The sequence below is a fragment of the Zosterops lateralis genome (genome assembly GCF_965231275.1).
Source record: "Zosterops lateralis genome assembly, chromosome: 2".
NCBI classification, from domain to species: Eukaryota; Metazoa; Chordata; class Aves; order Passeriformes; family Zosteropidae; genus Zosterops; species Zosterops lateralis.
The window spans coordinates 66,418,957-66,491,045 of NC_139763.1; the positions used below are offsets into that span (position 1 = coordinate 66,418,957).

The 72,089-nt window shown below is 36.2% G+C and overlaps 1 protein-coding gene across 5 annotated transcripts; it reads left to right on the forward strand.

The window, feature by feature from the left end:
• The first annotated feature begins 5,213 nt into the window (after nucleotides 1-5,213).
• Nucleotides 5,214-36,743, forward strand: POSTN (periostin). 5 transcript variants are annotated; one of them, XM_083855577.1, is made up of 24 exons: nucleotides 5,214-5,362; nucleotides 6,845-6,943; nucleotides 10,919-10,983; nucleotides 12,220-12,377; nucleotides 13,012-13,176; nucleotides 14,013-14,159; nucleotides 15,057-15,198; nucleotides 15,806-16,018; nucleotides 16,176-16,310; nucleotides 17,706-17,854; nucleotides 18,320-18,456; nucleotides 19,299-19,429; nucleotides 21,147-21,277; nucleotides 21,444-21,546; nucleotides 21,944-22,011; nucleotides 22,563-22,608; nucleotides 24,707-24,754; nucleotides 27,902-27,997; nucleotides 28,579-28,668; nucleotides 30,228-30,305; nucleotides 30,706-30,786; nucleotides 32,896-32,982; nucleotides 34,970-35,011; nucleotides 35,529-36,743. In XM_083855577.1, the coding sequence occupies exons 1-24, from the start codon at nucleotides 5,241-5,243 to the stop codon at nucleotides 35,567-35,569; spliced, it is 2,574 nt and encodes an 857-aa protein (XP_083711703.1). In that variant the 5' UTR covers nucleotides 5,214-5,240; the 3' UTR covers nucleotides 35,570-36,743. The 5 variants fall into 5 exon arrangements, with proteins under 5 accessions (XP_083711703.1, XP_083711699.1, XP_083711700.1 ...); XM_083855573.1 differs by lacking the exon at nucleotides 32,896-32,982 and adding an exon at nucleotides 33,299-33,318; XM_083855574.1 differs by lacking the exon at nucleotides 32,896-32,982.
• The last annotated feature ends 35,346 nt before the right edge of the window (nucleotides 36,744-72,089 follow it).

The window sequence follows — 72,089 nt, forward strand, 5'->3', positions numbered from 1 at the left end:
ATGACAAAAATCAATAATTAAAAGTAATTTTAATGTCAAATCCATTTTCATTCCATAGATACATACACAAGCTCAAACTGAGCAAGTTTAAAGTTTCACTACACCTCAATTTTGGTAATTTTTTTTTTTTTTTCACATCTTCCAGAATGCTGTCTTTCTTTCACCTTATAAAACCTGAAAGTATTTGCTTGTTTTCAAGCCACTCCTAAATGTTTTTATATTACACTTAATGTAAAGCAAAAGTAGCTCTTTTTTATAGTGCTATTGATCAAAGGCCTAACTTAAAAGATCTCTTTCCTCATAAATAATGATTATTTGATTATAATGTTTTTCACACCACACACCCACTATACCACAACATCCATAAATTCTGACATCTTTCTCACAGTTTTGATTCATGCCCTTGTATGTTCTGGGTCTTGAAGTCCGGCAGTTACAGGAAAGACTTGTGGCATTCAGGATTATACAGCTTGTAAATAGCAAGAACCTTAGAATTTTGCCTTAACTTGACAGTAGCCATCACAAAATTCAAACTAGATGAAACAGCTACCCTTTGTACAATATGCATATCCTGGGGATCACTCCTTAGTGTTCACAACAATACAGACACTGCACTAAATGACCTTTTGGTTAACAAGAAGTGTGGTAAATTTTACCTGCACTAGAGTAGTTAAAATGACCTTTGAAATCTCTAAAAGCTTTCCAGCAGTGTGAATAAGCATTTGATTGGGCCATTTAGGATGCTTACTACTGACAATTTGCTGTCATTTCATCCTCAACCAAAAATATAGTGTGCAAGGCATGTTCACTAACTAAATAAATTGGATAGCACTGGCAAACTCGTAGGATTTTTCTTTGTTAGCTGTGATTTTTTCTTTTAAGCAGTAAAGAAGACAGAGTGTAGACACACAGTGTAGTTCATTATCATACCATCTAATTCCAGGGCAAACTTAAAAAATTAGTGGTGCCCAACACAAACACCCGTGAAGCGTCTACCATGTCTTTGGGACCCTCTACTGCATTCTCCTGCTGCCTGAATGACTTCTTAACTCCTATGGATTGGCTCCCTCACCTCTTATCTCACTGTTGCACTGGTGCTTGCCACTTGCTTTACAAGCACAAGAAGGCCAGAATGCATTGGATTTTATTGCAGGCTGCCTTGTTAGAAGATGTGCTCATTCTATAAAGAAGAAAACAACTGTTTGCCAGTGGCAACGGTATCATCTGCTGTTGGATGAGAAATCAACATTTCTTTCTCCTGAGGAAGAATGCTTATCCTTACTTAAGTTTTCAAGGTAACTGATCTGAATGTGCAGATCAGGATTGAGGAATCAGACCATATAATTCATGCTTTACTGCTGTATTTTATAAAAATTTGCCATGTGCACATTACAATTCATCTGTTGGGATTTCTAGTGTCACAGTGAAAGCAGAATATATTGATGTTTGTGGCTGTAGATTTTTCCTAAAACTCATAAGAAGAATTGGTCCATACAATGAAAAATTTTGGAGAGATTTATTGGAAGCAATCCTTCCTTGGGTTTACAGATCACCCTTAAATATAGTTTTCTAAAGAAAAACAGATCCAAAAATTAGCACACAAGATACTTTAAGTCAGTTTAGAATAACATCTAGGAACATCACACTTTAAATCTAATCACTATTCATTAAAATGATAGAATAAAGTCAATATACAAAAACTGGAGTATGTACATGATATTTTAAAATTTAGGAATATTTCTTCTTTCGTCAAAATGTGACTATAAAATAGCTTTCTAAGAGCTCTGGTAGATTTTAAAGCTCCTGTTGACTTGCTTAAAACCAGATACCTATAGATTCCAAGGATATCCAAAGATGCATGTTTCCTTACAATGCAGAAGGAACCAAAGTATTGATTAGTATCTACAGCTCTGAATCACCAGAATGACAACTTTGAGTTTTCATTTCTTCCTTTCTCCATTTCTTCTCTTCTAAATTCAGATGACTATGAGCTATCTTCGTGTTTTTACATGTAGCAATGCTTTCTGTGATTTAATTCCCATGTATGTATGTCTATACATGCTATGTCACACGCTGACTGGCTGATGTCATGGGGAAAATTATATTAAGCTATTTTGATAAATGCCGTAGTGTGGCTAAAACTTGGAAAGACAGAGCAGTGAATAGAATAAATTTAGTTATTGAAAAAAGGTGGAAATATGAGAAGAAAAAATATTTCACAATGTGTGAAAAATGAAATTTAAACTTTTAAAAAAATTCTATTCAGGAGCAGAATTCTTTTTATTAAGTCCTGCAGTAAATGACCAGAGAGAATTAAGTCCAGAATTAGTACTGGCTTCTTCTGAATCATGTTGCTATCATGTTGAGATTTTTATGGATTGGCCACAAATAACTAATAGACAGATGTTTCTGTTGCTTTGATTTGATGTAAAAGGAGTTATTCATAACTCTAAATACTTGAATAAAAAGAATTTGTATTGTATAGTTAAACTAATCCTCTTTAGGAATAATAAAAGGAATTGCTTATCATATAAAAAATTCTTAATGTAAACACTTAATACAGGTTTCAGAAAAAGACTCTACAGATTTTTCTCCACTAGAGGTCTCTAGAGAAATATAATAAACTGTTCAGAATAGTAGATACCTTAGACTTTGCTTCTTTGCGTGTTCTGGAAGATGAAAATCAACATGTTTTCTATTCTTATTTCAGGTATTTTTTTGGATATACTCCTTTTGTTGTGGATAATAAAGATTCTTACTACTACAATAATAATTCAAATCCATTAGGTGTTTTCATCAATTTTATAAATAGATATTTAACATTTATAATTAGAACTTCAACATCACATCACTTAGGAAATACAATAGCACAAAGCGTTTAGCTGAGGGAAGAAAAAAACTAAGGTGGCAGCTTGGTGGGGTAGCCAACCTGCTAGATAAACAATAAGTTAAAATAAATAAAGTAGCAAAAGGTGCAAGAGAGAAAAAAAAAAAAAAAAAAAAAAAAAAAAACAAAAAAAAAAACACATTAGCTAACTAGAGCAGTACTTTAATTGGCAAATTATTAAACGGTTACTCTGCCATGCAGTTCATCATGCCATTATATCACAAGCAAAAAAGAACCTGGTTCCAATATTGTTCTTTATATCCAGTTCACCATAAACATAAATGAGGAATACAATTAATGTGATTTGACTATTTTTCTTCTTTGTGCTTTTTATTTTGTTATTACTAAAAGTTTTTAAATTGAAAGTGTGCCATTCTTCTTGGATTGGTATTTTCAAGAAGGTAGTCTCCATTGAAAGATAAGCTTTATCCATTTTAGGATCTGTGCATTTATATAGCACTCACCAGAATAACTCAGTCAGGAATTTAGATATTTTTACAGAAAATGAAGCCTATGTTCATTTTATTTCCTTATGCTACTTTATTTCAATGAGTTTTACCTCTGCATTTACTATTTTTTTGCTAACAGTTGACTCATTAAATATAGTATAATGATGTCACCAGGCTTGTTATTAAATATTGGATTATAGCCTATTGTACTTAATGCAGAGAACAAAAGGCATTCTTTGAGATTTGAATTCAGTTTTCTGATTAATAAATGGAGTCATTAATCAGAAAACTGGAAAACTATGGAAAGAAAAATGGTTGTCCTGCTCAGATAGCTCCATCATTAACTGTGGTGGACAGCTCTGTAAACAAGAGCTCAATGCATGCAGCAACATTAATTGCTACCTATATTTTGGTGCTAGATGGCAAGTGTGGAAAAGAAGAACCTGAGCTATGCTGAGATCTCAGAGATGAGGGAGGGACTTCTGAGAAGACAGGTTACTGGGACAATTCTGGTACTTTCTGAAGTTTTTCAAGCTAATTTTACAGTGTATCTTCTGATGTTTTCACCTTTAAATTGAGAACTGCAAAGACTACTCAACTAAGGCCAATTAGCAACTTGAAACATCACAGCTAGACACTTAAGAGGTGGTATTTCTCAGAGTATTTTTTTCCTGCAAAGACCAGAAAGAAATAAAAAGCTCTGAGAGGAATAAGAGCACAGCACTGATATTCTCCTAAAGCTTGTAATATGAAATCACAGAACTGACCCATCACCTCCATCAGTGGATCTGTTGGTGAGGTTTCAGGCATGGAGTTCATTAATCAGGAGGTGCTGGCACTTCCATGGGCTATCTTGAGGTTTTTGCAAGTTGGGTACATAGAGGTCATGATAGAACAGAAGCCCACATACCATTTAACCAAATGTCTTGGCTCTCAATGTTAGAAACTGTGAAGTGTTATGCAAACACATCTAAAAAATGGCAGAATTTTTTCCTTGACATGAATATTTCAAACTTCTGTATTGCAGTCCAAACACCAACTGCCTCTGGATCCTTAAGACTGTCCCTTGATAGGAGGCTTGATCCTGTTGCTTCTGCCTCAGTTTCCTCAGTTACAGCTCAGAATTACATCTTTCATTTACTGTACAAGAGGCTTTGAAGGACTGACTAGTAAGTACAGAAAGGTACGCATTCAAATTTTCAGATAGTCTGAGATTTTGATATGATATGTAATAATATATTACATAAAGCTCTGAATGAAGGCATTATGTAACAGTACTTGTTATCAAACTAATACTGCATTTGATTGACTGCTTTTTAATCAGAATGTGTACTAACACAGCTTTTTTTTTTTCAAGACAAAAAATGTTATTCCAGGTTATAGGCAACTGCATTTGAAACTTTCATCAACTTCACTAGTTACACAGCTCATAGCTGATAACTGTGAGCACATGGAAAACAAAGGAAAGCAATGCAGTTCTTATGGGAACAGACAACAGCTTCCTCTGAATAAAATCAGAATAAAGATTGAATAAAACCACACGCAATGATCATGACCCCTGGATGCCTCAGCACTATAAATACTAAACCATAAGTCAAAGTCTAAACTTCTCTAACTCTCTCTGTTGTTGTGTCAGCAGAATAAAATGTTAAGCCTTCTGTAATAAGGAAGAAATTAATCACTTGGGGATTAAAAGAAATTATTTATATGGTTAATGTATGGTACTGATTTGGGTTCCTGAAGCTGGCAGCAAAAGCTGCTGTTCTAAGGGGGGTGGTACAAAGTTTCAGGTTGATCTTGTGGTTCCCTCCCACCACCTTCTAACATGTATATAAATTGTCAGCTCTCCAGACCCCTTGCCAATTCTCTCTTCTAGACTTGCCAGAAGCAACAGAGGACTAAAGATGAAGATCTTTTTTTTATTCACCTTTTCGGCTTTTTTGTTGTCTGCTGTTGAACGAGCAGCTGCTTATGCTCACTATGACAAGATTTTAACTCATAGTCGAATAAGGGCACGCGACCAGGGGTAAGTAACTGGCTTTTATTTCTAATTTTAAAGGAAGCTTGTTAATCTTTATTCTCCTCTTTTTTTCTAGCATTACATTACATGTAATGTTTTACTGTAAATTTTTACTGTCGTTCAAGTAGAAATTTCTTTTAAAATTCATTTTACAAGAATTGTTCCTGAATAAAAAGCTTTTCACAGAGTTTTAAAAGGAGACAGAATACTGTTAAACTTCATAAAATGGAAAGAAATCAAAGATCACCACTTCTCAATGGATAAAATGTGATTCAGAATCACCAAAATTAATTTCAGTTTATAGGTATTATAACGGGATATCAGAAATGTTTAATGTATGTTTTCAAACTTTTGCAGAGTTGATAGCTATCCACAGTATTTACTCTCTTTATTCCATCCTGATGAAAATTGTGAACTCTATTTAAATGTTTCCTTACATAGGAATATATACTGGGAATCCTTTGTGAAACTTCTGTTTCCACTAGAGCAATGCAGCCCTGCTCAGCAGGGCTTCCAAAAGGCAATGCTTACAAGCCAGGCTGCTCGGAGACATGGAAATAATTTGAACAGCTGGTGTCAGGGAAACACATGTGCCTAAAGATATTTTCCTCTAGTCTTCTTAAGCAAAAAACATTCTGTGAATAAGAGTTGTTTACCATCCTATCTTCCCACTGCCTGCTAACACACACGCTTTTCAAAGGTTTTTAGCTTTTCAAATAAAAAAGCTCCCTGGCTTTCCAGCAATGTAAAGTATATATTTTAACTTCTAAACTGATGAATTTTTTAAATTGCAGAAGTATAAAAATTAGAGATAAAATGCCTTTGCTCCATGGAATTTGACCATAAAAAATTCATCTTTGTACACCACGATGCTAAGGAATTCCTCCTCTGAAGTCTGTGACTCCTTTTATTGACATGCCAATTTACCCTTTGGTCCCCAGTAATTCCCAGAATGTTTATTTAGGTGCCTGCGGTACTCCAAATGGTTGGTAATCAAAACAGCTGATTGATTTACAGAAGACAGGGCTTCCTTCTCCATAAAGAACAAGGCACTTTTCTTCCCCATCTCCCCATGACTTTCAGCTGCACAGATGTGTAAAAGACAAAAACTTTAATGAAAAGAGCCTCATGGTATTCCCTGGTCCCCGGTGGCTGGTAATTCACTTCACAGGGGGAAGGGAGAAATGGATATCGAGACTTGCCTAGGCATGGCTGGTGATCACTGCCCATCAGAGACACAGGGTCAAAACAGAATGAAGGGGAAGCTTCTGTCACTGCAGGGAGGGTGGACTTGCCAAGGATTCCAGCTGGGTAGTCCCAAGAGCTTCCACTGTGGCTACTTCAAAACACACCTGTCCTGAGAACTGAAGCCAGATGTTATTTTCTTACTCGACAGGAGTGAGAATTTGCTACTATTTGCTACTATTTCAGGTAGAATTTTTCAGGTACAAAAACTTATTTTTAAAATGTTTCTCACTGCACCCACAGCCCAAACGTCTGTGCTCTTCAGCAAGTTATGGGAACAAAAAAGAAATACTTCAGCACTTGCAGAAACTGGTACCAGCAAGCTATCTGTGGAAAGAAAGCGTAAGTATGCTCTGCTTCCAAACTATTCTCCATTGTTTGAGATTGCAGACAAACTAACTGTTTTTAGTTTATATTAGAATCTTTACTTCTCCTCCAGGTGGCATTGCAATACTGACTTCCCCTTTCCTTCTCTGGGTACACTGCAAATCATCCAAAACACTTCACCTTTTCAGTAAAGTCTGCCATACTACTGACAACTTTGGCACTAAATTTTATTCTACCACAGACACATTGGGAAGAAGGGTATTTCCTGAAAATGCTTACAGTGGAACATGAATATTCTCACAGGCAGTTTTGGAAAGCGACCTACTTCTGTGGTTTTATTCCTAGACAGATATCATGTCTTCCCATGAAAGAAAATCTGCTCTCAGAATGAATCTGAGGGAATTCATTATTTTTTCCAAGCTCTAGAAGCAAAATATGTTAAGCAGTGATAGAAAACTTCATGTGTTAGGAAAGATAGTTTGAAGCAATAGGCAATTTAGACTCATTGAACTGAAGTCACATGGAGACTTAGTTCTCTTCATGACCAGAATTTAGAGGAATGTTAGTTGTAAAACATTAGCTGTAAAACATGTAAACCCTTGTGCTTGCCCCCAAAGAGTCTAATACAGCCAACCAGAGGAGGACATAGAGCAGTGAGGCTGGGTGGATTTGGTCATGACAGTCTACACAAAATCGTACAAGAACTCACGGAGCAAGGCTAGATGAGGAAAAGAATGTGTGTGAGAATAAGTTGAGTCATAGAACTCCTGAGGGTTGTTTGAGGGCTATTTGTGGTTATAATAAAGCATCTGTTATGACTTAGTCTTAGCCGTTAATTAGTTTTTCACTCTGCACACTAAAACCAGACATACAGACCTAAAGCCTAAAGAGGTTACTCCAATACAAATGCTAATGCAAATGACAACAGCTCTTCTCATGTCAATATCTCCACGTTAACAAGTCGTCCCTAACTTATATCTGTAAAATGTTGAAAGTTTTTATTATGTGCAATTCCCGTTTACAATGGGAGTGTAACATACAAATTTCCTAAAATCAGCATTTGTTGGACCAAAAGTCTTTCCACTGTTTCTCAGCAGTATTTTGTCTCCATGCCAGCAAGAAGTAGAAACAGATGAGTCACAGAGCTGATTTGAATAAACTGAAAACTGGCTCTATTAGCCAAGAATAACAAGGATTAAGGTAGTGCTGTTCTGTCTTTTTCCTTTGGAATATACTCCTTTGGATGAGGTCAGGACAATGTTGTACTAAAAAAAAAAAAAAAAAAAAAAAAAAAAAAAAAAAAAAAAAAAGAGACAGTAACAGCAACAACAATAAACCTTAAAAAAAAAAAAAATTAAAAAAGCCCAACCAAACAAATATCCACCAAGACAAACAAAGAAACACCCCCCTCCCAAACCTCAAGAACACAACATTGGTTTCTTATCTGAATAATTGCTTTCTTTCTTCTTTTGGCCACATGCTTATACTGAGCTAGTAGGGATGCATGTGAGGATAATTTCTGGTCTGGTCTGAGGTGGCACTTCCCCTGTGTGCTGTCCCTACACACAGGTGGTGTAGATACTGAGGAACTGCATCTTCCAACAAGTTTTATCTGGTTCTAATCTCATTGTAGGATGATGTTCCATAGAAATCTCTCTTCTCCTATCCCACCTTTCTTACATTTTGGGCACAGTTAAAGAACCTTCTAACTGCAGAAAACTGTAAGAGAATAATAAAATGAATAATATAAGCAGGAACTTGATAAATGAAAAGAAGCCTGGGCTGTGCATAACAAGATATGTGGTAAAAAAGGCACTGATCTTGTAATACTTGGCTGAAGAAGCATTTTCTTCTTAATTATATTCTTCAGCCAGTTTTCTGTCTTTCATTAATTGTATCATTGTTGGATGTGGTATGAGGATGAAACTTGCCATGATGATGATGATGACTTAGCTGCCTCTTTCCTTTTTCCAAAAGCTAATTAAACTGCAATTTTTCATAGCTTCCCATGGGATGAGGGGGAAAGATTTTCTACTTCATGGAAGGAAAAAATATTTTCTCATGACAAAGCAGTTCACACAGTTGGGAGAACGTTTTGATTCCTATTCTGCTACACTTTTTTTTTATTTTTAAATTAGGTAGTCAGATTATTATGGATTTTTTCTTAAAAAATGGCATTTTATTGCCATCTGGCAAGGATGCAGGAAGGACTAAGAGTAAAAGGCTCATCATTAGTGTAAAAATCTGTAGCCTAAATTGTATGCTATCCATGCATTCCCAAGAACTAGCCTTGAGTGTATTGCTTTGAAGAAAGAAAGAGATGTACTAAAAGAACTATACAAATACTTTCAATATATGGCTTTTCAGTTGAAAATATGCTCATGGCAGAAGGGTGAATATGTCATGTATGTACATACATGTCAGGGAATGGAGAAAAAATATTTTGTAGAATGGAGAAATAAAAGATTGTGTTGAAAAAAAAAATCATCTTCACCAGCGCTCTTTCATGGAATTATAATCCTCACTTTTTCAATCATGCTGTTTATTACTATTTTTCTTCCAGCCTGCTTTATTTTGGAATCTCTTGAAGTAGTTTGAATGTTGAAGATATTAACTCTAACTTTTCATTTGAATAAACTGTTTATTTTAATGTGGTTGTGGTTAACTTTTTGTCAGCTTTAAATTATGAAACATGAGAGAAATTTACTCAGCTGCCACCAAAGCTTCTGAAAATTAAGAGCCGGACTGCAGTGGTTAAAGACACAGTAAAAACCTTAAAGAAATTAGAGTTCAGAACTTTTGAACAGCAAACATCAGCCACACCTATAAAAATAAATCTATTATGTAAAACAGTGATGTCATTGTGGTGCACTGTATACTGCACAGTGTACCATCATTTGAAAAATAATACCTGAAGTTTAATGTATTAAATTTCTTCCAAGGAGCCAAAATTACCTCTGTGATAGCATCAGTGAATTTGCATTTTCATGTAAGAGAGGAGAATTTTTCAAACAGGTCAATAGTAGAACTCTTATTTCTGTCTATTAATTAAGAAGACATTATATATTATAAGAAACACAATGTTAAAATAAACATTGCATTACAGAATCATCATTCAGCTCTGGTTTGCTGTTATGTGTAGCTTATGTATATTTGAGAATGACAGTATTTTATTGAGATAATTATATAACATTTCCTGGGCTCCGTCAATGCTAAAGTTGTGATGTGATGACATGCTTTTTAAACTCTGGTTTTGATTTCTTGTATTCTGACTTTCATCCTCACTGCATTTACCTGTGAACTTTCCCTTGTGTCCATCCATCCAATTTTCAGTGACTTCCTTCTCTATAACCAGTTTTATGTCTGTTCTTAATTAGTTCTCTCCCTCATTCCTGAGCTTCCTCAAATTTGTCTTTGAAAAACAGAGCTCTCTTATCCCAATTTTTATCACCATACCATTCACAGGACCTTCTCTGAAATAGTGTTAATTCCTATCACCAGTATGTAGGTGACCTCATGTAGTTCTGTCGCTTTAATTTCTATTCTGTTCATTGAAATTTCTCATTTTCCTTTACAACCCTTCATCCAAGATATTATTTTAATGTCTTCATCCTTTTTCCCTCTTTTTTCAATGTCAATCTGTCCAACACACAATAGATAAATAAATGTTCTTCAGCTGCCATTGTAGTCACATCATCTTTTGGTAACTCCACATAAGTACCATAAACCGACCCATGTTCCCTCCCAATTTCCCTCCCAGTGCTTAAATTTAATGATGGCAGTCATTCTTTAAATTAAAAAACTTTGCATTTAGTAAAATATGACCAATCTGTAATCATACAAAAAAGGCTGAATGACAAAAAAGGCTGAATATCTGGAGAGTATGTGCTAGCAATTAAAAATCGATAATAAAAATTAAATTAGACTTAGCTAAAATTAGTTTATTTCTCCTGTATATTATTTATTTGTGCTTTTGTCTATATCCCACAGAACTGTGTTATATGAGTGCTGTCCTGGCTATATGAAGATGGATGGTACGAGGGGATGTCCTGCAGGTACAAGCTTATTTTCTTATGGATAAGTCAGCATATGGAAAGAATTACAATTACAGCAGAGTTTCAAAGGTGGTCAGCATGAGAAATGATTACCTCTTTTTAAGAAGTGCTGCCTAAGAATGCACAGCTTCATTTGCATGCAGCAAACACAGTTAAAAATCAGTTAGCACTGAATTTGATCACAAAGTTTAGGTTGAATTTCCAGTCTCCTTCTGGATTCTGGATTGGTGAGAATTGGTAGTATCTTCAGTTCCCAAACCTGCCAAAGAATAACTTTAATTCCTATTCCCATCAGATCCAAGACTAGTCTAAAGCATACTGGTGTGGTCAGAAAGCCAGGACACAAGATGGAGCATATCTAAATTTTGTATTTTCCTTTATCTGAAAAAACTTGAATCTAATTTACCTAAAGTGTCTTATTGCCTTTATCAAAGAAAGAGTGCAAATGAAGACAGAAATTCTTCATCTCTCCTATTTATGCTATTCTGCTTTGTAAAAATAAAACTAATTGCAGCAGGAAAGGGTAGCATGAGAAGGAATACATTTCATAGTTTTCGATCCCTATATCTGAAATAATCCTTTTATGTTTAATAATGCATAGTAATTTTGTTTAGATAAATTAATCTCTCTTCAGACGCTGAGAGAGTACGATGAGAACAATCACACAATAGAATCACTTGTTCTTGTCCATAACCAAAAAAAGAGCCAAGAACCATTAGACTGCATGCAAATGTATCACTTCTAGATGTTTAAAATTAGGAGAGATGAATGTTGTTCTCATGTAGCCATGTTTTAACTGTGAAACTATGGGCATTCTTACTCTTTGGATGGATCAGCATATGCATAAACCAGACACTGGAAGAAGAGTAAGAGGCCTCATGAAAATAATTCTGATCCGTCATGACCCAATGAGACCCACTCCATTTTTTTGTTATTATAAATGGATAGCCTCTCATTAATACAAAATATAATGGCTCTTCTAAAGGAAACTTTATAATATTCAGTATTGTTTGATTTAATTTTTCATTAAGAAAAACACAAAAAGCAATAGCAAGCAGATGTGCTTAGATGATTTTTGAGTTATTGACAATGGAATTTTTAATCTAAACACGTTGTTTAATACTGACTTAAACAGTTTCAGAACTATTATGCATCCAAAAGACACAAAGAAATTTTGATTGTGATAAACTGAGGGACTGAAGAGTTTACAATATTCTTACCTCATGTTTATTTTAGTTGCTCCTATTGATCATGTATATGGTACCCTTGGTATTGTGGGAGCTACCTCCACACAGCAGTACTCTGACATATCAAAGCTGAGAGAAGAGATTGAGGGACGAGGATCATTCACTTTCTTTGCACCAAGCAATGAAGCCTGGGACCAATTAGATTCAGTAAGTGTGTGTATATGTGTGTGTCTGTGTTTCTGTGTGCAAGTGCATGAGTTAAATATTTTAGCTGAAGCAGCTAAGCTGGGATAAATTAGATTAGAAATAGTGTCGAGATTTTAGACATAGAAGGATATAATACAAGTAATAATGAAATAATCTACATGTTTAACATATGTTTCTGGAGCTAAAGAGGCTGGGTTTACTTTCAGAAGTACTAAGCAACTGTAATTTCTTCTTATTTAAACATTTGCTTGGCACATATTAGTATCGTTAATTTTATTGACATAGTTTCAGGGAAACTCCTAGGAATTCCAGCAGCTGCATGGTGTGTGGCTGCACATTTTCAGTAATTTCAGGTGTCCTTCTTTTAGCAATGATTTTACTAAATTTTTAGTAATTCAATAAACATTGAATTAAAGCTCCTCCAATGACTTGTCTATGATGAAGCCTCGTTTTCCATTTGTGAGCAAATCAGATTTAAATATCATTTAAGTAGAGGCAGATTTATAGGCATCAAAGTTGTCTTCCCTAACAAATGCTGATTGTGTTGAAAACATATACTAAGGTAAAACAATACATTTCTGAGTGGAAGAATGTTTTGAAGCTTCTAATTAATGGAAGTCCTTTTTTTCTTCAGGAAATTCACAGGAATTTGGTTGACAATGTAAATATTGAACTGTATAATGCTCTCCACCACCACATGTTAAACAAGCGAATGTTGACGAAAGATCTTAAGAATGGCATGACCCTGGTGTCTATGTATAATGGCCAGAAATTGCTTATTAACCATTATCCAAATGGGGTAAGTCTATTGTCTTTTTCCTGCTAAGATATGTATTTAGTTGTAGTCTTTATTTCCTTATGCAACTAAGAAAATAAATTATCAAAGGTTTACCGTCTACCAAGTCAGTTGCCACTGACAAAAATAAATATTCTCTTGAAGAATGTTTGACTCCTGTGTAGACTAACCACTAAGAAAGAATGAGTTAACCTTGTGCTGTTTAGAAATCAAAGTTCAAATGAAAATGCACTTTCTTCATAAAAGACAAAGCCTTTTTTGGTCAAAATACACGATCATAATAAATTTGACAGCAAAATCTACTATTAATTTTCATAGTTTTGCTAAATAGCATCAAATCAGATCTTTTATTTGAATTTGAGTGCATGGTAGGAGCATTGAAAGTTGTAGGAAACATATATCCATTATTTGGGTAGAAAAAAAAATAGTTTGTATAAATGCTATAAACCTCCCAGTTAAGTCACTCATCTTTGTTGTCTTAGATGGAACAAAATGCTTGTTTATCTACAGGTTGCATTGCTAAAATACAATCACCATATCATCCAGATAAGAAAAAAAAAAAAAAAAAAAAAAAAAAAAAAAAAAAAGAATGATTGTAGTAAGAAATTAAACATGAATATGAAATCAAGGTAACCTGATTAAATCTGCTGCCACCTTCTTAGAAGTTTAGTCAAAATTTCAAATCTTACTAAGCTTTACTTCAAATTTTGAAAAAAACAACTGAAATAACAGTGAATGCACAATGTACAGTACATACATTGCCAGTCTGTGAGAGTCAGATTCCAAGGTTGTGATCAAATTAATATTTAATATTTTACTGCTTGATTCTTCAAATATAGGTTGTTACTGTTAACTGTGCCAGGATTATCCATGGCAACCAGATTGCTACCAATGGTGTTGTCCATGTCGTTGATCGTGTCCTGACTTCTGTTGGAAATACCATTCAAGATTTCATTGAAATAGAGGATGATCTTTCATCATTTAGAGTAAGTGGATAAAAATAAACACTCTTCTCTGTTTATTTAGGGAGGGCTTTTTTATTCCTTTTTTATGTGTTTATGATACCTGGAAGTAAGAAAGCTCAGCTCAGTAAGAGAGAGAAATAAATTAAATTAAGAGCTTCAGCTCTTAATATTGCAAATCTAGCTATGAAAAAAAGGCAATGTCAATAGGACAAAATGTGTCCCTGTACATAAAATGTGTCTTCTCTTCAAGCACTGAGAAAATGAAATGTGAGCATGAAGTTACAGTGTCCGGTGTTAGATAAATAAGAACAATTTCAAAATGGATAATAAAAAATTGGTAAAGACTCCAAATAAATTTCAGAACCTGACTCACAGGAAGTTTTAGAGCAGCAGTAGATGCACATAAGAATGATTTTTCTTGCACAGAGGAAGTATGATTAGAAATTATCCAAGTTTCTATTTTTTCCATCTTCTGAAAAATGTGTCTGCACAGTATAATAGGATTTTCTGCTGCATATTTAAAAAAATATGCCGCTGGTTTGCAAATAACTATTGTTCTTTTCCATTTTCCATTTCCTTAATACATGCAAAAAGGAATTTTAAATGCAGAGGCATAAAGGTGGAGAAGATCTCTGAATCACTCATATCCAGTTCATGATAGTTGCAGGCAATAGCAACATTTAATCTCTTTTAAAAACTTAATATAAAACCCAACACTTTCTAGTTTTTGGTTAAAAAAGCAAATCCTCTGTTGACTAATTTTTTCATCTTTCTATAACATTCATGGCCTATCTTTTTAAAACACTATTATCTCAGTCCAGCATTCAGGTATCACTGGCCAAGAGGTGAAACTAGACAGATAATGTATTTTGGTAATATTTCAAATAATCAGCATTAAAAGAAAAAATTATATTTTAGGCTCCTGCCATTACATCAGGTGTCATGGATATTCTTGGAAGACCTGGTCATTACACGCTCTTTGCTCCTACTAATGAAGCTTTTGAGAGACTTCCAAGGGGAGTTTTAGAAAGAATCATGAGTGACAAGGTGGCTTCTGAAGGTATTTAAACTTTTTTGCAAATGAGAAATATGTATGAGTGGATCAGGAGGCAGAAAATACATTATCCTTGGAGGTCTGGAATTAAGGACCTCTACTGTCATGTGTGTAGGAGGAATTATTTCTTCTGTGTCTAATTTTTCCACTTGCATAAGGAGAGAAAGTTACTGAAATGTTAGTCTCTAAAGCAGTTTAAAGGGAACTGTGAAAATATAGGCACATTTCTATATAGTTCAACTGCATATATCTGGTAGACATTCCTGTCCCTAGAAATTCAGGGCTATCCAAATATGAAATTCTCTTATACCTTTGCATAGCCCATGGAGTTTTGTATTCATAGGTCCTTTTGGAGCATATCATATGCAGTTGCCAGCAGACTGTCTCATAACCAATACAGTTTTAATAATATGAGGGATGCCAAATAGTTTTGACCATAAATGCTATTTAGAGGCTTACAGTATAATTAAATTTAAATAAAGCATCTGTGAGTGAAATTAATTACAAATAGTGTAGCTGGAATACTTTATTCCACTCCTATATGTGGATTATAGGTACAGGAATATGTGTCCAAACACCTACACCTATTAAATTCCTGCTCTTTTCTCTGCAGCTCTTGTGAAGTTCCATATATTAAATACTCTCCAGTGCTCAGAAGCCATCACAGGTGGAGCTGTCTATGAAACCTTGGAAGGACACACTGTTGAAGTTGGTTGTGATGGTGAAAGTCTGACTGTGAATGGAGTGAAAATGGTGAAACGCAAAGATATTGTGACAAGCAATGGTGTCATCCACCTCATTGATCAAGTCCTAATTCCTGATTCTGGTCAGTGATGTGTATGAAAATCTTGTTGCACTGAAGATACTTTCCATAACCTTACCCAGATTACCTCAGATTTATAGTTCTGGATAAGCATGGAGAATCCAAATCAAGAATAGGAAGATGTGTGTTAAAATAACTTCTCTGAATTCTTTATTTGCAGCCAAACAAGTCATTGAGCTTGGAGGTGCTCAGCAGACTACATTTACAGACCTGGTGGCACAGCTAGGACTGGCATCTTCTCTAAGGCCAGAAGGCCAATACACTCTCCTGGCACCTCTGAATGGTGCTTTCTCAGGTTAGTAGCCCTAAAAGATTATCAAAATAAACAAGAATTTATACTACCCTGACAGTTTTCTAAATAACTCCCAGTATTTGTTCTCAGTCTCACTGCTAGAGCATCATAGACAAATAGAATGACTTCATCTTTTCAAATTACATACCTCATAGAAAGACAAAACAAGCCTAATCAGACTGCATAACTTGTTTTCAGTCATATAATTTGCAAATGGACTAAAATAAGATACAAAATATGCACAGAAAGATTGTAGGAATGACTCTTTTAATGAAGAGCCAGTTTCCTTAATGCTTACGTTACTTCCATTAAATTCAAAACTTATTAAACATATGCAGTGGTTTAATTCCAGTCAACAGCTAAGTACCACACATCCACTTGATCACTCCCCTCTTTCCTCCACTCTGGGATGGGGAGAATCAGGTAAAAAAAAGTAAAAAAACCTCATAGGTTTATATAAGAACAATTTACTAAGTGTAACAAAGTAAAATAATATTAATAATACTAATATTATTAATAGCAATAAAAATAAATAAATAAATAAATAAATAGAAGATAATTAAAACCTAAGAGAAACAGGTGACACATGATACCCACTACCAACTGACCTATGCCCAGCCAGTGACTGGCACCTCCCAGCCAGTTTTCTCCAGTTTATATACTGGGCATGACAATTTATGGTATGGGATATCCCTTTGGCCAGTTCGGGTCACCTGTCCTGGCCACGCTCCCTCCCAGCCTGTCGTGCACCTGCCCACTGGCAGAGCATGGGACACTGAGATGTTCTTGGCTTAGGGTGAGCACTGCTCAGAACAGATCAGTGTGTTATCAACATTGTAGTTATACTAAACTTATACTATTAACATTATACTAAACCCAAAACTCAGCACTGTAGGACCTGCTAGGAAAAAAATTGACTCTATCCCAGTTAAATCCAGGAAATATAAAAAAAAATTTCTCAGTACATTAAAGCAGAGAGAAACTGATACAAATATACCATAAAGCATGTGTTTGTATATTTGCAGAGATGACCTCATAGACATCTTGCCTGTTATCAGTGGAGTCTCACTACCACAGAAGCAAATTTGGATAGATTTTAGGTTCACATGTAGAAAGGAGTAGATCTAATGCAAAGTATAGCAGTAATTCAGAAGGTGGAGCAGGCCCACATATCAATCATCAGATATAGTTACAGTAATTAATCATGGCTCTGTCAGAAGATCTTGGCTGAATTTGAGGAATGGTCAAAACAATATGCCTTCTGTATACACAGACTTGTCCATGCTCTAACTCAAGCATTTTATAGAAAGGTTCAGTATTTCCAGCGTCTTTTAACTTTATTTGAATAAAAATTCACTATATAAATTACTATACGTTGATATCTAAATGACTTTGTAGATGACACCTTAAGGCTGGATCAACGTCTTCTTAAAACAATCCTGCAGAATCACATTATAAAAGTGAAAGTTGGGCTCAATGAACTGTACAATGGACAAGAGCTGGAAACAATTGGAGGAAAACTACTTAGAGTCTTCGTGTATCGCACGGTAAGTCTTTCTAAAAAAATGCACCCAGCTATGAAAATGGAGAGTCAATAAAAGCCAAAGCTGAATGCACTCCCCACCATTTACCATTATGACTATCTAGCAAAAAATTCTTAAACTTTTAAGATAGCAGAAAATGAAAATCTGATCTTTCTCAATCTGAGCTTTGTTTGCATGGAGAACTCTTTGGGTCAATGCAACAGAACTTCAAACTGGGTGCTCAGCTGACTACAAAATTTTAAAGTTCATTTTTAGAACTAATTAGGAATATTCTCAAGGGAAAAACGCACACAAAAAATCATTTCAAAATATTTGCACCATTCTATTTTATTCTAGATTTTACTATTTCTGCTTTCTCAACCAATGCCAAATGTCCTGGCAAGAACACACAATTTGACTGTAGGAAACACATATGGTTGTTATTTTTAACATTGTGTAAACAGCTACACTTGTTTCTCTTTCAATAAGGCTGTGTGTATTGAAAATTCATGCATGGTCAGAGGAAGCAAAGAAGGAAGAAACGGTTTTATTCATGTCTTCAGACAGATCATCAATCCAGCAGAAAAGACATTGCATGAAATGCTGAGAAATGATAAGCGTTTTAGGTGAGTAGCAATATTGACAGAACTGAGATTTTCCTGCAGAGAGTACCTTTACATACAGCACAGCTGGTCTGAAAAAAAGTTTTGTCCTGTGAGCATGTGATTTGTTGAGGTTTTGAGAGCAGGGATGGCAAAGAAGTGTTTATTACCTACACAAATAACATAAAAAGAAAAAAATGTGGGGTAAGAAAGTGTTCTCCAGCTGTATGCTGAAAAGGCTTCCACACTCTGTGCTAGAATGGTTTTTTATGGCGGAAAAGATTGTAAGACACTAGAATAAGAGGAATAAGAGGACAGAAGGAATTGAATGATACATCCAGAACTATAAATGCAATAGACTCTGTAGTTTTAATTAATGAGGGCTACAATTCCATATAGATGCAGCAGGATTGTATACCTTTCCAGTACTTATTTCTGTCCTTTTTCTGCAAGTATCTCAATACTCCTAGAGCAAGAACTATCTTTTGCATCCTCCTTTTATCTGTTTGATCTGCAGGGGTTTTTATTTGATGAATCCTGCTCTGATCCAGGCTGCCAACAAATTGTTTTCAAATAGTTTTTCCTCTATCTGCTACTTTTAAGACTGTCTTTTCCTTTTTTTTCTTTTTTCTTTTTTCTTCTTTTTTTTTTTTCTTTTTTTTTTCTTTTTTTTTTTTTTTCTTTTTTTTTTTTTTTTTTTCCCTCATTTTCCTCTTCCACTATCTTTATTTCTGGGAAACAGTGAAAGTGTTTGAAAACTGAAACACTATCAAAAATTAAAATGGGCAAACTAAGTACCTGGACCCAATTATAGTCACCACATTCCAACAAAATGTATTTGTGGTCTGTCTGTTCATTGTAAACAGCATTTTCCTCAGTCTGGTGAAAGCTGCAGATTTGGATGATGTTCTGTCACGGCCTGGACAGTGGACTCTGTTTGTCCCAACTAATGATGCCTTTAAAGGTTTGACTGATGATGACAAGGACATACTGATAAGTAAGTAACATAAAAAACCTTGAATTATAAGCAAAGTAAAATTATTGGAAAAGAGACTAATGCACCTCTCACACAAAAGCTGTCTGCTGAAACAGTTTATCTTTTGCATAGAGGAGGTTATAGGAATCCCCTAAATTATTTTCTTCTTGGGCATAGAGAAAATGTCTTTTTGGAAAAACTACTTTTTAAAAAATGCTTTTTAAAATTTAAGTTTCACTCCTCAATATGTTATTGTGTTGCTTCCATTATTTTTGTCTTCAATTCAGAACTTGAAGTTGTCCAATGCCATATTGGACTAATCCCATAGTTAACAAGACAATTTTATTTGCCCTTCTGCTTTTCAAGGGGCTTTATGCACCATTTTTTCTATCATTGTGACTCAGTTACTTAATGCTTTCATTGGCCCTCATAATATTTTCACAAGTTTTTGGGGTTATTTTTTGGTTTTGGGGGGTTTTTTTGGTTGGTTGGTTGGTTGGGTTTTTTTGGGGAGTTTTTGTTTGTTTGCTTGCTTGTTTGTTTTTGGTTTGGGTTTGGCTTGGTTTGGTTTGGTTCGGTTTTGTTGGTTTTTGCTTTTTTGTTTTGTTTTGTTTTTGTTTTTTTGCCAGGTTACTTTCTAGAATTCTGTCTTGGTTTTCTTTTAAATTATTATGTTACTTTCTCCATAAATACTAAGGCTTAAAGTATATAACTTTTAACAAATATAAAGAAATACTTTGTTTATCTGTAAGAAAGATACAAACCAAGGATTATTTTAACCAGTAACTGTAATGGTATAGTTACAAATGTAATCTGATAGTTTGTACAAAATCTTTGAAGCGGCCATGTTTAGGCTTTTTCTGTAACTTAATGTAACTTATGAATGGTCCAGTCACAAAATATCAGCGCTAATTTTACTAGGAAGAAAAAGATCATTTAATTGGATTTCATCAGTGAAGTAAGTAAGCAGTAGTATCAGTGTTCAGAGCACAAAACACAGGGAAAAAAAGGAAAACGTTCACTGAAAGAAACGTCAGGGAAAGAATACGACCAGACAAGATTCCCATTGCAGTTTCATCAAGGCTGGGGCTCCTAACAACAACTAATATCAGAATGTAATTCTAGTATTAAACTTAGAATGGTCAATATTCCATGTGATGGCAAACAGATATCTTTTAAAGCTTCTCTGCTTGGTACTCTGTCTTCTGGGGATGTTATGGTTTTTCTGCAGCCCATTCTACGACTCTAAACCTCCATAGACTCAGAGAGTCCTATCAGGATATTAACTTGGGCTAGAGAATACATTTCTTTTTAAAGACAGTCTTGAAAATATTGCATTTTTTCTTCTTTTCAACCCACATAGGAATGTCATTTTTGAAATATGGAAATCATCCCTAAAATAGGGTAGTTTCCCCTTTCCCAACTTGTCCAAGCCACTTCTGCCCTCTGTAAGAACAGACAAGCCCAATACTTCTAATTGCTCCATTGAGCCCTTTAATGTTCTATGTAGAAGGTTTCTCATAGGATTCTGTCATTATGTTCTGAGTACCTTTTTTGTCATATAGTTGGGCTTTTTCCCTTTGTCATCATCTTAACAAATTCAAATTGTATGTTTTCATGGTATTTTCATACAAATTGTGTTTCGTTCTAGTGGAAATGTATGTGAATCCTTTTAATTCCCTCAAAGAACTACCCCCTATCACGTAATTTTTATTCCTACTTTTTTATTTTTACTTAGGAGACAAAAATGCTCTCAGGAATATTCTTCTTTACCACTTGACACAAGGAGTTTTCATTGGAAGTGGCTTTGAGCCTGGTGTAACAAATATTCTTAAAACCATCCAAGGAGGCAAACTCTACTTGAAAACAGTTAAGTGTAGAAAATATCTCCCTGCTACAGCTTTGTAACAGAGATTTGATATTCCATGTCTATCCACATTATAGAGTGGCATGCATTTCTCCAAGTGGTATAATAGGGTTTGGGTTGTTTTCTAATGTCCCTGATAATTTGTGTTCTCTTTTGATCCTTTACCAGGTGAACGATACTCTTCTGGTTAATGAACTGAAATCAAGAGAATCTGATCTCATGGCAACAAATGGTGTCATTCATGTCATTGACAAACTCCTGTATCCAGCAGGTGAGTATTATTTCATTAAATTTGTACTCACTCTTTCAAGTCTGTTTACATGCTATGTAACTGCAATAACTTTACAAAGTTAATAAAGTTAAATTTAAAAAAAAAAAAGTTAAAGACACAATTCTTATGAGGGATTTGAAACAGAAAATTTACCTCAGTGCTCATTTGTGGAAGAACCTTGCTTGAAATCTTGGCAAAATTTTGGAATTTTATGAAAGTAAAGTGTATGAAAGACAAGACTAGCCAAAGACTACCTTTTCTGCTGATATGGAATAATATATATTGAGTACATGCTTGTGTGAGTGTTTGAGAAGGATTGCATCTCCTGGTCACTGTAAATCAAAGCAAAATGCATAGAGTTGTACATTTCCTCTTACATGCCTGTTTCTTTTGTCAGAACTGCCTGTTGGAAATGATCAGCTGCTCACAATACTGAAGAAGTTGATTAAATACATTCAAATTAAGGTATTCTTTCAGTAATTATTGCTGTCTCTATCTGGCAGGATCTGTGAAACAGAGAACATTATAAGTCATAAGTGATTCTCTGGTCCTTTCTTTCTTCAGTAGACAATACTTCAATACCTCTCAGTTACCCAAATATAATCATGAATGATACCCTGAACTCAACAGTTATAATTTATGTTTTTCATTCCCAAATAACTGTAGAATATTTGCATTTGGATAACTTCAGTGTGAACTGGCCCAAATCTGCTCTTTAGTTAATTTTATCACTCTTGGAAAACGAATCACTTATTTGAAAAAAAATACCAGTGATTTAATTTGTATGCCATTAAAGCCAACAGCATCAATAACCTGTGAAGAAAAGTAGGCATCCTTATCAAGCTCAGCTATCCTCTTGAGATTATATTCTCCCTCAACAAGGAATGAGAGAACCTAGACAAATAGCATCACATAACTTTTAGGTCAATGAAGCAATGAATCCTACTCACAAGGAAACTATAAGGCAAGTGCTACTTTTTCAAAAAGTTAAACAAATTGCTTTTCTGTTTTTATAGTTTGTTCGTGACAGTACCTTCAAAGAGATTCCGCTGACATTTTACAGTAAGTTCATTTTAAATACTTCCAGATGGGTTGGATATTGTTTTTTAAGTGGTGCCAATTCCAATTTGGAATTGTACATCTCTTTTTCAATGAAGAAAGCAATTTCTGGGAAAGTAAGATGTGCCAGTGAAGAAAAGGAAGAGAAAGACTCAAAGTAGAATGTTTCTGGCTGCTGTGCTACTGTATTTTTCCCTTTCCAGATGTGTGACTGGAAAGTAACCCTGAAGTAAGCTGTTCAAACTCTTGGGGTATACAAGATACATATGGAAAAGATTGTTTTTCAGCTTTTAGCCAAGTTTCAGTGCTTGGAGCATAACAGAGTTGTATCTTCCTCTAAGATGTAGCATTGTACTGTACTCACTCTTGAAGATGCATCATTGACTGTGCACTAAGATGCTTTCTTTTTCATAAATATTTCCAGAGGGACAGTGTCCCTTTAGTCCTTGTTTCCCATATGTGCAAACATGGGGTTTTAATGAGAGACAGTTGTTCAGAATATTTTCTCTTTAGGGAGTAAATGTATAAAAAAATAACCCTTTTAGCTCTCTTGCAGCCTTTCTCAGGGTTTGCATTTAATTTCTGAATATAGAGTATGTGTTGAAACTAGCTGTTAGAAGACAAAGATCCTGCTGTAACTTTGTGAGCCAATATAAATTTAGACAAATTATTAAATTCCAATGGAGTTCTACCCATATTTCACAGTGGAAAGTGAAACCATCACATCAGACTCTTGAAAATTGGGAATGGACATACTGAAGATAAAAAAACCTTGGAACAAAAAACTGAGTAATTCACCTTGATGACAAGTTGAATATGAGTCAAGAGAGCCCCAGCAGCCAAAATAGCCAACCTGTGAGCTGGGTCCTGAGGTGCATCAGGCACAGCATTGCCAGCTGGGCAAGGGAGGGGATTGTCCTGCTCTGGGGTGGCCTCACCTCAAGTGCTGGGGACAGTTTTGGTCCCACTGTTTTGGAGGGTGACCAAAATGTTGAAAGGTCTTGAGGTCAAGACTTATGAGGAGGTATTGAGGTCGCTTGGCTTGTTCATTTTGGATAAGAGAAGGCTGAGGGGTGACCTCATTGCTGAGCAGTGACCCCATTGCAACCCATGCTCTCCCAAGAAGGCCAGTGGAGGATGTGCTGGTCTCCTTTACGGTGACCAATGATGGGACATGAGGAAATGGAATGAAGCTGCTTTGGAAAAAGTTCAAACAGGACATTAGAAAAAAAATCTTCACCCAGAGCGTGGTCAGCCACTGGAACAAGCTCCTCAGGAAAGTGGTCACAGCACCAAGCCTGACAGAGTTCAAGGAGCTTCTGGACACCACCTTTGGTCATATGGCATAGTCTCAGGTAGTCCTTTCAGAAGGAAGTTGGACTTGATGATCCCTATGCATCTCTTCCAACTGGAGATACTCTATGATTATCTTAGGCCGGTGAGAGTAACACAGGAAGCAATGCCTGTAAAAATTAAGCTAGAGAGTTCACTGTGGACATCTGGAAAGCTGTAGCTGTAGATTTAGTTGAATGAAAGACTAGGAAGACTGGAACCTCTATTAGTGTGGGCTTCTCCAGTGGATGGGTATGAATCAAATCACTATCAGAGGTGTTCAATGAATATTTGAGTCTGTCCTGGGTGTAGAGGGATAACTTGATCTCCCAAGGGCATATTTTCTGTGATGTTCTGTCTATAGTTCTGAATGCCAGAAGGTTTCCTGTGTGTGCCTGATCAGTTCCCTGATGAAAAGGGCAATAATCAGGCAGAACACATCAGGGAATTGTGCAAAACTTTGTGTGGGTAATTGTACAAGCCCTCTCTATTGTGTACCATACATCACCATGGGTACCATGACCCATGGGTTTCATAAGGCTCAAAGGCAAATCCATATCCGTAGACTGTCTGCAGGTGACCCAAGTGGATCAGCATTTCATACCCAGAACCAAGATTCATACTCTAGATCCTTTTGAGTCGTTATTCCACTCATTAATATCTATGATTTTATCCACATCCTTATGAGCAGACCGAACCTAACTGATTATTGCCTCAAAGAAATTGTAAGAATGGAATGCACTGTATATTCCATTTTCTATATTTTCAGAAATTAACATAATTGAAAGCAACGTCCAGCCTATCATCACAAAGGAAGGTAAATGAGGCCTGTGGTATATATTTTTCTGCATATGTTCATATACATATTCAGAATATATATATTAAATATATTTCTTTAACAGGATGCATTTTATTCCTAGCAAGTCCAGGATGCTAAGCACTTTGCTGGAAAAGCAAAGATACAAATATTGCAATTAGAACTGACTGAAATATTTTGTATGAAAAGATTACCCATGGTTTTTCTCCCCAAATTAGTTTTATGCTTTTTCAATGGTTATTTAAAAGTATCTTAAATAATCTTTTTTCAAACCATTGATTTTATCCCCTTTGTTTTTCACTAAAGACATTTCCTTTTTTTGAAAAAGTTAAAATAGATATTTTAAAGTAGACGTGTTTCTTATACTTTGAAGAAAAAATAATAGTTCATTTTTCTATAATTTTCAATCAGTTCTAACTACCAATATCTGTTTGATGCCTGAAAATTATATCCACCCAATCTTTGGCTTTCTTTATTTCTCCATACAGAAGCATGACTTAAAGATTAGTAGTGGGACTGAAGAGAAAAAAAATGTGGGGCTGGGGCTGCTAAAATCACTTGTGATTTATAACTTAAGTAAAGCTGATGAGATCGAGCTTCCTGTTGGAATAAAAATGCTGAAAGGGATTTTTTTTTTTTTATTTCAACTGAAAAAGGCAGTTTAAAATGTAATGCAAATTTTATCCAAACTGCTTAATCAGTGTTTCTGGGAGGACTTCCTTCCAGAAGAAGTCACAAATGCTTACTTTTTCAGGAGCTTGTCTGTGCTTCATCCCATTTAGGATTAGAGGCCATTTAACATGTATGCTGATCTTTGTTGCCCAGTCTCCATCATTAAATCAGATCCACAGTGCAATATAAATGGATAGATTATTTCATAATGTAATTCATTCAAGCTATTTTAGAAATCTTCCTATGGTAAGGGTGAATCACTCTCTGAAAGTACCTCTTCTGCTCTGTTAATGCCAGAGACAGAGTACATAGTTTAGGTGATTTACAGGATGTTTAGAAGCTGAATATTAACTGAAATAAAATTGTCTTTTAAAGAAAAAATGACATGTCTGAGCACTTGTATAGTCAAATGTAGAACTAATTTTATTCACTAACTAGAGGAAAAAAAAGTCAGTGAGTATTGGAGGCCTGCTCCTTTCCATTTTCAGTACAGTATTTCTGCTTTGGGACACAATCCAGATAATGTGGAATCTCTGGCCAGTGCTGCCTTTCTGCTTATAATTGATTCAGATATTGAGCAAATAAAACCAGTTCTGTCACTTCTGAGCTTTCTCAGTAACAGTAGTGAGTGGCAGATGGCATCAGAACTACCTAAATCCACAACAGTCTGTAAATAAAAGCTGCCAAAGTTAAATGTTAATTTTTGTCAGGAAGTTCTACTAGACCATGATGCAAGGGCGATTTCCACTAAAAAAAAATTACATCTCTCTCTGCCAAGTTTAGAGAGGGATGTGTGTCTTTTCCTGTCTTAGTGTTTTCTGATTGTGTCGTGCTTCCATTTTTTGTACCTGGGCATGTTTAGGATTTAAAAGATTAAACAGATGTAAACGGTTAAATCCGACTGAAACCCAAGTCTTACCAGATAAAATATTCAAAGGATTGATCCTAGACTAGGCAATATAGCTGGCTATACTCTCACCTTTTGGTTTGCACACATCTGCTGTATCAATCACGTGAAACAGTGCAGTTATTGAGAAATGTGAATATAAAGCATTTATAAACATTCATAGATAAAACTTTTACATTATTTCATTTATATTCATCACTGGTATCAATGTAAATTGGTATTTAATGGATTCTCAACATGTAAAAAACTCCTCTAAGTTTAAAACAGAAGCACAGGAATGAGTCTTCTAAGACAGTTTCTTTAAAATATTTATAAATAGTTTTTATTCACACCTGTTAGAAAATAAAAGAAGTGATGGCTTGTGTGGCTGTTTAGGACTCAGAATAGATTAGTAGAGGTCTGTAAGAACAGGGAATCTTTATGATTCTATCATATAATCTGCAACAAATAAATGAATTATTTACCTCTAAATTCTAATTTATGCAATCTTTTTATTATTATTATTGAAGGTAGCCTAAAATGACCATTTTCAACAATTAACAGGAGGCACACATATTTAAAAGATGTTGTTAATTTCTGATCAGTAATTATGGAAAAAATCAATTCACAATCAACTTGTACAAAAATTCATATAAAGATATCTAAGGGATTTGTAAGGAAAGTAAAAAAGATGGATTATGCTAAGTTTCTGCCTCTGAATAAGGAATAAAGAAAGTTTGTTTTACAGCAGCTTATTAAGTAGAAGGAGTCCCACAGCACTCATTAGAGAAGAACCATATTATTACAGCTAATTGATGGTATGTTCCTAATTTACTCAGTATCTCCTCCTTTAGCACGTCAGACAGAGATGCATTTGGATCAGCATAATCAAGATGACCTCATCCATGATAATGATAGTCAGTAATGCTGATAAATATGCTTACAGCCATTCCAGCTGATCACAGAATTTTGCTTTTTGGTTTGTTTTTTTTCAAAACTGTGTGAACACTGGCCAAGTCTTAAATACGAAGGGGGAAAAAAGCAATGTAAAAAACAACTCAAAGCAAAAAAGAAAAGAAGCTCCAAAACAACAAATAAAAGAACCTCAAAAGCAACAAATAATAAAAATAATTTAAAAAGTAAAGCTCTCACTATGTAGATTGCACGCTGATCACTAGTGGAGCAATAGCTATAGGACTTCTGCAAAGATGCAGAATAGCCCTTTTACCAATATATATAGAAAAAGACTTCCTATCCTCTGTTGAGGATCTGATTTATTGCCTGGAACTTGTCAACAAATATTAAAAATATCATATGTAGAAAATAAATAAATAAATAAATAAATAAATAAATAAATTACAGAGTAAGTGTATGGTGGATCTAAATTAAAGATCTTGTGTAAGGAAACACAAGACTGTACAATGTTGCCACAAATAACCTCTCAAATTTAAACATCCCTCCCTCTGTTACAATCATTTGGTTTATCTAGAGAAGGGGGAGAAAATTCAAGTTTCATCTCATCCCCATGGAACACTAGAAGTATTTTAAGACTGTTCGTAACATGTTTTTTTCTTTTTCCTATGTCACAGACCCATCTATCACAGAGCTCACCAAATTAATTGAAGGGGAACCTGATTTCAAAATAGTCAGGGAAGGGGAGACAATAACTAAAGTGATTCATGGAGGTTGGTATGCTTTCAGCAACTCAATTTGTATCAGCATTCACTATTCCCCAGCAGTTTATACCTTTATCTAGATGATTCATGTTAGACAGCTGTTCTGTTTTTACAAGACTTTTGTGAAGTGCTGCAATTTTATTGTATTATATACTTTTTAATTCTCATGCATTTCAAAAAATTGGGGTTTTTTTCCCCTAGTTGTGTTCCATAGCTGCAGCCAAGACAGTTTAGAAACACTCTGCATACTGACATACATCTCAGTCAAGAGTTATTTGCTCATTGCTGTCCTGCAAACAAATGTGTAGAATGTGATTCTGTGATTAAAAGGCAATTTTGTCAGAAAGGTAAACCTTGCCTTCTCCCTGCTAAGGGCATTGAGATGTTCACATCCAGGATGGATTTAAAGGAAAAGCCATGCGATCACCTTAAATTTTGAGTAGATTTATTTCCTGGTCTCTGAACATTTTTATTTTTCATAAAATATTCGACAGTATTTCTTTCTGTGCTTCAATCAGTTTCCACATCTCAAAAAGAACACTTGAAAGATCATCACTTGATTAATGTCTTGAATTTAAAAATCCTTGTAGAACCAGTTATTAAGACATATACCAAAATCATTGATGGACGACCTGTGGAAGTGACAGAGAAAAAAGTGACAGAAGAAAGAATTATTCAAGGTAAATTAAGCTGAGATATTAATTCTTAGTAAAGTCCACATTTGTATACAAAAGTAACATATCTTAAGATCTGTCCTAGTGCCTAAACTGCATTTCCTTGACAGATGAATTTTCCCGAATATTTCCTATTGTCTCTGTAAGGTTGGCCATGTGTCCTACAAACACATACACATAAATGGCAACAATATTTTAACAGCATACAAAACTGTGAAAATTTGTCTTCTTTTTCTAATTTTTAATTTCATATATTTGCTAAGTGTCCACTTTTGCAAGCTTCTTGCTACCATTTCACAACTTGGCTGCTTTCATCGTCTTTTTGTCCTCTGTCTTGCTTTAGAAGTAAACCTTTTTTTTTTCTGAACTTCTGGATTATGTATCTCCAGGAAGGTTTCATTTTACCAAATGTAGATGTTTAATGTATAGATACGTACTTTTGCATGTCATCCCAGGCTCCCCTGACAGTCATTTCAGAAGAAGATTTCTATTTCTCTGTATGGTGGAGACTTGAACTGGCATCCACAAGTTAGACACTTGGATACAGCTAATGTAATATAAAATCAATAGGCATTTGCATCCCTTGAGTTTCTCACACAAAAGCTCCCAAATTCCTTGGCCAATTTCAATTGTATTTGACCTATTACAGAGCTATTTCTTTAAGCATCCTTAAAATTGATAAGTGGAATGAGACATATTTAAGCATAGTATGTATGGAGTTCTCTATTGACACTTTTTGATCACCTTGCTTAAATATCTGTTTGAATGCTGCCATTAAAATTCTGTCTGCTAGAGAACTTGTAAGGAAAAGACAGTCTTATAACAACATATTGGCTTAGCTGTAAGTCCTAATATTCAGTTTTTTTAGAAAATATTGAAATTCAACCAAAGTCATTTGAGAAAGAGAGAAACAAAAAATCATGATAAGGTATTACCATACAATCTTTTACTACAATGAAAATAACTGAATGAAAGGCATTAGTGGTTTCTGAATAAACCTGGGACTATATTTTGGCAGAAATTTTAGGGGAGACAAATAAAATATAATTTTCTCAATTCCCGGATTCAAGTTTCACTAATATCCCACATGAAATGGTAAATATAATGTAAAATGCCAGCATTTCAGACCTGTATCTCCTGATTTTTAACCTTTGGAAACTGATAAGAAATCTCTAATGTAAGGTCTTCAAATTACTCATAACAATAATAAAAGCGGAAAAATGTCAATTTGCAACAGGCAATTCAGACTTATCATGGACTTCAGAAATATCTGATCAACAACCTAATACAACAGGGTTTAAAATTGTGTCTTAATCTAAGAATGTAATCAGGTATTTAGTCTAATTATGATAAATTTGCTTAATTACTTTAACGACAAGTTCTAACTACTCATTTTAATGCTCTTACAGTTTGATTTCTGAAATGGTAAAAAAAATGAAAGTTATATAAACAGATTACAGCATGTTAACCATGGAATCACCATAGGTATTAAATAGGAAAAAAGAATTTAAAGGACAAACCTGTTATATCTGATAAAAGCCACCATCTCACAATTTTTTTTCCAGGTCCTGAAATAAAATATACCAGAATTACTGCAGGAGGTTCAGACAATGAAGAGAAGTTAAAGAAAATCCTTGAAGAAGGTTGGTATGCTTGTTTTAGTTCATTTCTTTAACACATATATATATCTCTATATAACTCAAGCAATTACTGAATGGATGTTCCATGTTTTAAAAAATGATGTTCATACTGCAAAATCTTACCCAGAGATTAAACTTTAGAACCCTCCAAATGTAACATTCTGGTTTGAATCCTTGATCTTCATATTTCTGTCAGCTCTAGGGCTAAGCCTGCCTGGATCTCACATATAGCATGCTATGTTTATCATAAAATATGGTGTTTCCAGTGTTTATGTGGAATTTGATAGCATAACATAAATTTTTAAACTCAGAACAATGCTATGACAAGATTATATATGCTTTTGTGGGATTGCCAAATGTTTTCTGTAAATCAATTTTTTTGCCATTACCTGTATCCTATCAGAGGTTACCAAAGTGACCAAATTTATTGAAGGTGATGGTCATTTACTGGAAGATGAAGAAATCAAAAGACTTCTGCAGGGAGGTAATTCAGTGTATTATAACTAACATTTTTGCAACAGGTTATGACAACTGAAACCCCTCTCAGATATGTTGAATTCAACATTTTAAAGACTGACATAGTAGAAGTGGAATTTTAATGGAAAAAATACAACACTCTATTCTAGTGCCAGATATCTATGAAATGGAAGTAAGCACCAAAATTTGAGTAATCAATTTCTTAATGCCATTGATCATAGACAAAAAAAAATTCAGTTTTCTCAGTCTTTAAAAGGTTACCTAATTAAAACTCAGGGGAGCAATGAAGATTTATTCCAATCGTTTTTTAAGCAAATTTAAATCTGTGGAAAAATACTTATGAAATGGAACACCTCGTAACAGCCCAAATTAATCTTTCTTATCAGTTCTTCAGAAATGAATGTTCATTGCCCTCATGTTAATAATTAAAGGCATGTATAACATCTTCTTTAAATGCTTACAGGTGATGGATGTCCAGACATTAACTTTAATTCTCCTCAAATACAGCATTACAAAGAACGGTTTTCTTTCCTTCTTGCTCTCTTAATTCTAACAGTTTTGGCAGTATATAACCAGTAGCTGTAGAAAACTAGTAAAAGAACTTTTGCTTACGAAATTAATCTTTATCTATGAATTTGGAATGTTCTCTGCTTAATGTAGATTAGAAAAACTATCTATAATAGCAATGGGAAATAAAAAAAGAATTTAAGTGATTTTTTTTTTTAATGTTAGTTTAAACCTGAGTCAGAAGATCAAAAATATGGATGGATGTTTCTTTTGACATAAGTTTACTGAATCCATTTAAATTCATGTTCCTTTTTCAGTAATTTACAAAGTTGAATACCAGTAAAGTAACTTACAGCCACATTTAGTTCACTGAACTAAATCTCAACGTTTTTCAAAAGCACTATTGTGTGGATTTGACTCAAACTTCAGTCAAGTAAAAAAATTTCTGATGGCTGAGCAGCTGAACAGTTGACCACCAAACTCAAATGTGGTAGTTGATAACACAACTAGTCTTAGAGAAAAGCCAAGATATGGCTATGACTCCCTCTGACCATAATGATTTGTTCTGTTTCTAACGTCTGAACCTTAGTTTTACAGACCTAAATTCACCTATAATACTGGACAGAAGCAGAAACTTCCAGAGGGTTTTTCATTTTATCCTAAGTATCCCAGCTATGTGAAAAGACTTGCTCTCTGGAGATGCCTAGTTCTGGATTGACTATTTGAAAGAAAAGCTGGAAATTAAAAAAATTCAGCAAGAAAATTCCTCCATATACTGTACTATGTTCTACTGGTTTAAAGGAGTCAACAAGGAGCAGGATCAAACATTATCTGTAGAACAGTTCAAAACTGATAGGTATGACTCCAGAATCTAACAATTATAACTGTGCTTGTAATCGCCTTCATATACAGAGGTATACAATTATAGATGTAATCTGTAAAGATACATTTTAGAGCATATAGGTGTACAGAAAAGAGAGAGCTTCTCTCTAGGAGATTTGAAGAAAACAATACCATCTCTTGAATTCTTGCTGTCTTCCTTGCTATTATATGTTAGTTTGTATAAGCATCCTGCTTTACAGAATGGACCAAGTAGGCAGATTTTTCTTTTGCTTTAATTAGATTTTTCTCTATCTTTTCCATGATTTATCCAGACAACTACCCTTGGCTGCCATGATAATACCTTACTATACACGTAGCCAATAAAAGCAGATACGCATGCTGCTTTAGGGTTGTTGGTGATAATGCTTTATGGCCCTCTTGTCTACATAAAATTATTTTTTACTTAAAATTTCCTAATCATTTGAGTACAGTCACAAAAAAATGTATTATCACTGTCTAACTAAAGGAATGATTTCATATGGACTTTAATTCTATTCATAAAGTATCCAGAACTGCTTTTAAAATTATCAGTCTTTGCTGAAACAAAAATTTGAACCAAGATTGCAATGAATGACTCATCCCTAGAGATAACATGCCCTATGGCATGAATGGCATGGTAGCCTGCAACACCTACACCCAAAAATGACATTGTTTCCACTGAGGGCTCCTTGCATATGGAAAAATGCTGTGCCAGATTTAACTCATTTGTTTTTGATGCTTATCATAGCCGGAACTGAGTACACCAAGGTTACTAAAGTAATTGAGGGAGAGCCACAGATTATCGAGAGAGAAATCAAGAAAGTTCATCTGGAAGGTTAGTTTGTCAAAAATTCAGTATCACTAAGACCTGCTTTGACCAAAGTGATCATTCCAGGTGAGGTTTTACAGTATCTACTCATAAAATTTATGAGGTCTGAAGCCAGCATTTTAGTAAGAAGAGTTTTATAATTGTTTTGGAAAAGAATTCTTTCACTGATGTTGCAAATAAAAATGTTGAGGCTTATCTTATGGCTAAAAGTAACTAAAAGATTTGGCAAGCATAGTAGACAAGAGGAAATGCCTTACCACAAAACTTAGATAAAACACTTGAAGGAACACGCACCATAAAGAATTGACTTTTCTTTAAGCAGCACATACAGAAGAGGACCACGTGAGTTGCTTTTAACTTATTTCTTGTCAGTGTAAATGTGATCTGTTGCCGCCAGGGTTTCTCAGTGGTGTGAAGGAGTGGGTGGGCTGCAGGGAATATAACCTCTGGGGTTGAGTAAATATCTCACAGCGTCTTGGAATTTCTCTACCTTTGTCCTGTTGTTAAATGAAGGAAGCTCTTGATTTGAAAAACCAGAATGGAATAAAGGTCCAAAAGGAGCCAAATAGAATTCACTCTGCCTTTATACCAGCAATTCGTTCTTCAAGTTTAAAAACCATTGTTTAATAACCTTCATTAAAATGAAGAAGTATTTTGCTTAGGATTTCTTTTCCATTTATGTCTTTTTCTAATTCTAATTCTAGTAATGCAGAATAGGTTATTCTATCATCCTTTGAACTGAATACATAGGAAAAAAATATTATGGCTTTTGGAGAATGAAATTAAGTAAATGGGTTTCTGCCTTTTTAATTTTGAAGTCTCTGCCAAATAGTGAAGGTTTATACCAAGTGTTTGTACAGCTTTAGTGCTGAGTAGTACGAGGCATGCTGGGGAGTCTCTATTGCCTGAAAATGACAGGTGGGTGTGATCTTCAAACACGAGGCTTATCTGAAAGCAAAATTGTACGGACAGCAATTAGGTACGGAAAGCATACCTTGGATGGACCATATTCTGTCCTTGTCTGGGCAGTGCAGAGCTCAGAATTTTCTGCCATGGTCGTGCAGATACCCAGTCTTTACTCTCAGCTGGAATGAGGTCAGGAATGTACATCAGGATGAAAAGAGAACTGGTTGCAGCTTGTTAAGTGAAAACACAAACACTTCATGGTTGTAAAGAAGGAAAAATTACTGCAGTAACGTTTCTGTGATGGTACAGAAGAGCTATTTCTTATGGTTATGATGTGTTTTTCCTCCCAATGAGGAGACATTGATGAAAGGTTTGATGAAAAAAAGGAAAATAGATCTATAGTTTCACTGAAAAAGTGGAAGAAAAAGGGTATATCTAATAGGGGTGGTACCTATCCAATAGGTACTTAATATCCTTGCTCTGCTCCACCTTTTGAAACAGAAGCCTGAGAAAATTAACTGAATCCTAAATGTGGAATCATACTGTGGGCTCACAATGCAGTTACAAATCAAGCCCCAAACACAGCTGGAAATGTGACCAACATCTTTTTTCAAGCATTTTGCTTTTGAATAATTCCTGAAGTAATGCCAATGCAACAGACCTGGAGATCCACTGTGAAAGTTGAGCCCGAGTCCTGTGCCTTAACCTGAGTTTGTCCTCCACTGACAGTGTTTGATGAATGAAGAGCATGGACAAAGTGCCCTGACACCTGCCTACACCATGTAACCATCTGTAGAAGATCAGTGGAGATAACGGATTCATTCATATGTTTAAAATGCAAAAATACTTTTTAAATGTTACTAAGATTCAAGGGATGGCTGCACATGAAAGAAATGTGGTAATTTTACTATAAGAATTCATATTTCAGGTGATCAAGCCAACATGATTCTGGAACAAAATTCTTAATTTAGTGAAAAATTTAAAGAACAAACTTCAAAAGTCAGCAATGAGTTTCCAATATTTCTAATTAGTTTTAATTTAAAGGCTTCAGCAAATAACTTCTAACTGCAACATTTCTGTTTTCTAGATACACCTGTACGGAAAGCACAACCAACGAGGAGGGCACAAGGTACAATAAAGCCATACATTTAAACATTATACCACATATCAAATATTATTCTCAGTTATCTTAAGAGTCAGAAGACGAAAAAAAGGCTCTTAAAAATACAGATTTCGAAATAAAATGTTGTATTTGTATTTTTAAAAAACCTAACAAAATCTGGAATTGCTAATTATTTTTTTCTAATATCTGAAAACAACCTAGATTATATGCTTTACTGAAAGAGTGTTTCAGATGAGAATAAAACCATCAAAGTGAAGTTTGACTTTGTGGTCTTAAGAATGGGAAAATGGCACTCTGGGATTCTCCATCACAGGATTTATAAATCTCAGAATCTATGTTATTTTGATTAATGAAGAAGCTGAAAGGTCTGTTTAATTTCACATCTGCCAGCACAAGAGAGAATTGTTCAGCACCAGGTTTCATCTTTCATTTTCACATGTCTGTTTCACAAGTAAATACAGTATACAGTGTTACTATGCTATATATAGTTATAGATAATAATTAAAGTTCTTTTTCCATGCAGGAGGAGCAGCAAGAAGGAGAACAAGACTAGATCGTTCCTAAAAGCTTGCCAAGACAGAATTCACAGAATTACAAATTAACAACATGGTCTTTGAGAGAAATTGTTTGATTCTTTTTTTTGTTTGGTTGGTTTTGGTTTTTTAAGAACATTAGAAAACGATGCTGTTTTGATGACATAATGTAAACTGAACCATGAATCCACAAAAAGATGTGAAGCTGCAGATACTGACTGCCAGCACAGTGCTCACTAGGAGTAGTCCATTGGAGGTGCTTTTACTGCTCTGGATAGTAAGCACTATGCAGGGTGGGATTCTGGGAGCCCAAAAACTTCTGTGGAACCAGCATTCCTTCTTCTGCTGGTTAGTAAGTGTTTGCAGGATTGGATTAAAAATGAGCAGGGAACAATACAGAGTGTATTTTTTTATTATTATTATTTCCACTAATTAAGAAATATAAGTGAAATTAGATAATTTCTAGGAAAAAAAAGGAATCACCTCAGGTGACTTTTATAGTAATCTAAGGATGTTAACAGCACTTTTGGTTCAGTAGTATTTTGTTCTTTTTATAAGTCAAAATTCATCATGTGTTTAAATTCGTAATATCAGTAATGTTGCCTTTTCTAAGCAAACAAATATGCCTTATATTAAATGTATCATGGTTTTTTGTCCTACATTGCATATCCAAATACCTTCTAGTAACTTGGCTAATGGAAGCTCTTGAAAAAAGAAACAAAGCAAACATTATGAGCTTCTTGCAATGTATTAAAGATCATGTTGACTTCTTTATTTATAAGAAATCACATTCCCATTAAAGAAATCCTATAACAATACATATACTGAGATTCTTAAGTGTTTTCCCATTTTTCCCTGAATGTGTCCTTTGATTATTAAAGTGGTTTGTAAAAGTGATAAATAAAATGCATGTAAACAGTTAACTCAGCATGGAAAATGGTCCTTCAAAAATGGGGCCAGGTCTGAAAGCTTTTTTATCAAAACATGCTTCGCTAATGTCTGGTACTAATGTGGAGTTTTCTGTAAATTTTGTCAATTTTATAACTCTAATTTTGTACTCATAGAAGTTATCTGCCTTTATCAACAAAAGGTGAGAGACAATTATTCATGGAGTAGAAAAAACCTGTTCAAATTTCCTTATTTTTGCAGACCAAAGTAACAGAGGCATTGTCTAACATGCTTTTCTACTTCTGTTTTGAAACAAATACTCAATAAAGAATTTGGCTGAACTGTGCTTGCTTTCATTTGTAAATATTTTTTAAGAGAAAAGCAAATTCTAAATATTCTGAAGATTTTTAATCTAACTTGTAGGTGCAAAATATGCTTTCACAGAAGCAAACTGATGCTTCCCTTTCTTACTTAGCACATGCTAATGGACTTAAACTGTGCTCTCCTTAAACAATTAAAAACCTTCCCTAATTCCACAATGACATACCCTAAACACTGCTCCTAGAAAAGTACAGCTATCTGAGAATGGGATTGATAAATTGTGCAGCCTTACTGGGCTATCAGACATGTCACTAAGGTAACCTCAGTATCTGCTAGGATAGTGCTTTAATGGAGGACAGCTTTTAACCCTGGCAAGGGCTGGATGGCTTTTATGTCAGCATCAGAGCTCTTAGGACTATCTAAAAGGTGAACTGAAGCTGTCACCTTTCTCTGGGATGTTTGATTGCCATTAAATCATTTGGTTTAAACTTCTTGCACTGCTGTGATACCCTGAGCTATCCGTCAAGTAAGATTTTAATGACAGGAATTATTTTAGGAGAAGAATGTGTCTGTGTTCTCTCCTCAGATAAGATTAGGAGATAAAGAAGAAATTGGAAGAGTAATGACAGATAAAGAATGGACAGAAAATGGGAAGAAAGTAAAAGCTAGCAAAAAAATTGATTAAAACCTATCCTGTGGTAGGACAGCTTTACCTTTTCAATTAGGAATAAATTTGTGAATTTGTGATATACCATAACTTTGGATGTTTTCTGCTTTGATAACATTTTAAAGCATCTAATATTCACTAAAATACATTTCATACTTCATCCTTCAATAGAATCTATTTATAATATGTAATATATAATATAATAGTAATATATAATAGGAGTTAAATGCAATAGTGTATTCTCCATGAAAACTTGTTTCCCTGATACATTGTCCCTCTTAATCTTTCTTAGACCACAGTAGATGTATGCCCAGCTACAATGAACAGTGACATTTCTTTTGGTTGAGTGGCTTTTTCTAGATAGCTGAAGAAGAACCTTTCCACAACCCACTGTAGAAAGAAAATCAACATATTTTTTATTTGCTTTTCATATACTTAGCCATTTCTGTGTCAATATAGTCTTTTACCAAAGAGCAAATTTGGAGAACTTACGACTTCTCCTGCCCTTCTATTTATTTCCCCTCCCCTCAGAGCAATTTAAATTAATGTAATGTGATTAAACAGGGAGTTAGCATACTACCAAGTTAGAATTCTCATTAGCAATTGAGCACTTGCTTTATTTTGTTTTTCCTTAAAGTCTTTCAGGTATTTATAAACAGGAATGTCTAGTTGAGTTGATGATGGAATTCTCAAAGCATTTATTCTGCTTCCTTTGATATCCTGCATGAAACCTAATGCAGAAGAATTTTGACCTGTCAGTGTTTCCAAATCTTTCAGTTTTGCCAGAAGAAAGTGCACATAAATATTCTACAAGATCACAAAATATGAAAGATTATCTAAGTAAAATAAAATGAATATTTTGGTTCCTTTATAAAGACAATTGTGTGAAATCTGAAAAAAAAATGCCAGGAAGGATTTTTTTACTATTTCCATTTTGACAACTGAAAATGTGTTAAGCAAGTGACCATCTCCAGTGTAAACCTAGTATGTCGTTCATGTAAATCATCTCTCAAAAGACCTGGAATAGCAAAACTAAATTAAAGAATTCCACTTTTTGTCCACAAAGTATTCTAATAAAATAGTGGGTGGAGGCAGTAGTCCTTAGAGATCAGTTGTATTGTAATTAATTATTCTGCTGTCTAGAGCTCAGAACTTATAAACACCAATCCCAGATGGAGGGTCTGAGTAGGGACACTGAAGCCTAAGTGCAAGTCAATTGAAAGAAAAACTGATTTCTTTGAGTACTGAGCTCCAGAATTCCCAGTGAAGTATAAGATGTGTAATTGGATCATGTGGGATTTCCTAAGATTTATAGTGGCACAGGGCTTCATATTCTATTATTAAAGGAAGATTTTTCTCCAGTTCCCTTCTGTATACACCCCAAGTGTAAAGATTTCAAATGTTCACCTTCTCCTTTGTGTCCCCTTCCTCCAAAGGCATGGTTTTTATAGCATCTCAAGAAAATGCAAACCTCTCAATATTGCCAAGGGTTGCTTTTCACTATAGCATTAATATTTTTTTAATACATGGAAAAAAAATAGCTTCAGTATATTTTTTTTTAACCAAGACTAATTAAAATATTCAGTGGTAGATGAGATTTGTGCTTCACAGCTGAAACAAAGAAAATAAGCTACAGATTCTATATGGGGAGAATAATTTTGTGTGGTACAAGTAATTAGGATCAGAATGACAATATCTCATTAGGAGCCCAGCATGGTGTTGACTGAAAAGTAGAAGCAGTTTATTTTCAGGAGAATTTTCAGTCTCCTTCACAGCCATACTAATTTATTCCTAATGTCATACTAGATTAAAATTCTTCCTTTCTTGATGTTTTAACTAGCGTCTTTTAAATACCATAGACATCAAGCTTTCTTTTATGGATTTCTTTCTTGCTAAACAAAAGTAACCTCTATGATAGAATGTGCAAGTCAGAGGAATGGCATCAGCACTTAAAATTTGGGTTATAGTGTTCATCAATCCTCATATGTCAGGCTGCATTCTTGCTTCACTTTCTGATCTGATGCACTCCTGTCTGCTCTGATTTCTCGAGTTTTGATTTTATCTTTCATCTATATCACTAAGTAAAAACATAACTAGAGATTTTGCTTGTCTATTTAGATCCAGTGGCATATGCAGCCTTCATCCACACTACCATCCCTTTGTCCTCAGCTTCTTTTACCACTTGGTGCCCGAGGCAGGTGCAGCTCTTACACTCAAACTTGCTGAACCTCATGAGGTTCTCATGGGCCAGTTCTCAAGTTTGTCCAGGTGGCCCTGGATGGCATATCATCCTTCTGTGGTGTCACCACCACCTTTGTGTCATCTGAAAATTGCTGAGGGATATACCACTAAGAAATAGAAGATGCTGTTGGCCATGGTGTGTTGGATGCTTCAAATAGGAGAAGCGCTGCTTTCTGCATGCCTCCTTTATATTAATTCATTTCAGGATAACCCCTGCTGATACATTTCAGGTCTGTTTTAATCATGTCTGGGTTGGATCACAGGCATTTATACCTCTAATTGCTAGTCCAGTTGTATTTTTAATGGGTTTTTTTTAATGAAATACTTAACAGTTTTTCCAACAGCTGTATTTCTCACCAGTGGAACGTGTGGCCTGAGTCAGGAACACACTGAAGCCATGTGATGTGATTGTAATACTAAACAGAATTAAAACAACATGTCTGTTAATTGAGAAAAACACATCACTGCAAAAAGTACTGACAAGAGACAGGGATGTTTTCAGAGGTATATACAGGAGTGATTTGGGGGATTATTTGCAGAAGTTTGCCCTGGTCTCTTCAGCTTGCTGGTTATAGAGAAAATGACCTATTACAGTTGTCAGTGTTCCTGTAATCCCCCAAAATTCAGGTGCCTGCTCTGTCACCATGGTCCATAGTAAATCCAGATCCCACATCCATCTGTCTACAGACAACTTAGGCCCATTTGTCTGGAGGACCTGGTAGGACTTGTTTCTGTCTTCTATGAAGACCACGAATACAGAATGCCTGTATGGTGGTTGAACATATATATAGATGGAGTGGTGAGGAGACTGCTGAGCCCTCTTGTTCCGTCTCTAGGAAAAAAGCAGTTGAGATATAACTGGGAAAGACTGTTCTTTCCAGGGAGGGCAGAAGGATAACTCATTTCTGGATGCCAGCTGGACAGAGACAGGAAATACATTAAGTACAATTTTTAAAGAGGAGTCCTGGCAAAGAACTATTTTAAAATAAGAAGAATATTGCTGTTGTTTTGGGGTTTTATTTTGAATTTTCAGATGAAATTGGATATGGATGAAGTTATCTTTGGAAAGGCTTATCCCATAGTGCCAAGAACCCAGGAATATTGCATGTAACCACTGCAAGACCCTTGCCTCCTGCACAAGCCTGCAGAAGCCCCAGCAATATTGCCAAGATAATGGATCATCCTGTGTGTGAAAAAAACCCAACTGTTTTGGAACAATACCTGACTGTGCACTCTTCTCCACCTCCAGTCCTCAAAAAGGACTCTAAAATCATGAGCCAGGGATATGTCATGCCACAATCCAAACAGAAGCAAGTCTGGAACAAAACAGTTGTATATCAGATGTGTATTTGTTATTTCTCCAGCTAGAGTTCGGAGACATTGCAGATGGAAAAGTCTTATTAGATCATGTTATCAGTCCACTTGCCAAGCCTGGATTGTTTCCCACTATTACAGTCCATAATGCTTTACCCAGATGAGTGGTACCTTCCCACAGTCATTCTCTCATACTGCTTTCAGAGACACTTGGCTATATTTTGTTCCCTTTTCTGGCTTACCTGCCATCAAATAAGGCAGATGTAGTCCACCAAGTAGTCCTTCAGCAGAAGTGACAACTGTTTTAGCTATACCAAGGATGAACATTCCTGTTAATGTGACAATAATCCACTCACTCATATTTTCCTGAAACATCTGTACAATTGAACAACTATTCTGGTTTTGAACAAACTACTGACTTTGATTAGTTCAAGGATGGTCTCATAGGTCTGCAAGTTGGTTTTTTTTTGTTGTTGTTGTTTTTTTTTTTTGTTTTTTTTTTTTTTTGTTTTTTTTTTTTTTTGTTTTTTTTTTTGTTTTTTTTTTTTTTTGTTTTTTTTTTTTTTTTGTTTGTTTTTTTTTTTTGTTTTTTGTTTTTGTTTTTGTTTTTGTTTTTTTCTTTTTTTTTTTTGCCATCATATGATGCCATATAAGTTCAGGATGTGTGGTTCATGAAATCACTGAACCACTTGTTTGAGATTGGAAGGGAACACTGGAGGTCATCTGATCCAAGCCCACCACTCCAGTAATGCCAACTAGAGCTCTAAAAATTATTTAGAGACAGTTGCATTTGTGAATGATTTCTTATGAACTGGAAATGCCCCAATGTATTTCCTTCCTTGTCCCAAAATCAAATAATTTTTTCAACACAATGCAATGAAAAACTCTTTTGTGTAATTGTTGACGCTGCTCATGAATCAAGCAATTCCATTAGGAGTGTTGCAGCAGATGATTATAAAATTCACCATTCTTTTCAGTTTTATCATTGAAAATCTTACTGGTCTAAAAGAATCTGCTGGCAGCCATGATACCAGGGCTGTGCTCCTGAATCAGGAAATCATTCCAATTCATTTGGCTCTTGGCATGCAGAACCTGAATTTCAAACTTCAGAAAACCCCTAGGCTTATGGTTCCACAGTTAGAATTACCTGTGAGCAGGAGCACAGATAACTGACAGAACAAGAGAAAATTAGGCTGCATGAGCTGATCATAGAAAATAAGGTGTATGTGCATCTTCAGTTTGTTCAATGAAAATCAGAATTTGCCTGTCTTATCTGTCCATATAAGCCATGTACACAGTCACCATGATTTGACCATGTCTATAGTTTTGCACATTTTTTAATTAGGTACTCAAATGGAAATGTCAAAATTTGCAGCCCAGTTATATAGTACAATTTAAATTAGCTTAGTACAGCAACCAGCCACACTGAACTGCCATGTGAAAAGAAAAAAAGCTCCTCTGAATTTTATATAAGTAAGTGGAGTCAGATGCTACCTATGAGCCTGTGGCTTAGCAGTGCTAAAGTACCTAACCATGCCATTAATCATGGGCTGTCCTCCTGCTCAAAAGGCAGTTCAATGGTAACTTCTGTTTTAATCATTAAATCATTTTAATCATTAAAATGCCCTACACTGACGCTTTCAGCACTAAGATCCTAGACTAAGAGCTAAACAGCTCTTTTGGATAAGTTGTTTTCTCCTTGTCCAAAATTCCACACTGCCATATAATCAAACTGTGAGGTTATGATCTAACTCTGTGGTTTCTGTGTGAATGCTATTAAAAATGTTTTTGCAGTGAAAAATTACCACATAAGTAGTAATGAATGTTGAAGATAGAAACCAGAGTTTTTGTATGTCCATTCCTGGACTCTCTTTCATTCATTCATGGGTGATGAGGCACTGTTAGAAGCCAGTCTGGCTTCACTTTACACAGTGTGGAAAGGAAATCCTTGTATGACCTGAGCTCACCTGAACATGAGGGTGATGGCAGGTCATGTACAAGCCCTGCACTTTAGAAGTACTCTCAGGTCACACAAGAACATCATGATGAAGTTAACAAACCTCTTCCCAAGTTAGATATACTCCTATGTTCATTTCTCTGTACTATTTAATGTGGTAAACTTTTACTTCTACAATTTAATTGTTTTGTTTTCTTTCTATGATACCACTATTTCTTTTATTCTCCTTGTCATTTCAACAATCTACAGGAAAATAAGAGATTTTTTGGGGGCAATGGCTATACCTGCAACAATTTTTCAGCTACACAAACCTTTCATTGGGGCTGAAATTGAAGTATTAATTAATTGATCCAGTACCAAATGTAAAGGTCACTTTGTAAGATTAATTTGAGATATGCAAAATATATCACTGGGACACAGATTTTAAAAGCTGTTTCAACAGAGACAGTAGGTGGATATAATCTGGGAGGAGACATCCTAACCATGCAGACACTAGTGGGAGTTTTGTCAGTTTTAGTGGAGGCAGGATTACATCATAGTCTTTTTCCTTTCTTTTGGTACTGTCTCTCCACTCATAATTTATTTAATTACCTAACAACTTGTGACTCTGAATCTGAACAAAACTTTTAACCACATGGTGTCAGTGGCTTGGTACATGAGACAGTCTTGCTTCCAGCACTTGTGAAGTACAACAAAGGGAGTTGTGAGTGGGAGGTCCTGAAGTGTGGGTGGTTTGGGTCAACATCACTCTCCTCTAGGACCTTGAAATGAAGACAGGTACCTAAGCCTGTCATTTGCTCTACAGTAAATAGACAGATTATGGTTCTTGGTGTCTCAGTATCCAGGGAAAGGTGTGTAGTTATGACTATCACCTAGATGAAGCTGCAGGTGTTATTGTCCTTCAAATACCAGTGTGCAAAATGGAACACCTGGGTTATGGTCTAAGCTGCTATTAGTTAAAACACAGCTTGTTGTAAATTACTCATATTCAGGGGTTCTTTTCAAGGGAATGACTGACTGAAACAGAAGTGTAGCTGGGGAATTTGGTTTACTGATTTTGCATCTAAGAAAGAAGGAATCTGTTTTGGATAATGGCATTCTGGAGCTCCCTGAAGCAGGCCCAGCTAATTCACTCAGAATTATTTTTCCACCTAACCCCATCATCCTTTTTGTCACATCAGATATCCATCACTTCAGGTTTTAAAAAATATTTTTAACAAGTTAAGGGGAACACACAATATTTACATCATGGGACACGTGTGGGAATTTACCAGTTTGTAAATTCTGGATGCAGCCTCTCTATAGAAGATCATGGTGCATTGTTCTGCCAGGCTGCAACAGAGATTTCCCATTTCTTCTGACACTCTGGATAGGCACAGACCAAAGAATTTCAGGGTTGTGAGAAGGTTTTGATTCATGCAGTTGTGTGGATGAGCCAATCCACTGTAAAGGAAATTGAACAGCATGGATACAGTGACTGTCATCAGAGGGCATGGTATCCCTGAAGCAGATTCATTCACTTATGCATAGCCACCAGCTCTCAGCAGAGTCAGAAACACACAAGCTCAGAAAACACCAGTGCTCACCCTTGATAAAAGAGCAGCCACAAGGCTATTGTAGCAATTACACAAGGCAATAAAGACCTCCCTGTGGAGACCTGTCTGGTTAAATATTTCTCTCTATTACAGCTTTCAACACTATAGATGTTTGTCCAGGGTTTTTTAGCACTTTTCACTTATAAAATGAAGAAATGCTTTGCTTTGGAGAACATCATACATATGCCTGAACTGAAGAACCTGGGAGAGCTTTCTCTTTCCAGACCTGGGGACACATTTGTGACAGTTATGGAAACTCTCACCTCACCAGTTCAGTTTTTCCAATGGAAGAACACCCAAGTATGTGCACCCAAATGTGCACAAGGGCTGTGATGTGCTGAATTCGGAAAGCCAGTGGGGACATGCAAGGAAACAAGTCTTTAACACCAAGGATTCCATCCACACAGTTGAAATTCATCTCCATCCACAAAATTGGGAAAGGAAGGCTCTCGGGCAAAACACAGATGAAGAAGTTAGGCAACCAGAGTGTGATCTGAAGTTAGGTGAATCCTATGAGTCCTCAGAAGAAGAGATGAACATGTGATGTTCATTTAATTACTGAGATACTTTCAGGCACACCATAATGTAGTCAGCCAGACACTCAGTGAAGAGACAAAACAGATCATCTACTGCAATCTTCACACACAGGGAATGTTCCAACAGAAAGTTCTGGCATAATACTTCTCCTAGCTTACTTTTTTGGATTTTTGATTTTGTTTGGAGTTTCTCTCCAGGATAGATTTTTAATACTGCAACAAAAGCAAAGAAAGTAGAAACTATGGCTGTGACACCATCCTTCATCATAGGTTATATTATGGTATGTAAGTCTCATTGCTAAAGCTTCACCTACTTCCCCAAGCTTCACTTGGGAAAGATTTATGTTCCCTCTCTCCAGCTCAATCTCAATCTCAGTATTTTTAGATTGCTCTTATCATTATGGTTTTTGTTAGTAGTTATTTGAGACTCAATGCACAAGCTGTCTCAGCTGAAAATGGTGGTTCTGGGTGAAATGTCAGTTCTGAGTGATTTGCAGACAGGTTCACACAACCATTCCCCAAAATGCTCTATTTCTACAAGCTGGTGGAAGTGCAGCTGCTGGTGCAAATACCCTGAGTGTTCTCTGCCTGAATACACAGACATCCTTGAACACAAGAAAGTCTCTGGCACACTTTAACTTCTAGCAATAAGGCATTCTGCCATGTGTAAATCTGTGCAAGAGTGAAGCACACTACAGTTAATTCAGTCTCCTTTTCAGTAAGAACAAAAACACTTAAGTTATCCAGGGGATATTTCATGTTTCTAAATTGGGAATTTGCTTTGTTTCACTCAGCCTGAGTGAATGTTCTTCACCCAAAAAAGGAAGAGTCATTGTAATGAATGTAAGCTTGATGCATAGCGTGCACAGCATTTGGCTTCTTCATTAAAGTCTTTTAAGGTATCCAGAGTTAGAATTAGTCTTTGGTATTTATATTTCATTGTCAAAACATTTAGGCAGTCTCAATTTTTAACTAGATGTAAAAATGTAAAAACATGTGGGGGAATGCTTATAGATTTCAATTATATGAAGAAAAATAGCCAACACATAATAAACCCTATACACATAATAATAAATGATAAAATGAAGCTTTGTTTCTGTTGTTCTGGTAAAGAGTATAATCTTCAGGATAGTAATAATAATAATAACAAATATTCAGAGCCTCAAAAAATGCTTAGAGGTCACTGACACAACTATTTCATATATACATTACATGAGAAAAAATTATGGCTGTGTCTGGTTAGTGTATTGTCCTATCTCATTAAAGAGGAAAACTGTAAAAGACACTACTTGCCTTCTTATTTAAAGGAAATGATTAACCATCCTAAATATGTGGGACCTTCCTGCTAAGACAGCATATGCCACATATAAGGGGAAAATGCCTGTGTTTACCCTCATCCAAGAAAGTTTTGATCATATTTATATAGAAAAAAAATCATTTTTCCTCTTTTGTCAGATTGTATCTTTTAAGTAGATTTTTTTATGATGAAGATGATCAGTTCTTCCTTTTCATAAACTATAAATATTTAGCGTGAAAATTAATATTTTATATAAAATCACTATTTTAATAGTGATACTAATCCTACTGCTACTACCAACAAAACCCTCCCAAACTGTTAGAAAACAAGGGCTGATTATGGGATCCCTGGAGCTTCCTGTGGCCACTGGGTAGCTTGAAGCATCTCATTTCCATACTTTCCCACAACTGTCCATTACCTTGTCCCTAAGATGTGCAAAAAATAGTGGCCCTCAGGGTTCTTTTCCCATGTCAGTGCAGAGGACAGAAAATTCTACAGCAGGCAAAATCATTCATTATATCTGACTACACACACAGCAGTGAAATGTGCAATAAAGCAGTCACCAATAAGGTGTCAAAAATTGATGATGGAAATGGATTTTGTTTCAATGCTTTGTGGGTTGTATGAGTCTATGTTCCTGACCTTGGCTCAGGAGCACAGTCATGTATTCACTTTCCAGGAGAGATTGTCATGGGAGCTTTTCAGCCAACATATTTAACTTGTCTTATGTGGAATTAATAATTTTTTCCCCTCATATAAATTGAAAATTTCTATGAGAAAATTCATTTTTGCTCTGCATTTTAGACAATTAAGTTGTCACCATATGGGGTGCAATTTTACACTTCAGTAGAATGGTTCTCTTTAATGAATCCTTTTCTCTCTTTAGGTTCTTTTGGGAAATTGATAACAACCTTGTTTTCTGATCTTACGTGCCACAAAAGTAATTTGAAAGCAATGACTTGGTTTCAAATGATTATGATTTAACACTTAAGAATTATACCTTCTAAAACACTACATTGAACTGCATTGAAGTGTTCTCTGGAATTATTTATACATTGTCAGAGAACATAACAAGATAAAAGGTTTCTGGTTAAGTATTTATCTGCGTAAAAGTTGAGATCCATTATGAGCTGTATATTTGTTCTGATGGGGCTTTTTGTTTTGTTTTTTTTTTTTAATTATTAACATGAATTTACATGCATTTCAGTGCCTAAAATTCAATTATGCAGTTCCAGGAAAGAGACAAAAATCTTTCAGCGTCCTAAGGATTTTTAGTGCTTCAAACTTTTCCTCCATTACTTCTTATTTAGACTTTTACATAAATCAGTCATTAAGTCTTCCTTATCACAGGAGATCAAAGAGAGCATTTCTTAACTGTTTTAACAATAAAGGTGTTTGAATTAAAACACACTCTTTGCTTCTCCAGGCAAGACTAAACCGGTGTTATTCTTCTGTTATGAATTCAAACATTTGATTATTCTCAAAGAGAGAAGGTTTTGATTAGATGTCAGGAGCTGGATGGAGCTCTGAGCTCTGTCCCTGTCCATGGCAGATGGGCAGTAGCTAGATGACTTTTAAGGTCCCTTTCAATCCAAAACATTCTGTAATTCTATGATTCTATGATTATTCAGAGAAAAATACATGGGAAAAAGCCACAGGCACCAGGACTCATAAGTCATACATTCACAGTACATTTTCCTTGCCTCTACATTTCTAACTTCTAGGATAAGTGACATAAAACATCTGCACAAATCTTTGTCAGGAGTACATGCTTCTGCTATGCAACATGATGAGTACCTTCAGCTGCTCTTTAAACACCATCTGGGTCCTTTAAAAAGCTCTCATTACTTCACATACTATCATCATCTTTCAGCTTCTTGAAAAGCCAAATCTGGCAGTTTTCAGCAGGTTTTGCTTTCCTCTGTGTGTGTCTATTTGCTGGCTTAAAGATACAGGGCAAATATATTATGATAGATAATAACAGTGCAATTTAATGCTTTGTTGCTTTTGTTCTGCCTGTTCTGGGCTTCATGGCTCCCTAAGTCATGAAAATTGCTTACTGAGATGTTATTTTGGGGTTTTGTCCAATATTTGCGTTTAAAATAATTTTCCCTTTTTGTTGCCATGTGTTATTTCATGCCACTAAATCGTTCACTGTTTAGGATTTTCATTCTAACTCTTAAAATTCTTAGCAATAGTTTTGTTTACCCCTTGGGTTTCTATTTTTTTCTCAAACCCATGACAGTTCCCACTTACTGTGTTCAAAAAACCAAAATCAAACACATGGACTGTAGCTGAAGGTCTGAAGATCTAAAGGTATAACTTAAATAATTGCAGACCAATACCTTTGCTCCCATCATTTGGATAGTGACAAGTTGCAGTGTTGTCAAATAAAATATAAAAATGTGAAAAATTACCTAAAGGAGCTAGCACTACCATAGAGGGAAATAAAGAGATCAACACAAGTACAAATTATGCCTTATTTTGAAAAAACAGGAAATGCAATAAGAAAGTATAAGTATACTTGCATATAAGCAAGTATGTATTCAAGAAAATATATTATACCATTCCCCTTCAGCACACAAAGACACAGAGAGTGGAAACAAGATGAAAGTGCTAACAAGAAATAAAAACTAGGCCAACCATAGAGAGTGGGTATCATTGAAAGGGAAAACCGTCAACCAACTTGATGCTTTCTGTCATCCCTTACAACAGTGCTCCTCAGGCAAGTCAGACCAGTTGCTCACAAAATTAACTCCTGTGACAAGGAGCAAAGGTCTTTCTCTAGAGTAGAATGAAAAAAAATATAATAATTTAAAAATAAAGAAATAAAGAAATAAATTGGAGAATTGAATGTTTTTTAATTGGTTATGTCTGATGAATTCTATTCTTGGAGATAAAAGAAGCTGACCTAACCTCAGAATAAAAAGAGGTTACCCTGAAGAAAATTTTGCAGAAAGGAAGTACAGGAACATTTAAAGAAAGGTTTCTAAAAAGAGAGAAAACAGCAAACATGAATTTTCAGTCCTATTGGTTGCATAGAATTCAGTATGACCCTAGAAAAGGACTGAAATCCTGGAAAAGTTCTGGAGGAAGCACATATAAATAACAAAGAAAACTGTAACTGAGAGAATGGTCAATTAGAACTCAGGTTAAAAATGTGTGGTTTTCTTCTAGGTAACAGACTTGCTGGATACAAGGAAAGGGAAACATAAAAAAAAAAAAAAAAAAAAAAAAAAAAAAAACCACAAAGCCAAAAACATTTCCCCAACTCTCTTGCAAGTTCTCTAAATGTTCCTAAAACAATTTGCCTGTATTGCACATATAGTGTAGAAAAACCCTTAGGACAGTATGTTATGTAGAAGATTTTTATTGACATGCCTTTGAAATAATCTGCACTGATTCAGTCTCAGACTTAGTGTTTTGCTTTTGCAATTAGTTATTGTATGGGCAGTTTGTGGACCATGTGAAAATATGCTGATTGTGTCAAAGGCTGCTCTTACCATGCACCCATTAAATCTTACACATCCCTTGGAAAGGCCAAACATTTATTCTAAAACTAAAGTTCTTCCAAATGTTGTATTTATCCAAATGTCTATTAGCTTACAGATGTAGGTTGTAAATTTCACAAAGTATAATATTTCTTGCACATTTTTTGGCAGTTTTATTCTCAGCTGTGGAAAATCTAAATAGAGCACCTTGCAGAAGTCAAGTACTTCCTCTGTTGGCACCAATCCAAATAAGAAGTGAGGAAGTAAAACTAAAGTCTTAAAAGTGCTGAAGAATTTTCAGTTTTATTTTGCTACTAGAGAAAGAGCATGAGCTCTCAATGTTTTTCTGGCATTCTGGTCCAGACACTGATGATGACGGGTATATTCTATCCTGTGAAGAGAAGGGTTCTTCCGTGCAGAATGATCAGCTGGACATTGCTGCTGGATATTTCTGCCAGCCAAACCTCAGGGGGTTTATTTTAGTTTTTTTCAAAGGATGTCACTTTATTTGAGGTTAACTAAAGCTCTCGTGGATTTGTTTATACTAATTCTGGTAATTCCCTGAGAACCAGAGGAAGCTGAAGCTGTTCCCTTTGGTGGCCAGGGAGCCTGGTGTTATTTCAGTCATGCTCTCTGTACAGCCATTACTCAGTCCTTCAGCAATTCGGCTCTGACACAGATGTGGTCAAGCAAAGCTGACGCAAATCGTTACACAAACAGTATCCTTGTTGCACTTAGCTGTAGCGGAAGATTTATAGCTTCACATAATCCCATAAATCACACAAAGAGGCTGGAGTTTCTCAAATTCAAGGACAAGATTTCAGCTGTGGTACTTGCAGAGCCAGAGGACCTGGTGAGTCAAACAGCAGGTGCAAGGTTCAGCAGCTCCCTGTCTCCTTCCTCTGGTGGGCAGCTGCCTCTCCCGTGGGGCTGTATAACCACAGGCAGGATCTGCAAAGTCTTCCAGACTGAGGAGATGCCTCACCCAGCACCTCTGTGTCCAGCTTAAAACAAAGGTCATGCATTGTAGAAATTTTCTGTGGATAGCAGGACAAGGAACTTTGCAGACCTGAGATGTTGTAGAAACATGTGGCTTTATTATTACAAGCGTCGTGGGTAAAGAGGGCTTTGCTTCCAGCCACCAGCCTGGGCTGGAGCAAAGCCCTAAAGAGAGAAAGGGGAGAGAGAGAGATAGAAGAGAGCTAAGGGGCAGAAACGGGGCAGGAGTAGGGGAAAAATGTGGGGAGAAAGCAGGAGCAAGCGAGGTGAGAGAGAAGAGAGGGGAAGGGCGAAAGAGAGCAAGCGAAGAGAGCCAAGAGGGTAAGAGGGTAAGAGAGGGGAAGAGAGGTAAGAGGGCAAGAGAAGAGAGCAATCCCCTTGTTACAATACATTATATCTCTTTTTGTGTTGAATATTCTAATTTACAGTGACCAACCCGTGCAAGATACAGAACCTACAAATTTTGCATGCAGCCTATAAGAACTACTACATTACCATGCCATTTTATATTCTAAACTCTAAAAGCTAGATTTCTTATCTGTTTTTTCCCTGATGCCTTTGCAGAGTGGAAAGGCAACATTCCTGTCTTTTGTTTTCCTGTCTTTTCAACCCATCTTCAGCTAATCACTGTCTTCCTGCCTGCCATGCTCATATCTCGAAACTGGCTTTCATTCCTATTTCACTCAGGTTTTACATATGCAGTGTTTCTTACCATAAAATCATAGCCATAAGTCCTTCCTGTCCCATCTTTCCCAACAATGCGTTATGTCTCTCAGTGGGGTAAACCAAAAATCAGTCTGAGGCCTTCTGGTCCAAACAGATCCTTTCTCCCCATGTAGGGTCCAATGTCATAACTTCTCATCCCAGAGCCAGGAATCCGTCTTTTAGGCATTTCAGCACTGAGTACCACAGAAATTTTTCCAGTTTTGGGTGCCTATGTATTTTTCAATTCATTTGATAATTTTTCAGCTGAAGAGCAGGGAAATGTTTTAAAAGTAAATGTCCACCTTTAAAAATAAAATTTAAGTGGTATACTCCCAGCTCAGGCTTTTGAATAAAATGAAAGAAAAAGATGACATAAATATGTAACCTGAATTTGTTCACTACTGATTTGGATTCTTGTTCATGTGAGACCCATCGGGCTAAATTTTCTTAACTGAAACTGTGGTGATTATTAAGAAAGCATAAACTGCAATAAGAATTCAAAAACTATTTTCAGAAATATTGGTTGCTTTCTAAAAAAAAACCCCAAAAATCTCAAGTCATCTATTGTAATCCTCAGACCAACAATTCGGTCTCATTTATTCCATACTAGAGTGTGTTAAGATATAAAAAGCATCATGAGTCATTTGTCCTACTGCTGTTTAGGATTCTTCACAACATTGTGATCTCTTATCTCCATGTGTTTGCAGTTAGAGCAGCTAAACCTTGCATTAGTGATTTGATCTTAAGACTTCAAAGGAACAAAATTAATGAAGATAAAATGATGTTTAATGGAAGGGAGGAAATGTATAACATATATATTATACCAAAAGTTGTTATTTTATTTTGATTAATTGTGTATGTTAACCCAGAAAAAGCTCATGGAATAAAAATGGAATTGACTAAAAATGGGAGAAACATTTATCTCAGCATTTTTGCATCTTGTAGTTGGTGCTTTAAAATGAATTTTCAGGACAAAATTGATGAAATGGGATGAAATGTGATTAAGTTACATCTAAAATAATATTCTTATCAGATATTTTTGATGAAACTTGACTTGCTATTTCTAATTTTTTCTTTTGACAAAGAAAACAAGAAGATATGGGGTTTATATGGATTAATTCCTTAAAAAGTTCTCAACACAGCTTGTTAGCCAAAAGTTAACCATTAGGACAGCTGTAACTGCATTTTCATAATACCATTTAAGAATATACCCAATCACACAAACCGATAGAAGATCTGATTGCCAGAAAATTATATTGCAATTATTGTTTATCCAATAGTTATTGGGAATAATATCAAGTTATGCTAGCCTATGACAGTAAGTACAGTTTTATGTACTTTAGTCACGCAGGCACTCACTCAAGAATTCATTGGTGGTCTCATCATAGTTTAATTGACACTTCACCTATAGAATGAGTAAATCTCTGGATGCAAAGCTGTGTAAATACATTTTAAGTACATTGCCCTCAGCTTGCATCACAGATATCAGAGATTCTTTAGAGTTGGCAATGATGATGTTTCATTGCCATTTCAGTAAAGGACACAATCCTTTCTCATTAGAAATTATCTACAAAAAGTATTTAACTAATGATTCATAAAATCACATGGTTGAATTTTCCAGAAGGTTTTTTAAATCAAGATTTATGATTCAACATTTATGTCTAGATTGAAAAATTCAAAGTCACAAACTTAAAAAAATATTCTAAACTTTCATAAGGTAATATTTTTACAGATATTATCACATTTCCTATGTACTACTAGCAAGAAAATAAATTCCTTTCCCATTTGAAGGGTGATAAAAATAGTGTTTATCCATTTCCAAATACCAGAAAAAAGGGAAAGAACTAATGACAGCTTAATGAACAATATTTGAAGTACTGGCATTTTCTGCCAGCCTTTTCTGAAATATTAGCAATATCCCTCAGAAATCTCTATCCTGCCTCACACTTTACCTGTAACACTGAACTCCTGATCAACAATCAGCTTTTACGTAAGTGTTCACTTGTGGAAAATGGTGCTGGAACAGAAACTAGTCCCCTTTATCCAAAGTTATCATTCCTACCTCCACCTTAACTTCCTGCTGAGTATTAGAAGCCCCTAAACTGCACAGTAATACTTTGCTTTACAACTTGACTATTTCCTCAGCTTTTGAAATTCTGAGTTTATCATAAGGTGCCTCATTCTTGGCAAGGTAATTGTCCCTCAGCTGACTCTGCTGTGATACAGGGATGACATGTTCCTCCTTAACACCCTAAAGACCCAACACATCTGAGTCAATGCAACACATCACACCAAATTCCTTCCAAAATGCCATGTCAACTGCAGATTTTATTAAACAATTTACTTTACTTAACCAGCAGGTCAAGGGAGGTGAACCTTCTCTCCCTGGAACAAGCGAGACAAATCTGAAAAACTGGGTTCAGAGTTGGTCTCTTCAGTAAAAAAGAGACAGGGATATATTGGAGACAGTCCAGTGGAGAGCCGTGAAGAATGATGAAGGAACTGAAACATCTCTCTTCTGAAGAAAGACTGAGAGAGTTGGGACAGAGAGTTCAGCCTGGAAAAGAGAATATTTTCTACTGTGAATGCAAGTTATGCCTGTTTACTCTGAGTGTCTGACATTGACAAGTTCAGAAAATAAAAACGTAAATTTGGAGAGAGGTCAGGTGTCTGGAGGTGTCACACCTGTGTGAGTTTATCAGGATTGCCAGTCCACTGCAAACTGCTGCACAACTTTATAGAATATAAAAACATTCATTCAGTATTTCCATCACATAAAGGCATTGCTAATCTTCAGCAGGTCTAGCAAAGCAGCAAGTGAAACAACAAGTTTTTTAGATTTTTTTTTTTTCTTTTATCACCCTCAGTCATATTTCAGTCAAGTTTACCAGTTGGGAATCTCCTTTTTCAAATGAGGTCTCTTCTACCTACACTATAGTAAGCTTCAGATGTTCTAATTGTAACTCCATTTAAGAATGAGGTCAGAAGATTTTTATGCTGACATTCTTCTCAGAAGAACCTTCAGACAGCCCATTGCAGAGAAGCTTGATCTGTGATTTCTCAGAAATCAAATAACTTCCACACCATTTCTTTACACAGCTGTGCACAGGGCTCTCATTCCTTGGAGCACATCACTGAAAGCAAACTCCAAGAGGTAACAGTTTGTACCCAGCACATCACTGACGTACACATTCATCAGAGCCATGCAAACAGAGCATGACAGCACTGGCTTTGGATATTAACAAGCTACCTCTTCCTTCCCCATTATAACTTTCTCACAGTCTCACAAACCATGATCTGTTACCATTTTCATTAAGCATGAATATACATCCTTAGCATACAGTAATTAGCTCTTCTCTTGCCATTTATCAAATAAATGCTATAAATGAGTCTGCAAAAGAAAATTTACTCCCAGGGAGAAGTTCCAAGTTGCACCAACATAGATGTTACATGGCTTCAGGAGGTTAAGGGAATTATTGTGCAAAACTGAGAGAACTTGGCTTACTTATTCTGCTTTACAGCATGTTGATTACTTTCACACAGTAAGACACCCATTAAACCACTAGGCCAAATAGCTTCCTAGCCTGGAGGCTGGCTAAAATCCAGGTAGAGGCTTATGCATTTAATATGACATTTAACTGGAATTTAGCTTCATATAGCTTAAACTGTGATTGAGAAAAAGCCATTTCAGTGGTCAGATCAGCTAAAGCTAAAAGTATGTAGGTTCTGTGGGTAATTTCTCCTTTTACTTTGAAAATGTAGGTACCTGGATTTATAGTTCCAGAAACACTTCAGAGCTCAGTAAACTGACACCTATCCTATCACTCATTTGAAATCCACATGTCCATCTGCTTAAGCTGACTAACAGATCTGATCTGTTAAGTCTGATAATTATGAATGTATTTTGGCTAAACCATGTTAAGGCAGAATACTGACATTTCTTTTTTAAAAAAACTCTAGAAAGAGGCAAGGAAGACTATGGTGGTGGCAGCCATCTCTCAACTGTCTTCACTGAGGAAAGAAAAGACCTGGATTTCACCTCACTGTGCAGAGGTTTATATCAGCATCTTCTATGGGACTTTCTCTGCTAGAGTGAGGCACCTATCCTTTTGAAGCTTTACCACGTTAAAGTAAAGTACACAAGGTGCTGGAAAAAGAGCAGGCAAAAGAAAATACTTTGAACCAGTCTGTGAGTGTGACGCCCCACTAGGCTAGATCCTGCACATAGATCCTTGCTGTAAAGTTCAGTTTATACATATTTCACATATATTCGGCATAACCTGGACAAAATAAAGGAGTGGTTGTAGAAAATCTTCCCTTCCCAGTTGAATGTAGCACTGATGATGAAGGAACTGAAACATCTCTCTTCTGATACTCGTGGAGCAAGGCAGCTCCTCAAGCCTTTGTTGCAAAATACTAAGTTTTCAAAAAAGAAGGAGGAGGGGAGAATAAATCATGAGTCATTACACAGAATATTCTGTACCCTTGTGCTTAAGGCCTCTGTTTAGGAAAGTAAGCATGGGTTTGTGCATTTGTGTGATATGCCCTGCAGCGGTGACCCCTGGAAGCACCGCAGTGCAAGGCCAGGGTTGCGCCTGCCAGAAAGCTGATGACTAAAGTCACTTGGGTTTTGTCTCCAAAAGAGCACTTGCTTGGACTCAGTCCAGTGTGTTAATTTATGAACTGAAAAGGGTCTGGGAATCCACTCCTAAATCCCAAGCTAGTAGTAGAATATTCATATGTACAAGCTGCACACTTAACAAACTTCTAAAATTAAGTGCATTTGACCCAGTTTCTTTCATATACAAAATTCAGATAGCATGCTAATTTAATTAATCCCATGTGGTTTTCTCACACCCAGTGACAGGGATTTCCCTTTTACTGGTATTGAATTCAGACGTAGGAATGTGCCCTGGCTGCTTTCCCATTCTGTGGCAGCCGACCTGGCTCCACTGCCACAGAAGTGCCTAGATAGCCAAGAAGCCAAGCAGCACCTCTTCCACACACATCAAAACAGACAGGTATGTCTTCCACCCCCTATACTATGACTTCAAAAGCAGTTGCTGTACTCATTGTGGGTAATTTTCCTGAGCTTTATGACCAACATTTTAATTGAACTTTGTAAGGCAGAAATGCCAGGGCAAAGCACCCTCAGTTTCCCTGCAAACATTTTGTCACCTTGCTCCTTTCATGACAGTATCCAGCCTCTAGGAGGTGTCAGGTCACCTCATAACACCTCAGAATGCTATTTCAAATTTTTTCACATTCAAATCATTGATGATTTCCATAAAATTTTCAGGAAATGCATTCCACTTCCTTAGATATGTATCAAAATTTGTAGTCTAATGTGATCTCTGAATTTTAACAATATTTAATAAATAATAAAATTAGATAATTACATGTCACAAACAGCTGCCATTGCTTAACTGCAGCAATACTACAGCAGAATGGGAGATAAACAGAACACTGATACAAAAATTCAAATTATTTCAAACGTTTATAGACTGACTATTCCCTTCTGGACAGTATCTGAACATTTAGAGGTTTGAAATTATTACTTGTCTAAGTGCATCCAAAAAAATGTCCATGTCTGCATACAGATGGTTTTAGAATCAGAAAGATCAACATTTTAGGCCTCATGGAGCAGAAAGATTACTGCATCTGAAACTGGATCTAATAAAAGCAACAGCAACAACAAGCAGTGACCTGGTAGCTATGTAGGAGATAATAAAAAGTAAGGTAATGAAACAATATGGAGCATTTCTAATGGGTCTTGTAGAAGTTGATTCCAAAGTCAAAAACAGATGCAGAAAGAAACAAGGGAATTCTGGAGATTTAATGGTGTCTTTGTTGATAGTTATTTTCTCTTAAAAATATATATATGAAACATCATATGTGGGTACAGTTAAAGACAAACAAACTACCAGAATATATAAAGGACAGAAAAATTAAATGAAACTTACTTTCTCTGCAAAGCAAAACCAGATTGCAGGCTGTACTTTGGTTAAATCATGATTTATTTGTTTTCTCTTGGAAGGCTTGCATTGCTTTGGTGACAACATACCAGTGGGAAATCAGAGGGAGTCTGTATTTTAAACTTATACCTAATAAAGGAAGGATAAGGAATGTTGAACTTAGTTTAAATGAGAAAGGTGTTCCTAGTAGTATTATATCAGTAATATCTTTAAATTAAAAAAAGAAAAACCAAAAATGACACCTTATGAAAGATAGAATTATTGAGGGCTGATGCTGTGCATGTTTAGGAACTACATTCCAGAAGAATATTCTTAAAAAGATTACTAAGAGTAAATGAAGAATGATTTCACTACAGCAAGTGGGTGGAACCCTCAGACAGACAGCTTATACTAAGCAGAAACATGGAATAGCTGGTGGCCTTGGACACTGAATCATTCTCAAGTGTTATGATTCGATCAGTCTTACATCTAACAACATTGTGTTTGCTTCCCACATCCTATTTTTAGAGGTATTTCAAATTAGTGGGATTAAAAAATGGCCTGTTGATTGCACAGTTGTAGATATTTGGATACAGGCCAGATCCAGTGTGGACTGAGCTGATCTGTGCCAGTGTCTCACTGTCAGGGTAAAATACCCCTCTGATCAGAGGCAGATTACGTTTACCCAGCCAAAACCTTGCACACCATGCAGGTATGTCCAAAGCACTCAGAGATGCGGCCAAGCAGGCACAGGGATTTTGAGTGTGCCAAGACACCCTGCTGCTAGTGGAGAGAGCTTAGGTGAAAAGCACTCTGGAAAATGACACAAGTTTGAATGCTCAAAATTCCTAACAATCTTTGGAGTCTTTGGAGTGTATTCAGAAGGTTTGGCTTCCCTGCCCTTCAGAAAATGGTTAAGACAATGTCACTTCACGTCATATCCCTGAGGAGTCGCCTCCCTGCTCTCAGGCAAGGGATGCAGCAGGAGAAGAGGACCAAAAGCTTGGGGCACTTGCTCTGTTCACAGCTTCCATTTCATGCTCCATTCCAAACCACTGTAAAACACGATGTTACTTTCCATAACTACAATGATATCTGACATTGTATTTTTATTGTGTTTGGAGTCATAGCCACTAAATAGCATCATTTTCTGGAATTAAATATAAATAAAATAAATATAAATCATTTTCTATGATTTATAGGCTAAAAAAATTTCTTCAAATTTTCATCTTTTGTTGGAGAAGGGAGAACGCGACACCATATGGTCATCAGCAGAACTCCGTTTATTCAAATACAGTTTTGAGTTATATACTTTGCTTAATTAGCTCATACATATTGCAAAAGCCAAGCTCCTGATTGGTAGTGACTATACAATAGTTTACTTCATGTTATATCAGCATATTGCAACAGTTGTATCACCTTGTAGCATTTAACTTCTCTTTCTCATGATCTCAGTTCCTCTCCCTCATCCTCATGCTGGCCTTGTCCTAGCTTCTAGTTCTGAGAGCCATTGTGTCTTTTCTGAAAGCTATTGTGTCCTTTATCTTCTTCCCATTTCTCAGCCAGCTTCTCAACCTCTCCACAATTCCCCCTTTTTCTTTTAAGAATTACTAGCATTAAAGACTGACTACGCATAGAATGACAATTAAAATTATAAACAAAAATCATAAAACATCATTGGTTATTAGCTATTATCATCATAGGCACTGTTGGAAGCCAAACTTTTACATTTTTGTGGTTAACACATAACTGTCTGTTCCACTCACATTGCAAGTGTTCTCAAATTCAATTCGGAAGTTTCCTGATCACCGACCTGCAGATTACAGGAGACGAGTTCTGAGCTCTTGGAACTCGTCTGTCCGAGGTGAATTTGCAAACTTACATCGCTATTAAATCTATTCGACTGTGGCCTTTTTCTTTTAACCATTCTTCAATTAAATCTTCCATATTTTTCCCATTTTCTTTTTGTGCCAACAGTGTGTTATGCCACATTTTAGTCATTGTCTGTTTCATCACTTGTTGTATACATGAACAAAAACATGGAATACAAACAACTAGCATTATAAGCACAGCTAAACACAACAGTCCAAACATGAGTAATGAACGCAACCATCCTGACAATCCTAAGCTTTTTAGCCAATCGAAAATATCCCATCCATTGCTAACTTGTAGATGTTGTGTCAATTCCCGAAGCTTTTGAATTTGTTTATGAATCGATTGTGAGTGATCAGACAAATTCATACAACACATACCTTCAAAGTCTTCACACCCATGTCCTTGAGCCAATAGTAAAAAATCGATAGCCGCCCTGTTTTGCAAAGTGGCATGACGTACAGAATCAACATCTTGTAACAAGTCAGCTAAGGCTATAGAAGTAGCATTAGTTTGTTTTGCAAGCCAACACCCTAATTTCCGCAAACTGGCCAGAGCGTGAGCGGTACCAATCCCTGATACCAAAGAACCAAAAATAGTCTGAGTTGGATTCCAGAATTCCACCTTATCACTACAGTCACTAGTAAAAGCATGTGTCATCCGTTTAACCCTATGATGCTGTAGATACCTTGTATAAATCATTGTCATGTTTGGGGTTAACAGTGTCAGTCTTCCCAAAGTACAGGGACCTCCCACTAATTTGGATGGTATACCTGCCCATGCTCGATCTCCACAGATCAAAAACACCCCCCGTGGCAGTGTGATGGGTGTATTAGACGATCGTGACACATTTACAGAGGTGTAGTTACACCATTGTGAACTATTGCGGTATATCGGTTGGGTGGCGTTAACCACTATGGGCAGGGATTGATTATACCCAGTTCCTCTAAAAACACTTGTCCAATTAAAATAAAAACATGCATCTGCTTTGATTGAACCCAATATTTCCAACTCTTGTGGCTCCAATCCAGCTCCTGGGAAGTAAGGGACCACTTGATCCCACCGATTAGTATAGTTACGTGGTTGTGAAGAAGGGCACGACAAAGGCTGCAAATTGGGACATGGCCATTCCTCCAAAGGCACTCCCACCAAACAAGTAGAGAAGGGATTACCTGGAGAACTTAAAGATAAACAAATTGCATCTTGACCTGTTTGATTTGCCAAAGTTACCCATACGTTTTGTTTTGGCTGTGGAGGAACATAAAAACAATAACCTATGCAGATATAACCAAATGCTCCCAATAACTCCAAAGGTTTCATTATTTTTTCTTATAATGTTTCCCAATAGATAATCGTTTCAAATTATCAATCTGATTTTGTAATACTTGCTCCGGGTCTTGGCCTTGTCTGATAAGCCCAATCCACCTTGCATCCCTCAGTGGTACCTTACTACAACATTTTGCTTTTACAATATGAGAATTTGTCAATATGTGTCGCTTCCAAAGCAAAAACCTAAATTCCCATCTCATCCATGCTAAGATTATTTGTTCAGGGGAATCATAAACCTCTTGCCAGCGGTCTATTGATATCCCAGATTCCCTTTCAAAAGCGTTAGCCCAATCTCTTCGTCTCAGGACTTCCGATAGACACCTACGACATAGCAATTCAACAATAAGCAATTGATTAGCCCAAAATAGCCTATTACATAAACCACATTTAAAAGCTATCCATGCACTACATAAACGATTATTGCATGCTGCACAAGCCTGTTGATTCCAACAACAAAATTGCTGTGCTGCTGCTTGGAACCAACTTAACCAGTCCAGAGGAGGATTCAGTAAGGCTGATTGCGCATCTTTATCTGTCGTCGCCAAGATGTCCAAATACGGTCGCAAGACAAGCGTCAGCTTCTGTTGAATCCTGTTCTGATCCTCTAGAGATAGACTTCTCCACAGGTTGTACATGTAGGGCTGGTTTGATCCACTTAGCTGGAACCCACAGTGTACCTGCTGAAGTAAGCACACAAACATAACCTCTTCCCCAATATATGACTTCTGCAGGGCCAGACCATAAACCTGTCTTTGGATCCTTGTAATGGACCCACACAGAACATTGTTTCTGTTTCTTGTCAGGTGCTTCAAAATGTTGTATTGCAGGTGGTTCTTGGCCCTCGCCAAACACACATAAGTAATTTAAAACATAAAGCACCTTAGAAAGTCTCTCTTGTGGATCTGCTATCCCTTTGTGTTTTGCTAAGTATTGTTTCAATGTACCATTGGCACGCTCTACAATCGCTTGTCCTGTGGGAGAGTGAGGAATACCGGTGATGTGCTTAATTCCCCAATCTTCTAGAAATCGCCCTATTTTCCTGCTAACATATGCAGGTCCATTGTCTGTCTTGATTTCCTTGGGCAATCCCATTACAGCAAAACAACTTGTTAAATGTCTAATCACATGTATTGCTTTTTCCCCAGCTTGTGCAGTTGCCCAAATAAATTTACTATATGTATCAATAGTGACATGTACATATTTGAGCCTTCCAAATTCTGCAAAGTGAGTTACATCCATTTGCCACAATGCATTACTTTTTAAACCTCGGGGGTTTACACCACAACCTAAACCCACTCCTGTATTGTGAAAACTGCAAGTTGGGCATGCCCGCACTATTGCTTTAGCATCTTGTATTGTGATTTTAAACTCTCGAACCAGCCCCTTAGCATTTTGATGCATCCTATCATGAGATATTCTTGCTTGCAATAATTGATTTTTTGTGCTGTGCATCACCAGTTTATCTGCCCTGGCATTGCCTTCTCCTAATCCACTGTCCCACTTATGACTCCTAATATGGATAACACAATATGGCTGACTTCTTTGAGCTATTGTCCTTCTCAATTGTAAAAGCAACATATAAAGTCTCTGATTTTGAACTTCCCTTATTGATGCATCTTCTATCCTTGTAGTAACTCCTGCAACATAAAGAGAGTCTGTTACCACATTTAATGGGTCTTCCAAATTGCCTAAAGCCCAAATTACAGCAACCAGTTCCAATGTCTGTTCCAATGTCCCTGTTCGGGCGCCATTTGTTGGAGAAGGGAGAACGCGACACCATATGGTCATCAGCAGAACTCCGTTTATTCAAATACAGTTTTGAGTTATATACTTTGCTTAATTAGCTCATACATATTGCAAAAGCCAAGCTCCTGATTGGTAGTGACTATACAATAGTTTACTTCATGTTATATCAGCATATTGCAACAGTTGTATCACCTTGTAGCATTTAACTTCTCTTTCTCATGATCTCAGTTCCTCTCCCTCATCCTCATGCTGGCCTTGTCCTAGCTTCTAGTTCTGAGAGCCATTGTGTCTTTTCTGAAAGCTATTGTGTCCTTTATCTTCTTCCCATTTCTCAGCCAGCTTCTCAACCTCTCCACAATCTTTTCATCTTTGTCACACATCGCTGTGTATGAGTGTACTTCTGGAATAAGTAGCAGATGTTAACACACAAGTGTAGTCCTATTTAGCTTAATTTTTAAATATTATAAGGTTTATTACCTCCTTTTTGCTGGCTTTGGGCTTATTACCTGTCTTACCTTTTATTTTCTTTTATTTTTCTTGAAGAGAATAGTAGAGATGCTCTAACACTTTGGGAGACAGATGAGGACCAGGAAAACAAATAGTAAAATGAGAAATGCTTGGCTCATGAACAATGCAACAACAGAAATTTGCACAGTACAATTATTTCAGTGAAATCTTCATATAAAATAATAAAAATTGCTGTCCCAAAGTCACAATTTTGGTGTAAGACACTTTCAGCAAATCCTGATTACCTCCAAGAGAGGATAATGTAGATAATGTAGACACTAAGAAAACAAAGCCATCTATGATAGACAGGGTTTTTTAAATTAACTTTTAGTTACAAATTTACTATACTTCAAACACTTCAGAGGCTCACTTTTTCTGAGCAGTTTTGAAACAATGCTGCCTTCCCATCCTCTCATAAAGCCCTTTATCATTTCTTCTTACTGTAATCTGCATAGTGAATTTTTGCCTACTTCTGCACTCATGGAAACTCTTTTATGATTTCATTTGCAGAAAGTTTGTTGGACAAAATTTCATAGTATCACGTTCAGCCTACCATTAGTGACAAGGATTATCTGGATAAAGGCTTTCTCCTGCAGCCTAGACAATAGCATTAGGCTGCTCCTGATTAGGAAGATACGTCCTCCCATTTAAATTGCTGGTTCACCATAGTTAAATAAACCCATATGTCTAAGAAATGTGGACAACATCCACACCTAGACCTCTAATGACAGGGCAAAACACAGCATGAAGAGTGTAATAGATATAATTACGTTATGCTACCATACTTGCCATTACAAGTTTTAGCCACTGGAATCATTTTCCTCTCTGTCATGCTGGATGGTAAAGGAAAGCCAACACATGGTATTGCTTGGCTTTATATCTCTACAAATTTTTTGACACTGTTGTGGTGAAATTTCCATTTGCTAGCCAAGGAAATGTGGAATAGAGGAAAACATCACAAGGTGTACATGTTTGAAGATTTGATTTGAATGGCTTTTGATTCTCAAATGACTTTGTAATTCTCAGGGGAGCAAAGCCCTGTAGCAGGCTATCTGCAGAGATCTTGAAATCCATTTCATGGAGGTAGCAAAGAGCTTCCTGGTCCTTCTTTAGCACAACAGGAGGACCAAAACAGATTAGTTCCCTTCTTTTATTTTCTGAACCGTGTGCCCCAAAAGCAAAAGTTTAGAGATACGTATACTAATAAGATGGTTCACAAAACTTATGCCTGGATGAACCAAGAGGTTTCTTTAATGTGTTTGAATCTGCCATTGCTCTAAATGCCCTGGAACTTATAGGGGTATTGTAACAGACTTTCTGTCCATGCCCACCTTTAAAAGGCTGGGGACTGTGCTACTGTCTCAGCCACACCAGTAGCACACAAGCTGCTGCCTCTCATGCTCTCCCTTTTCAACATCTTTTTGCTTGGTACATCCTCAAGCTCCAGACTTGCTCCTGACAAGAGCATCAAAGACAGGAAAAAACAAACAAGGGCTAGAATAAAGCCACAGGGACAACAGCCTGTACTACAAGATGAAATTAGTGTCAAGGAATGCACTTTAAGCTGGGTTGTGAAATCACCTCCTGACTTCCTGTTCCTTTTGAGTGTAATTACAGAGCAGATCACTCTGCTCTGGGGCTCAGTTTATACAGAAGTTTATGCAGTAGAATTGCAATTCTACACCAGCCTTTTTCACCTCCCTGTGCCATCCGTGGCTGCTAATCACCTTTGTTGTGATGCCAATGTCCTAGTTTGTCTCATTTAATTTACTTGGCCTCAACAGACTTTCTCTTGTTTGAATTTCTAAAAAAGTCAGCTGAAAATCTTTTTTAGTGTCAGTGTTGACAATTGCCTGTGTTGAAACTTTGTGAGGTTTCTCTATTTATAATATTTGTCTATTGCTATTTGTATTTCCTTTTTCTATTTTATTAGTGAATTAGTTATTCCAGTAAATGGACTTGTACTGTGAAAGTAATGAATATGGCATTAATTAGATAGATGTATTCTAAATGCATGCCCCTGGTACTTTTTACTTATTAAAACAAAAACAAAACAAAAACAAAACAAAAACAAACAAACAAACACATTTTAAAATTGAATATTAAATGCATGGGGAGTTTTTTACTAATACTGCCATAGTATAGTCAACCTCAGAAAATGCAAATCTCTGATTTCGATTTCTAAGGCAATAATTAAAATCTTCATTTCATCCAGGATTAGAAATTAGCAGGATTTTGTATTGTAGTGTGCAAAGGTACTAAACTGTGGAGAACAACCACTGGAAAGAATACTCAGTCTCCACATTTCAGAGGAAGGCTATTTATTTTTCATTGTAAGACCAATCAAATATTTATTTTTCTTTCTCTCAAATGAATTTTTTTGGTGGCTTACTCTGAACTCAATCACACAAATTGTCCATTCAATATTCATCCCAAGGGACATAAACATCTGGAGAGGGGAATAGAAATTAACTGCAAAAAAGGAAAAGAGATTTCCTTCTCCTGCTGAAGAGAATTCTCTTTTTAGAAATACCTGAAGGAGGTTTACTTTAGCATCCATTCCTGCCTACCCTCTCTCAGACCATGCCTGTAAATGAGCTGTTTATGTCTCTGTCCTCTAAATGTTGGGGCAGAAACTTCTACCTGAGGTGTGTGAAGAAGGTTCAAATAGCTGAAAAGGAGGAAGGCAAATCACCAAAATAACCCTCAAAAATGGCAATCAGCAGGTAAAGTGCTTATCAATGATAGTTGATAAACAAATTTTTATGCACCAATTTGTATTCATCAGTTCATTTAAGTGACCTATTGCAAAGTAGCAACAAAGAGATTTTTTAGGAGTGTTTTCCTTTTTTTTTTAACCTGTGCTTCAATCACTGGGCTCATCCAGTATTGTGTGACTGCAAGAAACTTCTATGGAAATTATCTGGCAGAAATTTTACGTGTATGCAAATATTATCATCTACCCACAAGCAGTATTTATCTAAGTTTGTGAAAACAGTACCACTCTAAGGTTAAGGATGTCCCTGCAAGAAGATGATTATATGGCTTTCTGCCTATGAAATCAGTAAAAATGTTGCATCCCACTCCTACATGGAACAGAGCATCCAAGATGCATAGATACCCATGGTTACGAAAAGAATGGCAAAAGACAAAAGGGGTCCAGAAAACCAATTTCACTAAGTTTTATTAACAAACTATACACTTGGCATGGAAATTAGTATATGTTTTGTGCCTATCTTGTAAACAGTAAGAGAAATAAAAGAATAAAAATTTAGAGGCAAGAAGCAGAGCATGAAAGAGACATCAGATAGGAGAGGAAAGATCACCAGCCCTGGGTCTATTGATTCAGTCAACAGGGTGTCGTGAGGGCAAGTTTTCCATCTCTTGGGATTATGTTTCTTTCTCTTCCTGTAAATGAGTGAGCATGAACAGTCCATTCTTCTGGACCTTTCTGTGAATGGGCTATGGGCCTTTGACTGTCTTTTGGTGGTGTTGATCCTCCTCTACAGGACTGACTTCAGGTGTACAGTGCATACCCACTTCTTTGACTCCACTTCTCCGCTTGCACTGTCATTTATGTTGTGCAGTCACCGTGAACCAGAAGCTGGCCCCAAAAAGGTGCTGCCATAACTCTGTACAGCCCCCCGTCCAGCCACATCCTCTTCTAACTTGTCCACTTGATTGGACATTGGTTTTTGAGGCATAGAAACTCATTAACTCCATACTACCCGGGTTTCTACAAGCATGTATGAATATAGCTTTTTGCCAAGGATATTTGCAGTCAGCCCAAGCCCACTGGGATATTAGTCTATGCTGAAACCTGAACTGTTATGTTTTTTCCTGGGTTTATTTGATTAAAGCTAGCACAAATTGCAACCACATCTTCATTTGCTTTGTATGCCTGGCCTTCAGAGCAGATTGATTTGGTCTAAATTCAGTCCTCTAATAAATACATACCTACTGTAAAATAATTATATTTCTCAAGTTAATTTTACAGATGATAATACCTATTGAAGATTTGCAAAACAGAATCTGTCTTTGCAGCAGAATAACGTCAGGCAACGATGCAGGGTATAGATGGCTGGGAGGCAGCTCTGAAAAAAAAAGAGGGGAAAAGTAATAATGTTCTTCTTAAGAGAAAGAAATTATATGAATTTTCAGAGAAGGCAGGATAATCTCTAATTTCAAAATAGACTCTTTGGAGGGGTTTCTGAACTGCTGATTTCAGAAGACAACTGAATCATCTCCAATGCTGATTTGCTCAAAGGAATATTACAACTTATAATTAATTTGTGCAGTAATATTTTTATTGTACTATCTCACTGAAATGTAACCATATATAAATAATCAGTTACATCATTAAACTTGTGCTGCCTCAGTTGCTTGCAACATTCTCTTCAATAAAGCATTCCACAGTGCATGAACTGTCCTCAGTAGTTCACAAGTGGAGCAGAGCAATTTTTTGATTATTTTTCTTTAGTGATTCATGCTATAAATTCTGTGTTAATATATGGTGCACCATAAAAATGATCTGCGATTTTGTAAAATTTTTAAAATTTTCTCCATCTAAAGAGGTTTAAAAAATATCTGAATATTTACCTTTTTTACTAAGGTACATGATATGTTCTGAACATTTTTTAAGGATTTGGCATGGTTGACAACAAGTTAATATAAATAAAATGTACATTGATATAATTAAAATGTACATTAATTTAATAATGCCATGATTATTTATATGTCATTGCTTTCTCTTGATACAGCTTCAAAGTAGCCAATTGAAAGGTAAGGACAAAATAATCAAGGAGAAGAAAGAGGGATAAAAGAAAAATTTTACTAGCTTGTTCATACATAAGGGTGCCATAAATTAGAAGAGAAAGCCAGAGAATTTGAGACTAAATATACAGAGATATCCCCACCCTCTGGAACCGTGTTTTGCTTTAGATTGCAGAAATAGGAAAGAGAGGAAGGTACATCTCTCTCTCAACCTAACCACAGACGTGTCTCAGCTCAATAGGATTAAAGATCATTTCCTGACTGTCTCTTGAGGAACTGGGAGGTGTTTTATGGCTAAATACCTGACTTAGGGCTGTCCCGAACAGATACGTTTTTGCCTTGAACTAATAAGGAAGAATGTTTTCCATTTAGTAACTCCAGACTGTTGCTCTGGCCATCTGGCAACTATTGCTGTACATATTTAACATTCTATTTTCTTGATTTTATGAAAGGAACTATTTGCATAGTAGATTTCAAAGTGCAAATATTTCAATGTGCAAATAGTATTTCAAAAATATTTCAAAAGCTCATGGGTAAAGAAAAACACCATTGAAGTGTTCAAGGTGCAAGGTTTTAGAGACAGAATTTTTTTAAAAACACTCATTCCCACAGACTACAATTCTTCAACATGATGAAGAACTCATGGATTTCAGATACACAGTATGCCAGAAATAAGGTGGAACACAAATTTTAATGTACAAATTGCATTTCAAAAGCTCATGTGTAGATCAAAAACTGCTAGATAACTGTTCAATAGAGTAGAGTTTACAGGAAGTTTTCCCAAATGTCATATTTATTCATATGGACTCCATTAACATCAAGATCTTCAAAATTATTAAAACCAATTATTATGGCAGGTACTGAAAAAGATGTTCAGATATGGGCAGAGAAATCAGCCAGTTGGAAGTGAAGTAATGTAGTGCAGGACCATAGAAATGTTGCTTGGAAGAGATCTCTAGTCATGCCGCAATTCAACCTCCTGCTTAAAGTGGGATTATAGCTAAAACCCTGTCAGCTCAGTCAGGGTGTTGTGTAAATTCTTGAAACTCTCCAATAATAGAGATTCTACATTCCTTCCTGAAATGAACATTTCTCTTTATGTTTAATCTGAATTTCATGTGTTGCGATTAATTACCATTGTCCCTTACTCAAGGTGATAAATGAAGTAATTGACACTACCACAAATTGAACTTCACAGCCTCCTCTCTGCATATGGAGCAAACTTTCTTCACTGAGTGCTGATTGCAATATGGCAAAATGTGGTGGTGCTTAAATTCAATTCCAATTGGGTTTTCACTGCTCCGGTTTGGTTTTATAATTTGTGTTTTATAATTTTGTATTTATTTCTATTGTTTAAGATGGCCTCTCCTTCCCTCTCCTTTTCCCCTTCTCTCCTTCCCCCCTTCCCCCAGACCTTCCCGCCAAAATCTTGGTTGTCCTGGTAACCCCATCCCATAATAGTTGTTTACCACTTTTCGGTTACCTGTCAATCTTTAAGTTATATAACTTCCCCACCCCCTCATCATGTATTCCTCCTCCCCAAGTTACCTGTTACTGGTTCAAAAGTTGTGCATCCCCTCATTATACGTTGGCAAAGAGTTTTAATTGGTCCCACGCAATCCCACCCCTGAACCCACCTAATAAAAAGCCGTGCCATCTTGAGGCCAGCGTCTCTCTCCGGAACGCTGCCTTGGGACCACGCATCCCTTGGTTGCACACTCTGAGAGTCCCGCCTTTCTATTCTGCGCACCATCCGCACCTTGGTCGAGTTTGCCCACGCCTCTGGCAAAGTGGCCCCTGGATGTAGTGGCGGCAGGGCTGGCCGGAGCTGCACCCATTGGAAAAAGCCGAACCACTGCAGCAAAACATCGTGTTTTCTTGAAACTGGATTTCTGTTGGAAAATATTCCAAGTCTCACCGGAGAGTATCGAAATTTCTAAAGATAAGAGCTGAAGTTCAAAGCTGAAATATTGGACTCAATGATCCTTACAGGTCACTTCAGTTTCAAGGTATCCTGTATAGAGATGGCTCTGCCCGTGAATGTGCGTCTCCTTCTTGCTAGAAGATTTAAGCTTTTCCTTTTTTGAGCTTTTTTCCAGCAGAGTACAAATGGTGGATACTTTTTCAGAATCCACACAATGCATCAGGAACCTGGAGCCAGGATTAGAAAAATTATGTATCCAGCAAGCCTTCCTAACTGTTTTACTAATCCCTGTCACACCATATTTAAAAGTATACAACTCCAGCCCACTAATAATAGCAAGAATGAAGGGCTGCAAGTCAAGGAATGCTTCACCTTCAGATTCAGGTTATAGATCCAAATGTGGCTTTCTAACTATTAAGTATGAAATTCAGGCTCCTCTTAACTTCCTTGCAGTTGTTCTGATGAGGGTGCCCATCACTGAAGAGATACACAAGCTCTCAGTGTAATCAATGGAGACTATGGACTGAACCGTGGAAACACAGGCTTCCAGGCCATGTCAGGTGAGAGTGTATGCTGCCAGGCCCTTCCAGGCAGACATTCCTTTCCCTTCCTAGGAGCCAGAGCCTGAGTAACAACTCCACTCAACAGCAGTACCTGCTTTATTGCTCCCAGGTTCCTCCTCCCTCTTCCCCCTCCCTCACTCCTGTCTGCCCTGCAGCTGCTTCTGTATTGCTGCAATGGCCTATGCAGCTGCTCGGTGACTCACGCAGGGAAAATGATCCAGGTTAAAAAAAAATACACCAAAACTTGGGTTCTTTCTGTCAGATTATTCTCATTCCAGCCCATGGATTACACAGACAATGAGAACTGAAGTCCAGTAGTACTTCATGGAGAGAGCCCCCAATAGATTTAATTTCATACAAAATGTTGCTTCCTCACGAAACTGCCATCAGCAGATGCCATCTTGAAACTATATGGATTTATTCACCTTCCTCTCACAGAGAGATCATGCCTGTCAGAAATTTTTCCATCACTTGAATCTCTTGGCTGACTTTTTACAAACACTCATTAGTCTGAGCTGTTACTCCCTCATAAAACCTCAAAGAATCTGAGACAATTTCCTGAGAGAAGGAGAAGAAAGTGGATGCAATGCAGTACCCAACTTTGAGGACTCATTGGACTGAAAACACACAGCAAATTTTTACCCAATTCAGTACTAAACATGGGCAAAAAAATGAAAATAAAGGTCTTTGAGTTTTTTCATTGCATGTTAAAGGAATTGAAATTGTTGTTTAAATTAAGCTTTCTAACAGCTTGCTTGCCGTAGTAGGACTTCTGGTTTTCCCACTTCTGTGAACTGAAAGGCAAAAGTTGATTCTGGGCCCTTTGGAGCAACTGGCAAAGCACCAAATGACAGAGATTTTAGCACAGAGACCCTGGAAAACAGTTGAGATTTGTTTATCATAGCTCCCAAATAGATTTTCACACTTGAAAATATCTCAAAATGTACTTCATAAATGTTCTTCATTAAAGAAGTAGTAAAATTCCAATTCAAAAAGAAGAAAATACCTAAATAACTTATTTTTCCTGTATTCATCAAACACAGGATAAACAAATGTCAACTGTTCACCAGTTTGCACCTTTAGACACTAAGAGGGAGTGATTCTCATGCCCCATGTGAGCTATCAGAACAAAGTTTCCAATAAAACAGAATACTTCAGGTATTTCAGTCTTGATATGGCTTCAAAAGCTCCTAGAAGAGAAAATTAATTCATTTAGTACCTGCCCGCACGTGTACTCACACTGCAATGAATCAAGAAAGTAAACATAGAAAGAAATTAAGTAAAACTAGTAAAGAATACCCTTCAGTGAATATTATTTCAAACCAGCAGTCGATCACATCAGCTGTGCAGCGACATAATGCATCCTTCAGGCTCCCATCAGTCAACTACTGGTATTTATGTCTCATTCACTGCCAAACAAAAGGAAATGGAACAAAATAAAACTTTTTCAAACTTAGAATTAAACATTTACTACCTGTATTAAGTTTATAAAGGCGTATGTTTGACATGCTTTGAGTTACCCAGATCCTGAGATAATATTAGTTGGAATACTTTCATTGCAGTCAGCAGGACAGTGCAATTTACAGTGACTTAGTGAGCATCCTCTAATTTGCAGCAACTCTATGCAGTTGAGATGTCTGGGGTTCTAACTGGGTACTTGGGTGCTAATTTAAATAATTTATTATATTCTTTGTTTCCTCAGAATTCAGAGAGAAAGATACTCTGCCTGCTTACAGAAAACAGGAGCTGGAATTTTATTCCACTGCGAGTGTAAAGGCCTTTAGCTGACAGAGCAATAAAAAATTAAAATTGCTACTTTCAGAGGATTAAATGCAGCATGATCAGAAATCCCTGGCATTGGTACTATTCCAG

What these genes read in the sequence shown, in the direction of transcription:
- POSTN (XM_083855577.1), top strand. Translation starts at nt 5,241, where the DNA reads ATGAAGATCTTTTTTTTATTCACCTTTTCGGCTTTTTTGTTGTCTGCT. An exon ending in AAAGAAAATCCTTGAAGAAG is followed by an intron (nt 30,306 to 30,705) that starts GTTGGTATGCTT and finishes GTATCCTATCAG; the next exon opens with AGGTTACCAAAGTGACCAAA. An exon ending in ACCAACGAGGAGGGCACAAG is followed by an intron (nt 35,012 to 35,528) that starts GTACAATAAAGC and finishes TTTTCCATGCAG; the next exon opens with GAGGAGCAGCAAGAAGGAGA.